Source organism: Peromyscus maniculatus, chromosome 9 (assembly GCF_049852395.1).
Source record: "Peromyscus maniculatus bairdii isolate BWxNUB_F1_BW_parent chromosome 9, HU_Pman_BW_mat_3.1, whole genome shotgun sequence".
NCBI classification, from domain to species: domain Eukaryota; kingdom Metazoa; phylum Chordata; class Mammalia; order Rodentia; family Cricetidae; genus Peromyscus; species Peromyscus maniculatus.
Window position 1 is genome coordinate 107,408,485 of NC_134860.1, and position 72,089 is coordinate 107,480,573.

Consider the following 72,089-nt stretch of genomic DNA (forward strand, 5'->3'; position numbering starts at 1 on the left):
CATTTAGACAAGTTAAGGATTGCTGTAATAAATGAAGCTCTAATACAAGTGTACAAACACACACACACACACACACACACACAGAGAGAGAGAGAGAGAGAGAGAGACAGAGAGAGAGACAGAGAGAGAGAGACAGAGAGAGACAGAGAGAGACAGAGAGAGACAGAGAGAGAAAGAGAATTAGATACCCATGCTCAATTGTGCCACAGTTCAAGTTAAAATGACAAAAGAAGAAACAGTTTCATTAATAAAAAATATGTCCTAAAGTCTGAGGTAGTCATGGAGAAGAGAGAAAGCAAACACATTTTTCAGTTAAACTTGACAACTGGTAATTTGCTATAGGCTGAGTACAAGAAGATTATGTAATTGATGTGGTCATTTTATGAATCCTAAGGTGATAGCAACAATGATTTCAGACAACAATTAATACCACAGAATGAAAGGAAGCAGGAATAAACTTTTCCATGAAGAAGCAGTCTGGATGCTATTCATAAAATTTTAATTTTATCATTGTTATCATTGTAATTATTAATCTGCCATTACATTAGCAGGCAAAGGATTGGAGAGTGAGCAAGTTCAGTCTTTGTATCTGAATAGGAGAAACAATTTGTTAAGCACAGTTCAAGAGGGTACTGTTTGGTAGCTTAGGGCAATGGGCTGTGGCAGGGAAGTGAGCTGGAAACTTGAGAGTAGATGTAAGAGGATAGTATCTCTTTTGGGAACAAGTATTTTAAGTTTACAGTAAGTTTCTTTGCAGGCAGTTTTACGAAGCAATACAGACCATATTGACCTTGTATAAGGTTCTAGGATGTTAGAGTGAGGGGCTGTGATTGTAATTGCCTTCTGTAAAATCTCTGTCATGAAAATAGGGCTGTGAAAACCTGGGCAATGCACTTAGGAGCTGTGCTAGATGATCAGAAGCTTCTATGAGTCAAAGGATGTCGTCACCGGTACCTGGCTGAAGGTCTGCTCTGTCCGGTCACTGCTGTTTGTCCTGCAGCACAGTGGCTTGCTTTAGGTGCCTGCTATTTCAGCCAGCAATTACAACTCCGAAGTCATCAGCTTGCTTCTGACAGCTGCTCAGGCCAGGGCCTTGAGAGAGTTCTGCTTCCACGGGCACTGTTCTGTCGCCCTTTTGTTCTAATTATGAATAAGACTGGCGATTCAAAGGCTGGGGTGAAACCTGTGAGCTCAGAGAGGCTGAGTAGCAGCTAGCTAACCTCTCTCCTTGTTGGAGTTCATGGAAGACCCTTGCTTCTGCTTTGACAAACCAGAAAAAAACCTGCACCACTCCAAACCTCACCCTACTATTTCTTGTGTCTGTCTCTCCCAGATGCCCTCTGAGACACTAGGATTACTTTCTATCAACTAGTTGCTAATGAAGCCTCTTGACACAAGGTTAATTTTATTTAAATAACACAAATGCAAACTCAGGGTTCACAATGTGATGGAATATTCCCTAACAAGTCACAGCATTTAGTAGGTATTAGTTTGAAAATCTTGAACCAAATTTTCTAAGATTCTTAATAGGACATAAGTTCCATTTTAATAGTGTTTCACTGCAATTATTTTCATGAATAAAAATGGAAACATTAACAATAAAGATGGACTAATATGCGTGGGGTTTACAACGCAGTGATCCAATTCATAATCCTATCTAAGCACTATACACAATGTTTATGGACTACCCTACCAAAATCTGAGTAGACAGTGCTTTAGTTTTAGAGGTATAGTGTTCATGTTGAAAGTTTAAAAAAAATATCATGCATAACAAAGCTCCATATTCCTTAAGAGATAATAAGGGTACTTTGCTGGATTTAGAAACAGAATTTGAACATGCATACAAAAAGAGGAACCTGATAAATTATTTCATACTGGAACTTGATTAAGTGAGTAATTGATAACCTTTTTTAAAATTGTTTATTTTTTTTGTTGGATAGAATTACTTCAAATAAAGACATCAATGAAGGAAATAATGTATTAATAAATAAGAGTTATTTGGCTCGGTAATAATATGTGTTTTTGTTTTTGTTTTCTGAATATGTATATGTGCTGGGAAAGGTTACTTGGAGTCTTTTTTTAAAAAAAACAAAAACAATAGGTCACTTCTTCTATGGAATTCAAGAAATACAAAGGGAGAGATCACATCTGAAAATGACTCCTGGGTCATGGAACTATTGTGGAAAGTCACATGACACAGCGACATGAAACAATGAAGATGAAAACATGCAGTTGTAAAGAGAACCTGGGCATGGGCAAGCCATCAAGCATTGTAGAAAAGAATTTAGCAAAAGACCCTACTCTCTTCTCTTTCTCCTTTCCCATAAAGCCATGTGAAGACTCAAGTGAAACAGAATATGAGTAGTAAGTGATTTAACCACCTGGATACACTGTTCATACTCTACATTAATAACAGTCATGCTAACTGACACTGTCATGAAAGTTAAATACATAATTGAGATTTAAAAACCATTTGGTATTATAGATGGCTATGTATCTCTGTTTATCAATAGTGCTATAATAAGAACCAGAACACACAAACTAAAGACAGTGATTAAAAAAAAAAGGTGTTTCACTGAGATCATGCATGAAGATTTGACAAGTGGTACTAAGAATTGCATTTTTCATTCAAAAAAATATAACAGTGACTAAGGAAAGAAGAATGATAATAAAGACACTTAGTATCAAATATGACAGGTATAGGAGAATCTCTCTTAATAATGGAGAAAGATCAAACAGTAGCATAGTGATGATAAATAGGTACACTTTTGTTTTGAACCTCAGTGCAGGTTAGAGTTGTCATGTGGCAAATGATGTTCTGTTGCTCTTAATGGATAGACACAGTGATTTTGCAATGCAGTAGCATTCACTTATGGCACCTTTATTAGGGAGATAACATTGGAAATTTTTACCATGAAAATTGGCTGTATCATTAGGTGCCCAAGATAAGTTGAGAAACTCTCTCTTCAGGTTTCTACTCTTTGATAAAGAAATCCATGATTCCACCAATTACAGTCAGGCTGAATTAAGAAATATCTGACAGGGTCAATCAATGGGTCAGCCTCATATTGCTCTATGCAATTGGCACTCTAATTAGGAAAACAGAGAAAAAGAAAATATATAAATTATTACTTGACTTTGTGGATGAATATTAGCATCCCATAGTAAACAAACCTTTAAGATTTGTCTATTTCTATCTGGGTCACACCAGAGACCCACTATTCACAGCTTATACTTTTCTGAACCAAAGTAGTTATTCAACAAAGTCATCTTAGAACATAAAAAATAAAGCTAAAATTCTCTTCTAAGACATTTAGTTACAAAGTGAACCTCTAGTAGCTTTCCTCACAATAGCTAGTTAGCACTTTTTTTCTTTGTCAAGGGAGGATTATCTGCTGGGTCTGTCACCAATGCCCTTTAAAGACTCATAACCATTTGGCATTCTCCTACAGTCATCTAATCAGACTTTGCCATACCATCAGAGATGAAGAATAACAGATCAGTCATCTTGTATTATTCATCTTAATCTAGGGTGGAATTAAAGACTGACAGTATTCAGATTTTTTACCCATGTTCTCATTATTCTCCATATGATCAAAACCACTTAACTCTGTTACAGTGATTGGATGTATCACTCAGAATTTGTGAAGTTTTACAAATGATATGTCAAATTATTATTAAAAAAATTCTCTTTTTGTCTCTGAGATTCATTCCATCTGGTCTGATATAGTTTTAGCAACATCCTATAATGGTATCAATTTCTTTTCCCTTTGTTTGTTAGTGTATACACAGACCTCAGGAATTATTCTTTTTTTAATTAATTATTATTTTTACGTGTATGAATATTTTCCTTGCCTGTATCTCTTTACACTGCATGATAGCCTGGTGCCCAAAGAGGACAGAAAGTCCATCAGATTACCTAGAACTGGAATTTTAGATGGTTTCAAGCACACTCAAGGATGCTGGAAATTGGACTCAGATACTCTTGAAGAGGAGCCAATGCTCTTAACAGGTGAACAGTCTCTCAATCCCCATTATACTCTGTTTTGGAAAACAGAAAAATGGAAATGTCTTCAATACTGGAAATGAGATACAATCTGAATGAAAAATAAACCTGTCAATATTACTGTATAATTTGCATCTATAATGCATTCAAATTCTCTAGAAAGAATCTTGGATTTGGCTTATGAGAAGATTTTACAGTACAAAATGAAATAATTTGAACAATTTGAAAGGTTTTTAATTGAAGTAAACTAAATGATGACAACAATAAAAAATTACCAGTAGCTCAGACACTGAGAGAAACAATCAATCAATGGGACCTCTTGAAACTGAGAAGCTTTTGTAGAACAAAGGACATGGTAAACAAGGCAAAGCAACAGCCTACAGAATGGGAAAAGGTCTTGACAAACCCCACATCTGACACAGGGCTGATATCCAAAATACATAAGGAACTCAAGAAATTAGACATCAAAATGCCCAACAGTCCAATTAAGAAATGGGCTATGGAACTAAACAGAATTCTCAACAGAGGAAACTCAAATGGCTGAAAGACATTTAAGGAATTGCTCAACATCCCTAATTATCAGGGAAATGGAAATCAAAACAACTCTGAGATATCAACTTATGCATGTTAGAATGGATAAGATCAAAAACACTGAAGATACCCTATGCTGGGGAGGATGTGGAGCTAGGGAAACTCTCCTCCACTGCTGGTGGGAATGCAAGCTTGTACAACCACTTGGGAATCAACATGGCACTTTCTTAGAAAATTGGCAATCAATCTCCCCCAAGATGCAGCTATACCACTCTTGGGCATATACCCAAGGAATGCTCAATCATACCTCAAGGGCACTTGCTCAGCTATGTTCATATCAGTATTGTTTGTAATAGCCAAAACCTGGAAACAACCTAGATGCCCTTCAACTGAAGAATGGATAAATAAAATGTGGCACATATACACAATGGAATACTACTCAGCAGAGAAAAACAATGACATCATGAGGTTTGCAGGCAAACGGGTGGATCTAGAAAAAATTATCCTGAGTGAGGTAACCCAGACTCAGAAAGACAAACATCGTATGTACTCACTCATAGGAGGATACTAGATGTGGAACAAGGATGACTGGACTGCTACTCACAACACCAGGGAGGCTACCTGGGAAAAAGGACCTCAAGAAAGACACGGGGATCGCCCAGTGACGGAGAAATGAATGAGATCTACACAAACAGCCTGGATGTGACTGGGGGTAATGAAGGGCTAGGGTCGAGGGAAAAAGAGCTTGGGGGAGGGGGAGATTCCAGCTTTATCAAGAACAGAGAGGGAGAACAAGGAATAGGAGACCATGGTAAATGAAGACCACATGAAAACAGGAAGAAGCAAAGTGCTAGAGAGGCCCACAGAAATCCACAAAGATACCCCCACAATAGACTGCTGGCAATGGTCGAGAGACAGCCGGAACTGACCTTCTCTGGTGATAGGATGGCCAAACACCCTAATTGTCGTGCTAGAAACCCCATCTGATGACTGAGGGATCTGGATGCAGAGATCCACGGCAAGGCCCTGGGTGGAGTTCCGGGAGTCCAGTTGGCGAGAAAGAGGAGGGTTTATATGAGCAAGAATTTTTGAGACCAAGGTTGGATAAAGCACAGGGACAAATAGCCAAACGAATGGAAACACATGAACTATGAACCAATGGCTGAGGGGCCCCCAACTGGATCAGGCCCTCTTAATAGGTGAGACAGTTGATTGGCTTGATCTGTTTGGGAGGCATCTAGGCAGTGGGACCAGGTCCTGAGCTCGTTGCATGAGTTGGCTGTTTGAAACCTGGGGCTTATGCAGGGACGCTTGGCTCAGCTTGGGAGGAGGGGACTGGACCTGCCTGGACTGAGTCTACCAGGTTGATCTCAATCCTCAGGGGAGTCTTTGCCCTGGAGGAGATGGGAATGAGGGGTGGGGCTGATGGGAAGGGGAAGGGGCTGGAGGGGGGAGAACAAGGGAATCCATGGCTGATATGTAGAATTAAATTATATTGTAAAATAAATAAAATAAAATTAAAAAAAATGTCTTATCAATAAAAACAAAAAATTTTATGATGGCTTGTTATTATAGATATACTTTTAAAGTTTAGAATGTACAAACAAATATCAGTAATTTCAAATGGTCAAATATGCTATTTTTTATAAAATAAATGAATCCCCATTATAGAAATTTTACTCCATCTCCAGAAAATGTGAGTGACTCAACATCAAAGGCAAATATTGTTATGCATGAAAGTTGCAGTTCAAAAACAAAAGCACTAGTAAAACAAATAGGATATACATAAAGTAAAATGTATAAGTTAGAATTAGTTTAAATTAGTAATATATTCTCAAAAGTAAAGAAGGATTCTAGTTCATTAATATTGTTTAAATAGATTTTTTTCATTTTTCTTTATTAAGAAATTTTCTACTCACTCTGTATCCCACCCACAAATAGTTTAAATATGATATTTCATTAGAGCTTATTCAGAAGCAAACAACATTTTCCTCCAATAGACTATGAAAATGTATTTGGAATATGTATAACTGGGCACAATAAAAACAAGTCACATGCTGATACTGAATTATTATAGAAGTTTAGTAAAATGGCTAATAACAAAAAAGGTGAGAAAAGAACTGGTATGGATTCACATTCCTATATTCTCAGCTCAGTTGTTTGGTAAATGAGGCCAGATGCGGAGGAGTTTTAGACCATGCAAGGCTAAATGATAGACTAACTCAACAGCCAAATCTCATAAGTCAGGATAGAAAGTAAAGAAGGAAGAAGAGCAGAATGAAGAGGAGAAGAAAGAAGAGGAACAGGAAGGAGGGAAACAGGGGAAAGCAGAGAAAGAAAAGGAAGATTAAAAAAAGAGAAGAGAAAGGAAGATCAAGGTGTGGAGAGAGGAGCCCAAGATAGAAGAAATCTTAAGGAATCTTAAGGAATTAAAATTCTTTAATTTCTTGGAAATATCCAGACCTTAATGGTAGGTTTGGTTAATAATGTATGATATATGATTAAGAATGGCCAATGGGAAAATATAATGGCATCGGGTAGAGAATGTATTTAAACAATGATAAAGTTTCCTATTAACAAAAATAACACAGCATACAGAAAGACAAGATATGACTAATTGATGATGTTCAAACAAGACAAAGAAAAGTCACTTATTTTTCTCAGTTGAGAAATTTCTTTGTAGATAACGCTAGCTTGTGTCAAGTTGACAAAACCAAACTGGGACAATATGTAACTGCATCTGTATTGAAACAGAGAGCTTGTGGGCACAAGGAAGTAAATAATAACCACTGATCTGTGTTCTATTACTTCAAAGGCTATTTGATCTTTAGATCAATTGAATACTAAATGTTGTGGCTCCCTAGCCAATACTCATCACTATGAATTCTTTACTAAAGTAGGCATTTGAGAACTAACATATTCACTCAACATTAATTTATACAGTAACTTCTCTGCATAGGATTTTATCCCAAGACACAGATTTCTCTCAAACCTCTTTGCTGCCTCCCAAGACATAGAGAGACATATGTTTGTGTGACATACCTGAAAAACCACACACACACACACACACACACACACACACACACACACACACACACGGGAGGGTTAATGACTTTTTTTTTATTTTTTCTTGTTTTTGCAATTTTCAAGGTAAACAAAATATAGGATTTCTTAAACCAAAGTCTTAACAATTTAATAATTGCTAAGCATAAAACTACCATAGCAATTGCCATCAAAGGTCATATGGATGCCTTTGGTCTGTGCCACTACCAGAAGCAGCGTTGATGTCCATGAACTTTGCTGTCACTTGTAACCATATTGTGCTGGTGGCTTGTGTAGGACCAGAGGAGGCCATGTTGATATCCTATGCCTGTGCTGCCACTGAGGGCCATAGTGGTGTCCATAGCCTATGCTTTGTCAGGGGACTCTGTTGATGTTGTTATCCTGTACTCTCACTGAAGACCATAAGATTTGTGGCATATGCTGACACCTTAGACCATGGGGATGTTTGTGGTCCATGTTGTCTCCAGAAACTATGTGGAAATCCATAATCCATGCTCCTCCTGAGTGTAAAGGGCAAGGAACCTCCCTTTGTAGTGGTGTCATTGACAGTAGACTCATATTTGAGAAAGAGAGACACAGAGGACTGTGATAAAACCTCCACCCCATCCACTCTACACCTAACCCACCCCCCTAGAAGTAAAAGTATAGACAGAAAGCCATCAAAGGAAACTCCTAAAAACTGTGATAAGGATGCTGGAGTTTAGCACTCCACAGTTGATGGCTGCTGGCAGGAGTGGAGGTAGGGAAGGACTCAGTTTCTCTTGAGGGGCTACAGTGAGTATATGGGCAACATAAATTGAATTTGTTCTTTTGTTCCTTTGGGGGGTGGGGGGAGCTAGGAGGACTGGGAAGTGAGTGTGATCAGGGTGCATGAGGCTAAATTTCTAAATAATCAATAAAATATTATGTTGAAAAAATGTAAATGAACATTAGATAAACTCAGTGTTTTTTCTCCCTGCTTTAGGTAAATAGAACCCTGCAGAAGAGAGGGAGAAAGAATTATAGGAGTCAGAAGGGTAAAGAACATTATAAGAAAACCCACAGGAACAACTAACTGGCTCATAGGAACTCACAGAGTCTCAACCATCAACTAGGGAGCATGCTTTGGACTGACCCAGGCTCTCTGACAGTTGTGTAGCTTGGTCTACTTGTGAGACGCCTAACAGTGGAAGCAGGGGCTGTCCCTAATGCTATAGTTGGCTCCCGGGAACCTATTCGTCATACTGGATTCCCTTGCCGAACCTTAATAAAAGGGGAGGTGCTTCTGACCTCAACTTGCTATGCTATGCCTTGGTGATACCCAGGCCTGCCCCTTTCTGAACAGAAACAGAGGAGGAGTGGATTGAGGGAGGAAGGAGTAGAAGCGTGGGAGTGGGTGGGAGGGGAGAGAAACTGCAGTCTGGATGTAAAATAAATAAATAAAATAAAAAAAGATTTTGCTCTATTACCTCAGGCTTGGCTTGAACTCTACATCTTCCTGCCTCAGCTGGCTGCATCCTTGGATTACAGGTTAAGTGCCAACATACTTGGATCACAAGTGAATTTGAAATGACTTCTGTCTAGAAAATATAGAGGGCAAGGCCTGGGATCACACTTCACTAGCAACACTATCTAATTCAGTCTAAACTTTGCAGTTGTTAGCGAGTACTTGTGAGAAGTGAAGCATAAGGCATCATCGATTAAATCGAGATAACGTCAATAACTTCTACCACAGGTGCCAAGACAGTAACTTATTAATGAGACTGTTTGGTTTCTTGTTTGGGTGATCGGTATAACCTCAAGTTTAGGGTGTAACTTTTGTCCTATAAAACTTCCTAATTATAATGATGTGTTTCCTTTGAATTTTTATTCAGAAAAGAAGTAAATAACTATAATTTTTAGGAATTAAAATAAAGAAGATCTAAAGAATTAAGTACAAATTTTAGGCTTAATGACCTTTGGACCTTTGGCATTTATTTGTTTGTGGTTTTATTCATTTATTTATTTTTCTAAACAGATGCTTTCTTAACACCACTTAATATTTTAGTATGTTAAAAAAGTTAAAGTATAGTTTGCCAAGGATTGAAGATCTAATGCTTAAATGGTCTTACTCTTCAACTGAAAATTTTATAACTTAAAATTACTGTAGAAAATAATAGTAAGACAATAATAGAAAATATGAACTATTGAGCTATTACAGGTTTTATGTTTCTCGAATTAAAATATTTTGTATCATATTTGTGGCAAGGTGACTCTTGTACTTTGCAAAGTTTCCCATCAAATCTGTTGAATTCATAATCATCAGTATTTGAAAACATATATATATATATGAATGCATATATATGAAAAGGTATTTAATGGAGCTTCCTTGAGTCAACTGTTCTTTCCATATAACACGAGTGTCATTACAATGAAGTCGGAGCATCGTACCAAAACACATTCACAGAAAAGAGAATTTCATATGAAATCAGAAGCCACAAGGAACAGGAAATAGTATTATTAAGTCCCAAAAAGAAACACCAGGAATTTCTAGGAATTAAAATAGTCTGATGTGATTAAACGGCCTTTTTCTGTTCTTGATTTCAGGCTTTTAATCTTTAGAATTTTGAGAGAGTAATTATATTATTTTGGGATAGGTTTGATGTGGTGGTTCATTACAGCCATTCTTCAAATCAAATATATGGCCTTCATGCCATTCTACCCAAAACCAACAACAGTAATCAGGTATTTTGAGCCTCTTGATAGGATCTGTGTGAAGAAGTCTATGTATATGCCATGTTCAAGCCCAGTATGTTCAAATATAAAGAACTATATATTTACCTTCTGTAAATGTGTGTTTTCATAAAAATTTCAGAATGTTTTTTCCTCAAACTCCCATTGTTATTATTCCCCTCTTTCCTCAATGCCTTCAAATGTAAACAATTCATAGGAAATGTGGATAAAAGGTCATTCTAGGTGCTTAAGAATGGTTGCAACAGATTTCTTGGAAGACACCGTGTTTGCAGAAAAAGGTAGTGTTTTTCAGCATGGAACTTATGAGCTACTTGCTCTCACATAGACTATAGAAATACTGGTTTCTATAGGCATATATGAATATTATATGTTATATATCATTATATGTTAAATAAACTTGTCTAAGTTTATATGTGCCTATATATGTATACATTTATAAGTGAATATGAATATGTGTATATAATATTCACATATAATTTATATGTTTTTATTGTATAATGTAGTTTATAATTTATACAAGTTTAAATTTAAATTATTATATATGTTTTCATAAATTACTATCCAAAACGGATATGTGTCTCCTGTCTTGTCTTGGGTTACTATTGTCTTTGTCAATAGTAATTAACAAGAGCTAACTGACTAGTGAGCTGCTGGTGGTCAGAACAAACATTTCTGTTAGAGTGGTGTAGTCTGTGATTATGAATTCCACTAGATGGAAGATCATTGTTGAGGGATACTCAGTGTTGAGATAGGAATATTTCACCAACACTACAGTAAAAACTTGCTATTTCTTTGTATTTTTCAATGATTAATTTATTGGTGACATGTAGGTTAGAGTGTAATTGATAAGGCAATTTGGGTATAATATTGGTTATTTCTTTGGATCTAAGGTGGGGACATTGGACAATAAAATTGTCTTAGTTTGTTACAAGAATAACCATCTAAATTAAAAGTGTTATTTCTGTATTATAATGGGAATCTTGAGAATTTGTCTCATTATAAACTGAGTTTGGAGAATATCAGCTCTATAATTACACGTGGATGAAAATTCATAATACAGTTTTCCTAGAAAGATAGTAAAATAATCAGTTTCTATCAATACTAGTGAGTAACTATGACTGCTTAATGTCTCGTAGAATTCCTTTAATACAATATGGTCACATATGTTTGCAGTTACATGTGGTCTTGAGCAGATAGTAGTTTCCACAGCAAATCATGCTCTATTGATACCTTCACATTTACAAATTCATATGCTGTTCTTCAGTGAAGGTTCCCCTTCAGTTTGGGCTCTTTACTAATCTGAGACAGATTTCAGGGTAAAATTCTCTGATGCAGAATGTTTTATTATACTTAGGAACTGGAGACCAAATGCTTGTTATTAAGAGACTGAAATACTCCCATACTTCAACATACAAAGAAGATATACCTGGAGAGCCTGAACCATTTCATATTATCTTTATTCTAGTCTGTTAAGCAAAAACAAAAAAAAAGTGTATAATGGAAGCCACCATGTTTTCAGTTTGAAACAATAACAAAGTATCACCATTTTATGAAAATATTATTATATTTATTGTTTAAATTAGAGTAGAGTTATCTTAACCATAGGAGCATAAAGGCATGTTGAACAATGTAATAAATAAAATCGAAACTGAGAGGAATGATCTCCATGACACTGGGAATACTCAAGAATGCAACAAGCTCATTAAGGAATGATGTCCGTTCTTTTTATTGGGCCACGGTTATTTGAAAGAATATTGAATATTTTAATGTTTAGATCACAATGTCTATACTATCCTAAAAATGTAAGCATTTGACTTTATCAAGAAGGCTGGGTACTTAACTTGAAGATATATTGCCTAACACCTTGGTCTGTAACAAAATTCTATGAGATAACCAGTTATTTTGTCCTCTCATCTACAATCTGTTCTCTGTTTTTTGTTTTCTGTTTTCTAATCCTGATGAACTCTAGGAATGCAAACTGTCTGGCTCTATGTGTTTTGATGATTTTTATAGAATCCAAAAAGAGAGGTGCCACAGAATTCATCACAATTGGCATACTTGTATGTCTTCATAAGCCTTACTGTACCACACATAAATAGCTCTAATATAGAAAACAAAATCACAGCTATGTATGTTTTCTCTTTATTAATGTCACTGTTCTTAGACTTTCCCATTAAGATCAAGGACTCTGATGTAAAATCTTATCTTTGTTTTGTTTGCCTTGTTTCCATAGTAATCTGCATCTATTCCAACTACAGACAGTCACTGTCTTTTTGGCTGGTCAGTCTTTGTTATATAAAAGCTTCAAAATCCATTTCATCTTCCTTTATATCAGCTCATCTATTTGGGTGATATCAGACCGTACTGTGTCCTGTTCCATCTAACTGTCCTGCCTTTGTTGTTTTAATGAGATCAGTTCTGTCTTTACAGTCATAAAACACATGACTTCTTGCTATTGCTTGTTTGGTTTCTGATCTTCTGAAAAGCTTTGCTCTCTCTCTCTCTCTCTCTCTCTCTCTCTCTCTCTCTCTCTCTCTCTCTCTCTCTCTCCCTCTCTCTTTCTCTCTGCCCTTTTTCATCCTCAGAGGAACTATCTGAGCTTTTCATTCACAGCAAATCCCTTCTCTTTCATATGCAATTTTTTTTGGGAGATTTAGCTGGGAAATCCTGGCCACTACAGGTGCTCCAATGCTAAATCAGAAGCTTCCGAATCCTGCCTTGACCTTGTCTAGGAGGACTGCAATGCACAAGGAAAGGACCTTCTGATTCTTGATTGTCTACTGAAGCTATTTAAGTCATAGGTGACTCGTTACTCCAACAAGGGAGTACTCATCACATTGCCTAGTTTAACTCTACCCCTTGACACAAGACTATACATTATCAATAGGAGATAGAAAGAGAGATAGAAAGATCACCTCTTAGTTTAAACTTGAAATTAAAATATATCAGCAAAAGCAATTCTTATTAGGCAAACAATTTTCCAGTAACCATGCAAACAAATAAATCTGTTGTTTTGATTTAGTTATGTTTTTCTGGCTATGCACTGGAAATGAGATATGATGTGCTCACTACTATTAAAATTAAAAATATACTTTAAAAATTATGTGAATTAATCTTTCCCATTTAATCAGCTATTATATTATTCTAATGTCATTTATTTCAGATAAATTAAAGTTTTTATGATTTTAACTTGTCCTAATGCTTCTTTCTTATGTTTTGATTTATTTTGTTTTATTGGTTTCTATGATCAGTATTTTTATGTTCACAAATTTTAGTTGTATTACCTGTTGATATCTTTACTGTCATCAGTAATTGGTAAGTTGTAAAACAAGCTCATTAAATTTAAACTAAATTTGACATTGAAGTAACATATGAGGAGAAAACACTGTATTTGTAACCCCAGCTAATAGAAAACTCATACTAAAGCCCATTGTCAAAAGGGGATGTTTACGTTCACAGGAAACACTCTTCAAAGATAACATAGGTTGATTTAGAGTAGTTATGTAGCATAATTAAATTGGATTTGTTGTGACCTTTGATAAGTTATTTGGCATGACTAAACTCAGGTGTCTTGCTTCTGCTGGTATAGTTAGAAAAAAAACTACATAAGAACTAACTGCATACATTAAGATATATTGCACAAACATGAGGATTTATATGTTGAAGTGGCATTAAACAATACAAGCACAATATACACATATATAATTTTAGGCTTTCTTTGAAAACCTGCTAAGTATTTTTAAAAGGTGCTACTTAGATTAAGCTACTTAATCCTCTATAAGGTTACTAGAAAAAAGTTCCTATTTTCATTTTGCACGAAGCTTGCTTCTCCCAAAGTGGATTGAACAACTGAAGCATGAATCATTAAAATAAATGCTTTGAAACTTCCTATGTATTGCTGCTTTGAAATGTCGCACATGTAACTATTTCATCCTGTCACTTATAAAATTAGCTTTTTGTAGCTCATCACTAATTAGTCCTTGCTTTGAAGTATAATTTATAATTTATATCTATAACTGTCTCTTTCTAAAACATGTAGTTCAAGAATTCACCATTCTATGGCTGGCTTTTTTAGACAGATGGCCCAAGATTCTCTTTGTTAACTGCTTTGTGTTCTTGGTTTGATATGCTAAGGATATCAGCTTGAATCTTCCTTTGATAATTAAAGAGTCCTTGATAGCTGTCTATTTTCTGTTGAATTGTACTATTGGGGAACCAGTCACAATTATTTTTTAAAGTTTCCTTAACAATGAGAAACATAGAGAAGAGTATGTAGTTCATGCCTACTGCTGAAGACTTCATCAGTCTTTTATAAAAGTGTAAATACACCATAAATATAGGATGATACTTATACTGAATATGCAGAACAGAATAACAATACATACTAAGAAATTAATGTATAAGATTTTTTTTTGTCTTGAGAACACATGAACAAATATCTATTTATTCCACATAATGAATGGCCAAGCCAAAGAAATCTATCAAAATCAAACTTGGTGAACCAAATGTGTATTGGTGTATATTTCAACACAATGCTCCTACAATGTTGGTGAAATCTCAGACCAGCATACTCAGAGCAAGTACATGGAGACAGGGAGAACCCTCTATTACATACTGATTAGATGCAAACTAATACTTAATGGTTTGGGCATCATGTATGAATATTTTACAACTTATAAAGTATAGCAAGGCATGTCTTAATCTCACCTGTGTGATAATCCTCGGGAGATTTTTTTTATTCTCTGTTATCAAAGGAATTTTCTATGTAGCTAAACAAGCTTACAGAAGCAGAGACTGTGGTTATTATTTAGGGAGAGTTTAGCAATTAGCATTTGAATTCTAAGTGGGTATCAACGATTGTCATTCAGTTAAGCAGATATTGTTTATGTTTTAAAGAATGAGGAGGAGGCTCCAGCAAGAAATATTACCAAAGCAGAATTATAAATTTAACCAAATGAGAAGCAAACTCTGAATATTTTATTCTTACACATCTTATTTTTGCCAAGTAACAGTTGTTAGCCAGCTTTTCGTGACATAAACCAGACCACCAAGAAGCCTACCCCAGCATCCCTGATGCAGCTCTGGAGCTCTGAGGGAATCCAGGCAGCTAAGAGTGGGAGTTTCTCCACTTTTCTTAAATGCCAAGCATTACATAAACTTGTGAAGAAGCTCTTCTGAAATGTCTATGATTCATTTACTTTCTAAAACATATGAGTTATTTATTTTCTAAATCTTAAGGAGCTTCCCTGGAGGAAGTAATATTTCCATTTGGAACTACATGAGACTTAAATAACCTCCTGTCAGAATGGAAATTCAGAACATACTGTTGTGTATCAAAGGATGGTTAGTGTAAGACTTTTCCTTAATTCTGTATTTTTCTTTCAGGTTCATTTTTCATGTCCATTCACTCTTCAAATATCTGCCATCTATCAGTTCCACATTATATATATTTTTTGTTTTACTAATACCTTTAGAGCAAAAATCTGTTAGTAAATGGAATGCTTTTGGTAAAGAATCTAGTTCACATAAGATATAAGAGTTACGGAAACAGTATTGACTTACACACACACACATCACACACACACACACACACACACACACACACACACACACACACACACACACAACACAACACCCTCATTCTGAATAATATGATTAAAAGACTGGCAGAGAAACAGTTTTCCTACTGGCATTCTACTCATTCTTTCCCTTCCACTTGTGTCCATATCCAGGATGTAGTTAATACCTCCTATGTATTGTCATGTGAGTTCATGTGAACAAGATTATTTTTCTTTTTCTCATTCTTTCTCCTTATTCCCCATAAAACATCATTACTTGTCAGAGGTCAACTTATTCAGCTCCTGCATATCAACACTATGAATATCACTGTAAATGCCCATAAAGGCCCTTATCAATGTTTTTGAGTTACAAAGCTGAATAAAAGGTACCTGAAACTGGCCACATACTGTCAACTAATGCACACCCTTGAAGCTACACTTTGCCAGTGTATGGAAACTGAAAAAATTACTTTCTAGTGCCCACCCACCACTTTGGGCGTGAGCTTTATAGGGATTACTGTATGTTTGTTTTTTTGTAGAATAGAATGTGGCTATTTTAAGTAACAACATGATGGAAGGATTAAGTGATATCTCAGTCAGTGCTTATCTTTGCAAGTGTGAGAACTTGAGTTTGATCCAAAGAATAAAACAGAAAGCTGGATTTGGTTTGCTATAGCCCCTTGCTAGGGAGACAGATACAAGTAGATGCCTTCTGCTCGCTGGCCACCAGGCCCAGCCTAATTAGCAAATTCTGTGCCAGTGAGAGATGCTATGCCAGTAATCACAGTGAATGGTGTCTGAGGAACAACACCTGATATTGTACTCTGGCCTCTACATGCAAGCATGCAACTCATGGGCATGTGTAACTGAACATATGCATTTGTACAACATGAATGCACATACACACACAAAACATGAACTTGTGAAGAAAATTCTAGAACTTTTGAAGAAAACTAAATCTTTCATTTATTTAAAATATTATAAATATTTCTGGCAGCATTCCTGCTGGCTATTCCTAAAGAAATATGATACAGGTTATAGGGTAAAATATAAAATATTATGTGACTGAATAAAATGTTCCTTCAGAAAAATATCAAATTTCTGTAGATTACACAGTATTGCATATTCGTTGAAAAAGTGGAGATTATATTCACATTATGTCTTTCCCATGAAGAGACATTGTCAGTCCGTTAGAGGATTCAGCAACAAATTCTTGTTCTTTTTTTCTTTTATGTAAAGGGAATAATAATTATTACTTAGTTATATGTTTAAAATTTGGAGACTCAGTTGACCATTTCTGACGAATTTTCACAGAGTAATTATGAACTAGAATCAAATTTATTTCCTCAGTTTGTTGTTCAAAATATCACACAGACTTTGGCATCAATGAATACTTTTTAATTGAATATAATTTTACTTTAAAATGGAGCAAGTGTAGGTCTGACTCCTTTGCCTCCTCTTTGGACTCTTTTTCACGTATTGGGTTGCCTTGTCCAACTTCAATATAAGGGCTTTTGTCTTGTCTTTTTGTATCTTGTTTTGTCTGTTTGACTGTCATATCTCGGAGACCTGCTCTTTTGGCAAGAGGAAAGAGAGAGAGAGGGGATCTGGAAGAGAGGTGAGGTGGGTGATATCTGGAAAGAGTGGAGGGAGAAGAAACTCTGGGTAGGAAGTATCATATGAGAGAAGCAACTATTTTCAATAAAAAAATTGAATAAAACTGCCTGCTGCAAACTGGACAATAGGGTAGACTATATTATATTATTTTACAAAGTAATTTATTATACTTTAAAGTTTTGATTGGATATTAATGCTTTTACAGTTCTATACATTACTTTTAGAATGTGAAGAGACAGAAGAAAGAAAAAGATTAAATAACTTACCTAGTTTTACACAGTTCCTAAGGTTAGAAAAAACACAAAGAAGGTTTTAGTGTTTTGCCTCTTGTTTTCTTAGGTTTTGGGCGATTGACAGGCTAAGCTGTCTCTTCCCCTTTTTTTACTCATTATTTCACTTGAACAGAGAAAATACAAGAAATTCACCATCTAATCTAAATTTTGATAGAATAAATATTATGTTGTGATGCTACCACAAGGGAACATGACTATTTCTGAAACATCAAGGTACATGACAGGAGATCTGCTCAAGCAGGAACCACTGCCTATGAAGGACTGTACCCTGAATGACACATAGGAAAAACCTTTTCCTGCTAAGGATGAGATTGGGAGATGAGATTGGGAGACATGAAGAGTTATAGTTCAAGGACATAAATCCCCAGTTTCAGAAAATAGGAAAGACAGTATATACATAAACATACTGTGATATGGAAAGTAAATATTTTATCCAACTTTAAGCAAAGGAAAAGTTATAATAAAGTTATGTTTATATTATTATATACCCTGTAATTATTGGGAGTGCATCTTTGACATGTAAATATGGAGTGAAATTAATGAGTATCTTCACAAGTCAATATAAGAAAAAGTAATGATCAAAGGGGAAACTTTAATCTGGAAAATTCTTACTCCAAAATATGGAAATTAATTATTTAAGTAAATGGCCTACGACTCAGTTTCAAACATACTCCTGTATTTTAGCTGTTATAGTATTCTACATTAAATTTTAACACAGAACAACTTTTAGCACCAAGAAATCCTAAGGGATCTCGCAGAAAGCATGGCAGCAGTGGACCCTTAATTAAATGCTCTGAATCAGATGAAGAGAAGCACCTCTAAGATGCCTACAAAGCAAAGAAATGAGGCTCTCAGAAGTTACAAGCTGTCATCATCGATTTCCTATCATTAGCTTTGTTTATTATCATATGTATTTTGTCAAGCACACCAAAGAGGGAAATTCCACATTTTTTTTTAGACAATTCTTAAAAGTAAACCAGAGGCTAGATCTTCCTTAACGCTGAAAAACAGACTCCTTCCAATTGTGAAATTCTGAGGCTCAGAAGATGAATGTTAAACTGAAATTCACAGCTCTGCAGGATGTCTGACTCCCCAGAGAAGTAATCACATGGGCCTGCAAAGTTTCTTTGATATTTTATTTATAGAAAAGTTGGTTCCATGCTTTACAGTAGTATAGACGATAACCAACTATACCATTAATAATTGCTGTGCTTTTTAATTTACATAAAGAACAAAAAATAATAGAAATTAAACTTTAAACTTCATTTTTATTTCATGTTATTTACTATATGACTTTTCTAGGAATCTGATTTTTTTCAAACTAATCCACTATACACCATTTTGAGAGATGGCTCATGATTAAATTAGTGGAACTAATCTGATTGATGTGCATTGAAACCTATACATCTCCAGAATTAACCTGCTCTGTTGCCACAGTTGGGACTAATAATTAGCTAATTATGGGGGGAGCTTTTGGATAATCATGTTTTTATTAGGATAACTAACAGAAATTGAGCCTGTACTTGTCACTCTCAAGCTTATGGTCACATTCACAATACAACTATGAACTGAAAAGGAATATCACAAATTCTCATATTCCAGGCAGCCTACACTCTCCATTTGTGTAAATCCAGTGCCTCCCTGATCTGTCAGAGAATGTTAATGAATTTTCTTCTCTACATGTTGTTGACAAGCACCATTATAGTTTAAATAATCACTACTACTATTATGTTATTTTTACAAAAGCTGCAAACTCCTTTTGAAGAAGTAGAGTATGTGCTTATGTTTGAAAATATACTGAGTGAGGGTGTCTGTAGTATTAACTTTGATGATGTTAAATTTCTTCAAAATTTTCCCCAGAAATTGTAATATATAAGGAAAAGACCAGTCTGGTAAACAAATAACCAGACAAAGCATTATGGGACAAAATATTTCTCCAAAAGTACCATTTTTAGTTAGCCATCTCTGGCTAGGCATTGGATTACCCTTAAGTGTAGTTTGTATCTCCAGTGAAATTGCATCGGAGTAAAATAATTTTTCCTTTTTGAGTGGTTAGCAATCACATGTAGTATCTAGGTTAGGATTAGGAGCTCATATTCACTCCACTTTCTCTGTGCTGTGGCTTGTCTTGTGCAGGCTCCCTGCATGTTGCCATATCATATCTGTGATGTCATGTGCGTGAGTCCTGTTGTAGCTGGAAGGTATTGGTTTCTTGGTGTCTTCCATTACCACTGACTCTTACATTATATTGGCCTCACCGTTTGCAAAGTTTTGGGGCTCTTATGGAAGAGGTTTGATGGAGACATTACATTTAGGAGTGGTGTTTTAAGTTGCTAGTTCTCTGCACATTTCCTACTTGTGGATCTCTGTATTTGCTCCCATCTATAGAAGGTATAAGCTTCTCTGATGATACCTAAATGAGAGATTGATCTATGAGAATAAGACAATGTCATTATGAGTAATTACATCATTAACTTTCTTTAACAGAAAAAAAAAGAGTTTGGTTTTCTCTAGGTTCATGGCCTGTGTAGTACCAGCTTCATGGCCACCTGAGCAGTGTCAGGCATGAGTTCCATCTCACATAGTGGGTCTTAAAATAGTGGCTGGTTCTTCTCACAGATTTTGTGACTTTATTGCAGCTGTATTTCAAGCATGCAGGTCAACATTACGTAGAAATGAATGAGTGTTCTCCTTACCCAACATCCTCAATAGAATAAGATGTCACTTGCTTTGTTGATCTTGACCATGCTCCTCTGCTTTCTTTCTGCCCTGGTAGGGTGCAGTCAGTAAGGTGCAGGATCCTTCATGTTCAATAAGAGATGTAGGTGTTGTCTTCAGGAATGGGACTTTGCTATCTGTTTGCATAAAGCAACACACAGCCTTTGCCATAGCCTGAGTTACTTTGGGTTTTCCTAACATAAAGCTCCTTTGACTAACATCTCATTTAGATTTAATTCACATCAGGCACTAGAGATTTCATTTTGGGGCAAGAGATATAGATCTGGGGCTTTGTCTCCCTTTATTTGGTAATTCTCCTAAACATCCAATAAATAGATTTCTACTGTAGACAGTTTCTCTATGACTTCTCATTGATTCTTTACTTTTAGCTATAATTCCCTGTATTCCTTCTCTTGCCCTCCTCTTCCCTCCTCTCCACTCAGTCCTTCCGTCCCACTATGCCCCCTTGTCTCTGAAAACTATATAGTATGTGAAGTGAGGAGGACAGGATGTGACAGACATCTTCAACTCAAGACTGAGAAATTCAAAGCCACTAATTCTGTGCATCTTGACGAATTTCAGTCTTCATTATTAACCACCACTGAGGAGCAAGAAAAGCTGCTTTAGTCTAAAGAAATAAGGATATTCATATAGAAGGCAACATAAGACTATATTCCTTTAGCAAAATAATAGTTATAGGACTTATGATTTTTCCAGGCAAAGGTCATCATCCATGTTTTTAAATATCACTATTTTTTGCATGTGAACAAAATGTTGTCTTACTTTAATATTTTCTTTCAGAATTTGTGAAAATATGAGTAAGTGATTATTTTAAAAAGTGAAATCTATTGTACTATTTAATAAAATTAAAATTCATAACAACAAACATTAATTATAATGAGAAAAATACTATTCCATCAGAACCAAAATAATAGTTATGCTTCTGTCCATTATTTATTTCAAATTTTAGTAGAATTATTAAATGATCTTTGCATTCTAGAGCACATATTAATGATAAACATCTTAATAGTATCATTAGAATAATTTATATTTACATGCTAGATTTATTCAACTTTTTAAATTCAAACATTATATAATATAATTACAGAGCCTTTACTGGCCAAGTACAGTAAGCAAAATGATTCAATTAAAGAAATTATACTGAAAAAATATAAATAGAATAGAAAATATCACAGTACCACTAAATATAAAATATTAAACTCCTCCCAGTGTTTCTGTAAATTCTTTAGCATATTTAAAGTAATGCCAAAACACAAACATAACAATATAATGCCATTCACCATCTGTAGATTTAGGAAGCATAACTAAAATACACTTGGACTTCTTGGTTCTCTTTTCTTCATCTCTTCTCTTTAAGGATGCTTTCAGAGAACTTATCTAACAAACAGAAACAAGAGAAAGCCTGTGCTCACAGAAGCCATGTGATTGCAAAATAATTTAGTCACAGACAAAAACATTTTGAAAGGCATGAAGTCAAAGTCTTAAGCACTTATGAGTTGTCAGGACATGCTGGAAGATAGAAACCCAGTCATTAAATCACAGCTGACATCTTTGCTTAAACATATCTACCTGTTTAATGGGGCATGCCAGGGAGAATGTGCCAGATGTCAAGACAAAAAAATTCTGGGGAGACTCAGCAATTTTGGTGCTAGTTACCGTGAAGCTAAGTACATGGGACAAAGAGAAAATATTTGGTTTTGATCATCTCATGTATGAAGAGAAGTATTTGTCACTTTCTGACTCAAAGTCAAATTTTATCTTCTTTATTCAAATAGAATAAAAGAAAGGAAATCTTTCAAGAGATAAAGAAAATCAAAGAGCTCATAGCAAAGTTAAGAACTTCTTTTAATATCATAACAAAATAAATCATTTTTAAAACAGGGTGGAATCACTTTAATGATTCCTACTTTTCCCATACTGTAGAGTATTAATTATCATTTTTGTGAACTTATCATAAAATCATAATTAAAAAGATTATTAAGAATCAAATTAGAAATGAGAGAGACGTGGTTTATTGATTACCAGAACTGAGAATGAAGCAATGACCTTTTGCTAACTGCTCTAGACTTAATTGTCTGTTACCAGTGCACTAATCATGGTAGAGACTAGTTTTGTCTATACTCTGCTCATGTTGCAAAAACATACACTATCTAAGGACTCTGTGAATATTGCCCAGTGGAAGAGTGACACATACTTCCAAAGAGGAAAAGCGTGTATGTGTGTGTGTGTGTGTGTGTGTGTGTGTGTGTGTGTGTGTGTATGAGATTCTATATCTTTGCATTGTATACAGTGTTCTCAATGTTACATAGAAATGGAGTTCTGCTGGGGGATAATGCTTTTGTACACAGGTTTAATAAAATGCTGATTGGCTAGTAGCCAGGCAAGAAGTACAGGCAGGATAAGCAGACAAGGAGAATTCTGGAAAGAGGAAGGGCTGAGTCAGGAGATGCCAGCCTGATGTCCAGGAAGCAGCATGTAATGGCAGACAGGTAAAGCCATGGAACACATGGCAATATATAGATGAACAGAAATGGGCTGAGTTTATGTATAAGAGCTAGTCAGTCATAAGCCTGAGCATTTTTAAGGCTGAGCAGTTTTAATTAATATAAGCCTCTGTGTGTTTACTTGGGTCTGAGCAGCTGAGGACCAGGCTGGATACAGGAAAACTTTCAGCTACAGAATTCTGAGAGACTTTGCCTCTTGGAGGTAAACAAGGCTACAAACATGTGCATAGTGAATATGCTGCTTTTCAAATAAGTGTTGTACTGTAGACTGACATACCATGTCACAGTACTCTTTCAATGCATTACTCTTCTCTGAGGTTCGCTGAGTACTTGATCAAGTATAATCAGTATTGATACACATGAATAATATATGGTATAGTACTCAATGTTACTGGTTCTCAGCACTTTTGCCAGTTGTGAGTCTCTATTAACTACAGCTTGTTACAAAATGAAAACTTGCAAACACAACAAAACAGCAAACATGCTAAAATCATCCTATGTTGAGAGTTACAGCATTATAGGCACATTTTTTTTACATATTTTAAAAGATAACTTGTATGTATTCAGAAAATCATTGTTCAGACATTCTGACTAACTTCCCTCTAAGTCTTCTTTATAAACTATATTTTTAATATGGTTTACTAAGTAGTAAGTTTATGTATGGCTTTTGCATACATATTTAATTTTAGTTAACCATTTCCTGCCTCCTCTTTCACAAGACTCCAAATCTATTACTGCTCAAATTTTCTCTTCCCCATGCCCATAAATTGACTCTGTTTACATATCAACTATGTTCTGCTACCCTAACCACTTTAAGGCTTTCCTCACCCCAATGGCCCTCCTTAGCTCCCTTACTTTTATAGGTACTACAGTATTTCCATTCTGTACCTTTTTGTTGTTGTTTTGTTTTTTTTTTTTTTTTTTTTTTTGTAACACAAATTTACCTGTGGATTTCATTATCTCCTTTTCTCTAGAGTTGAAAATATTTGGATGAAAAAGTGCAATATTTTCACTATCCGTTAATCTATTGATAGACATTAAGACTGACTCCATTGTCTAGCCACTGAGAATAAAGCAACAATAAGCATGGTTGAGTAAGTTTCTATGAAATAGAATAAAGAATCACTTGATAATATGCCACAAAGCAATGTACTTATTCTCATAGATTTTGTGTTTGCCACAACCATAGTAATATGCAAGAATGACATGAGAAATAGGTGACTCTCAGATATACCAACTGTTATGGATTTGAGCAGAAGGACAAAAACATAATTATAAGGGACTTTCTTGAAAAGAAAAAAAAATGGAGATATTCTCTATTATCTGGTACATGTCTCTATATAGTGTGTTGAGTCATCTAAGGAGACACAAGGGAATATTTAGAGCTATTCTTTATTATCTGGTGCATGATTCTGTACAGCGTGTTGAATCATCTAAGGAGATAGAACAGAACAGGACTATTCTGTTGCCTTCACTTGTTGCCCAGTAAAGCCTCCTTGTAAGTTCTTGGCCAATAATAAAACATTGCTTAAAAAATACTTAAGAAAAGAAAACTGTGTGTCTTAGTTAGGGTTTCTGTTGCTATGAAGAGACACCATGGCCATGGAAACTCATATAACCATTTAATTGTGGCTGGCTTGCAGATCAGAGGTTCAGTCTGTTATCTTCATGCCAGAAAGTATGGAGTCAGGCAGCTGACATGGTGCTGGAGAAGGAGTTGGATCTGAAGACAGCATGATGAGACTGAGACCTCAAAGCCCACTCCAGTGAGATTTCTTCCAACAAAACCACAATTATTCCAACCTAGCCACACATCTCAATAGTGCCAGTCCCCATGACTGTAGGGGGACATTTTCTTTCATACCACCACAATATGTCAGCAGGATGTCACTTGAGGTTGTCCTCTGATACACACACAGAAAGATGTTGGATTGGAGGGGGGTCATCTTGCTGTAGTGGGTAGCTGGAGCACCAATATCCCTACATCATTTTAAATATTTTATAATTTTGTAAGTAATTTTATCTCAATTTCCGTTAAAGGTCTACGAGTCATGAACTTTTAAATATATTAAAAACATAATCTTTTTTAAAATTTTATTTTATAATTTAATTAAATTTTACATATCAGCCACGGATTCCTGTGTCGTGCCCCCTCCCTAGCCTTCCCCCCAAACCCCCCATTCCCATCTCCTCCAGGGCAAAGCCTTCCCTATGGATTGAGTTCACCTGGTAGATTCAGTTCAGGCAGGTCCAATCCCCTCCTCCCAGGCTGAGCAAAGTGTCCCTGCATAAGCCCCAGGTTCCAAACAGCCAACTCATGCACTGAAAAAAAAAAAAAAACATAATCACTGAAAATTCTAATTAAAAATTTTGGGATATATTTCAGATGTCTTAACTCAAGGAGAAAGTTCCTGGGTAAGGTTGATTGTAGTTGGAAGTTTTCCTGTGTTCCTTCCAGTCCACAGCTGCTCACACCCAAATACAAAGTCTTATATTAATTACAAACTGTGTGGCCATTAGCTCAGACTTATTACTGACTAGCTCTTACACTTAAATTAAGCCATAATTCTTATCTATATTTAGCCACAGGGCTTGGTGCCTTTTTTCAGTTCTGCCTTGGCATCTTGATTCCTCTGTGTCTGGCTGGTAACTCCTGACTCAGCCTTCCTCTTCCCATAATTCTCCTTGTCTACTTATCCTACCTATACTTCCTACCTGGCTACTGGCTAATCAACATTTTTTAAAATCAACCAATCAGAGCAACATACCTTGACAGCACACAGAATGACATTCCACAGCACTTCCCATTTTCTATCTAATCAAAAAGGAAAGCTTTAACTTTAACATAGTAAAATTACAAGTAATAGAACAGTTATCAAGCAAGAATTACAGTTACAATATCTAGTCAATTTGTATTTCACAAAATTAAAGAAAATATTCTATCTTATGTTTGTGAGTCTAAAATTTTGTATCTAATTTATATTTTATCATAACCAAAGAAAATTATAATTGTAACTATCTAGTCTTCAACTAGATCAAAGACTTCAGAAGGATATAATATTACCTAAGTAAATAGGAAATGCACTGTAAGCAACTTCTAAAAATCTAAAATGACTGTATACTGTCCAAAATGGACAAACAGGACACAAAACAAGGGACTATTGAATCTTGCCAAGACAAGTGTGGTCACAGCTTTAGCAACAGGCATCCTATGAGGCCAGGACAATATGACACCATCGCTAAAGTGGCTTTGCAATCCGGAAAAGGTACAGTGCCCCTTCCTTCAAAGGCAGCTGAACAGGCAGTGGGCCCATGGCTCCTGGTGTGCAGTAGAACATAGCTGAAACAGTTATTCTTGAAGGAGTAACTAGGCTGATGGAGTCTAACCTCTCAGTAGTAGACTGGCATTTAATAAAGGAGATGAAACCACCCACAAGCTGAGAAGAATAGGAAGCTGAATTCCAAAAATATCAGCAATTTCCAGAATTTAAAATCCTGAATCATGACAGGACACTGACAGAATTCAAGTTTACCTGGTACATGGAATACTCACACTGAATGTGAGGCTGAGCTGTAGGCTTTATGTACATCCTACTTCACAAATCAGTCTATCAGATATTCTTAGCCTGTAGGCTGAAGATAATACCCCAACGTGTAGAGAAACCTCACATGACTGTCCAGGCAGTTGGCTGTTTCTATCATAACTCATTTTTTGGAAGTCGCTTGTTTGCATTTCCTGTTTTACTAGGTAATATTATTTCCTTCTCAGGTCTCTGAGGGAGTTGAAGATTAGATAGTTGTGGCTACAGTGTTCCTTGTTAAGGAATTGAGAAAAGAAACTCACTAAGAGGTGTTAAGTGTGTAAGATTGAAAGACATCATAAGATAGTTTTCTGTTGGTAATACAAGATAGGATAGAAAATGAATTAGGTACAATTTGGACTCACCAAACTAGAATAGATAATGGAATATAATCTCTGAATTTGTCAAATGCAAATGGACTAGACATTATTGATATATTTATTGCTTATATATATATTGTATATAGTTTCTGTACTTATTGTATATAGGTTTTCTTATATAAGTTATAACTATTTTTTATTAGAAAAAAGGGGAAATGTGGTAATATTTTATTTGTGCTGAAATGTGGTGATATTTTATTTGTGCTTTAATAAATAAAACTTGCTTGGAGATCAAAGGAATAGGAAGTGCCATTATAAATAAACAAAAAAGTCAGGTAATGGTACCACATGACGTTAATCCTATCACTTGGCAGGCAGGATTTGTCTGGATAAATCTGAGTTCAAGGCCACACTGTAAACAGAGCCAGGTATGGTAGCACATGCCTTAAATTCCAACACTAGTTAACCATGGAGGTCTGGAGGTCTGTGTAGACAGACAGGAAGTGAAAGACCTGGGCAGGGAGAGCACATAGTCATGGATAGACACAAATTATCTCGCATTTGGAAGCTGCAAAGTTGGTGAGGTAAGTTTAGCTGTGGCTGTTCCTATTCCTCTGATCTCTCTCAGGCTTTCACCCCTTTATCTGGCTCCATGTTTTTTATTTAATAAAACCATTTAGAAAATCATCTACAGTTGATACTTCTATACTGTCTTTAGCACTGACCAACTGTTAAACAGATATTTGGAGACAGACTCAGAAGTGTGAAAAGTAGATATTATCTTGGAGAATCTCCTTTGCAACCAGGAGAGGTGCGTTAGGTAAGGAAACTACATGCTTCTGTGGAATAGAATTAAGAGAGTTAATGTAGTTGAGTAAGAGGAAATCAATAAATCATTCTGAAAACAGAAAAATAAACTATTAATATTAAATTATAAATATATTATTAAATTATATTATATATTACATTATTACATTAAATGGTACATTATTGAATGAAAATGAAAATATGGCACTCTTGAAGATGTAAATGAGTTTTATTATAGGAATAAAAAAGGTGGCATTCCACTGTTTTCCTTAGCACTCAACTAAACAAAGAAGTTTATTACAATTACTAAATTAGGGTCTATGAGAAGACAAATTATACTCTGAAGGTTTATCTGAGTTGGTAAAATGAATGTATCTTACAAAGATGGAAAGCTTTTTAGACAGATGCTTGCATTTGACCTCTTGATTCCACTTACACAGATACATGCACGCATGTGTACTTAAACACTCATGCACATGCACAAATGTGAAAACTGTGAACATGCTATGCTCTCAAGTGTGTTTGTTTGTGTGTGTGTGTGTGTGTGTGTGTCTGTGAGAGAGAGAGAGAGAGAGAGAGAGAGAGAGAGAGAGAGAGAGATACAGACAGACAGCAAGGCAGACAAACAGACAGCAATTGCAGGCTTGTAAGAGCATATATTTTAAATTAGAATTTTATTTTATTTTCTGGCTAGAGGAAAGATCATTAAGAATAGTACAAATAATTCAATGAGTGGTGAATTCATTTGGAAAATAAGTAAAGAGTGCAATATATCCTATGAACCACTACTGGAAAAGTATATTTAAATGAAACAAAATAAGATTGTAGTATAGAAGAAAGGGACATAATTCAATACTTAAGTACTATGAATGAAAAATGCATTAGCTGAAGACAGGTATTTTTTTTTCTATTAGAAAAAATGAAAAAAAACCACATGGTTGAGCTTTTTCATCAAAAAATTTCATACACTCTTTTTTTCCTTTACATTGATATAAATAATAAACAAGGTTTTTTTTAAAACTACTTTACTTTTTAAATGTTTTCAGTGCTGTCTACCCAACACTATCCAAACATGTGTGACTCCTTTTTCTTGGCAGGAGAATAAGAAAAATATAGGATGTTTTAAAACAAAGTTTTGTGTTGGTATGAATCCAAGTTTTAGTTAAATTCCAGACATTTCAAATCAAGAGTCATTTAAACAACAACAGCACAAACAACAATAACAAGAGAACAAAATTCCATATGGCCAGAATGGAGCAATAAAACATTTCCTTCAGCTCTGTTTGCTTTATAAATCCATTAGTTAAGTCCTTGCCACACAAGACGCACAGCGTCTTTTACATCCCTTTGAGCAAGGCAATGAAAGTAAAACTGAAAGATACACAATTTTTACCCCGCATTTTTTCTTTGACATTTTCTGCATTAATCTCAGATGAATGTAAACAAAGACAGATGTCCACAGTTATAATGTCAAGTTATGTTTCCATTAACTCTTCTCAAAGGGAAATGATGCTGCACATTTGAGTTTGGGCATGATGAAAACTGCACATTCTTTGAATATGCCTGGTAAAACTCAGAGGACTCCAAAATTACTTAAGATGGAGAAAGACCTTAATAATATAACCGAAAGTAAATGCAATGACTAAGAAATGTATTTTCATAAGTAGAGGTCAAATTGGACTATGAGATGAAAAATTTGACTAATTACCATATCTACTAATAATCTGCTGACAGTTTAGTAAATCAAGCCAATGGGTGGAGATTATTCCTCAACACAAGTCCTTGAGTAAGATAATTATGATATATCATAATATCACATCCAAAATGAAAGTAGAAAAACTTTCTGATCTGTGAATGGACCTTGTATCACTGACTACTTCACATGTCTATTTGAATTGGTTTTAATGGTGGAACCCATTATTTTGAAACATATTTCTTGTCATATTTATTTTAACATTTTGTTTTCATAAATTAGATAATAATAATAATAATAATTTTTGAAATACTTTATTTCCCATTTCCAAAAGTTATAGATTTCTGACCTTATATCTGAGTTTTACTTGTATTTTTATAATTTTATAAATAATATCTCTTAGATAACTATGAAATAGTACAGATATTGTTGATGTTAATAAGAATCATTAATTATGATGACTTTAGTTTTCACATAAAATCTATGTAACATAGCAAAGCTTGGTATTATCTGTATTTTAAAGTGATAAATGTCTCAGCAAACACATTTATTTAATTCTAGCTCTATTTCTTGTTGTAATAACTACTCATGCTTTGTTGCCAGGACCTCCTAGGAGAAGAACATTTTCATACAAGATGTGATTAATTCCACTGGCGACACTGAAGATCCACACTTCTGGAGTTATGATGAAACATTTTCTGTAGAGCTGTGTTATAGAGACCCAACCTTGTCTTCAGCACCTACAACTGTCCCAAGTCGCAAAATGTGATTTATTCTAACCCAAAAGTCCAAGACACTAGAAAGAAAATAAGAAAATAGAAGCAGAGTTATAACATATGCAACAGTCACTGAAACATATTATTTATCAATTAAAGTATTTTACCATTTATAAATGAAAGTAGAAGGAAAAGTCAAAAGAGTATAACTATGTTTTATGGAAACAACCTTTGTTTTAGACATTCCTATGAACTCAAAGGTGATAAATTATTGTTACTGATAAGCTATTAGCTTTGTATATTGAAACACCTTAATGAGATTGTCTTCTGAAAATTGATGACTTCCAATTATGTTGAGCTACAACAATAAAGCTTTCTCACTCTCCTGGAATACTAACTGCAACTTTTTTGTTCAAAGGTCTTAAATCTCAAAGAGAAATAGAGTAGTAAATATTACTAAGTACTTATTTCTAACATTTCTTCTAGTAAAAAATATATATAAAAAAAAAAACACAAGCATTAGACTTTATTTGGAAATCTAAGAAAAATGACTTCATTTCTATCTGAAGCAATCCTTCAAACTTCTTCCTGATAAAATAAATGAGTGTCTTTGATGACTGAGAACAGCATGCTAACAATGAGATCCACCAGTTTAGACACTTGAGTATGGGATCCATCAACTTGTCTTTGGAGCATGTTCCAAGCCAGCAGCACCAGAGTGCTATTGAAAATTCTGTCTTTACTGAATAATTTTAGAGAAAAATCTACATTCTTACATAGAAGAAACACTTTTAATACATTTGACAAAAACTGTTGAATAGTTATTTGATAGAATGTGGCATTAAACAAAGGTTAATAATGACTGAAATAAAAAAGTTGCTTCTTTTTCTACTTATTAATAAATACACAGATAAACCTTTTCAGAAACTGTTAAGTGAAATGTTCATAAATATAATAATATCAGGAGAAAATTTATAAATTCTGAATTAAAAATGCTGTATCAATTTTCTGTTTCATATTCTTAAACAAGATATTTATGATTGTAAAACTTCAATTTCCCAAGATGTAAAAAGTGACAATATGACACATTTTTGTGATATGTCTAATTTAAGACCATTCAGACCATTCAGACCATTTCAGGGAACTTAATCCTATTGTAAACTCACCAATCATTCCATAGACAGTACTGTGTTAGTGTTCTATCATATATAATTTCATTGTTTAAAAAAGAGCTTTTCATTAACTGGAACATTAGAAGGATATTAAACTTCTACCCAACTCAAATGACTGAAATATCACGAACTAAATTAATGATGGGTATACAATATAACACTAGATAAGAGACCCAGAGAGGAAAAAGAGGCACTAAGAGAACACGAAGAACAAATGGTCATACATGATATTCAAGTGGAAATATAACTAATATAGGGAACAAGAGTGAGAAGTAAGATGGGAAAGAGAGAGAGAATGAGACAAATTATTTTTGAGAATTGCAATAGTGAAATATAATTTTTATATGCTAATAGAAAATAAAACTAAAATTTGAAAAATTTCATCATCTGCATACTATGAAGTATGATGTGAATATTAATACATCTGTAGATATATATGTATACATGAAAAAATAACACAAAAATTCATAAATGGAATAGTAAAAAATTTAATAAATATCGGTGACGTATATACATATACATGACAAATAAATAATTTGAATGTGCCATGTCAGCAACATTTTCATCAAAGTCATATGTAGGAATTTTTAAAGAATTGTGCAAATTAGGATAATATATTTACTATAATTTGTTTGATTTTGTTGATATGTTAGTTAGAAAGAAATGCTATTGCTCTATATGTAAAAAGATACATTATTCAGTTCTTTACATGTAGTTCAAAGTAAATTTAATTAATAACTATCAGAGGTAGGCAAGAAACAGCCTTGTCAAATTTCTATATTCTATTAAATTAGTGTGAAAAAAATCTTATCATTGCAGCCTCAACATGATATGGTATGTAAAGCAGGATCTGAATACAGTAGCATAATTAATGCTTGGCTTGACAAAATGTTCTGTCTCATTCTAACATGATAGTGTTTTGTCAGTGTGCACTAATGGACTAGTTATGGAAATTTTTTCCTTTGGTTAGCCATGAAGTTTTGTAATCAGGGACTATATCTGTTCTATTATTCATCCTCAATGAAATTTACATTTCTACAAATGAACGTCTCAGATAAAAGTTAAAATATGTACAAGAGGAAAAAAAATAACATTCAAATAGGGAAAAAAGAGCACCTAAGAATTTGGATAGAAACTCAAAATGTATTAAATGGGGGTGGTTTTACTAAATGATATAAACTTTATTGAGAATGTCCATATGGCAGTACAAAGGACCAAGCAAAATGACAGGTCTGAAATTAAAAGAAAAATATGGAACTTGTTAAGGATTTAAAAACAAAACACAAAGTAAGTAGAGCACGTTTCATCAACTAAATGATAACTAAGTCATTGGAATGTAATAGCGATTTGATCATTAGAAGAAGCCAAGGCAACTCACCTGATTTTTGTCAATAGAGTGTAAGTCAATGAGTGAAAAGGTGTTACATTTTCAAGGACTGTGCAATAACCAAAGATGTGCTTGTAAGATAATGAGTCTGGAAGCAAATTTCACTTTTCAAAACACAAACACATAATGGATTTTGGACCTATATTAAAGATGTAGAACTATAAAAATACTCAAAAAGCACATAGGAGCCATCCATATGATCATGATATTGAGGACAAATTTTGCACACAAAACAAAAAAAATGCATTTGAAAAGCTTAAAGGAGGGAGGGTGTATGGTAGTGAACTGCTATAATATCATCACTTAGGTGGTAGATAGAGGAAGATCCGCAGTTCAAGACCAGGATAAAGAAGAAAGTAAGTCAAAGGCTAGCCTGTAGTATATGAATTTGTCCCAGAACACCAAATTTCCAAAAAAATTAATTTCATTTTGCATGTTTGGTGGTCTAAATTTATATGTGTCTACCACATACCTATCTGGTAGAATCTGAGGCCAGAGGAGGACGTCAAATTTCCTGAAACTACAATTGCAATTTGTTGTGAGCTACCCAATAAAGTTTCTGCAATATCAGGTTTTGTACAGAGCATCAAGTACTCTTATCCTTACAGCCATAAATTCAAATAGTCATTTTAGAAGTAAAATATCATTAAATGATATTTCGTATAAGCAGAATGCAAGGCAACAATTACAAATCACACAAATGGCAAAAGAATAATACCTAGAATATTAAAAAAATGTTTTTAAAAAGAATTGCAGCATGTTGTTGTAGAATATTGTTTTAAGATGTGTTACTTTTTTATGCTATGCAATATTTCTTTAATGACACAAAAAATGTGTTGCATTATTTTATGTTACATTTCTTTAATTATGTGAAGCTATGTTACTTTGCCTGTCTAAAACACCTAATGGTCAAATAAAGAGCTGAATGCCCAATAGTGATCCAGGATAAAGGATAGGTATGGATGGCTGAGAGAATAAATAGGAGAAAGAATAAAGGAGCAAGAGAACAAGGAAAGGATAACACTAGGGATCAGCCACCCAACTACACATCAGGCCACAGAGAAAGAGTGAAAGAAAAGATATTCAGAAATAGAGAAATGAAAAAGCCCAGAGGCAAAAGGTAGACAGGATAATATTAAGTTAAGAAAAGCTGACAAGAATCAAGCCAAGCTAAGGCCAGGCACTTATAATTAAGAATAAGCCTCCATGTGTGATTTATTTGGGAGCTGGGTATGAGGCCTCCAAAAATACCAAAGAGCATAAAAACCAAAAACAGCATGTTTAAACAAGCATCTCACTACAGATGATGAGTAAGCATTTGTAGAGTTTTCAATTATATGTTATTATGAAACTGAAAAGCAGTACATAAAAAGCTACTGCTATATTATAACAAGAAAAGCTCAAGCCCCAAATGCTAACAATAGCAAAATAAGAACAAGAAATTGAGCAATGCTCCTCACTTGCTGGTAGAATGTAAACATGATACCTTATATGTAAAGGATTGCTTGATCTCATTTTTGCAAAATGTGGCATATTTTTCTATACATTCTAATGATTATAATCTTTATAGTTGTTTAAATTTGTTAAAACACACAATCACAAAGTATCTTGTTAAATGTTTCAATGAACACTATTATATTTTTCCAACTTTGGATGTATACAAGAAAGCTACAACAGATCATTTTATTAATTTATTTATTCTTTTTTTGTTTTTGAGTCTAGGTTTCTTTGTTTAACTGTCCTGGCTGTCCTAGAACTTGCTTTGTAGACCAAGCTGGCACCAAACTCACAGAGATTCACATGCCTGTGCCTTACAAGTGCTGGCATTAAAGGTACAATATCTTAACTGTAATCACCTGTAAAATCAAAATAGAAAAGCAAAACACATACTTTCAAAGTTTAATGACATAGGCTATACATTACCATACCAAAAGTTAGGGAAGGAAGCATATTGAGGAAATATTGAATCAAAGCAAGACCAAAAACCAAGTGGGTAGATTACACACTCTGCATCTCCATGTCTGATGCTGAAACTCTCTTCATCTCTCCAAGTTCTGTCAGCTTTTGTTGACTGCAACACCCTTCTTTCTGATGGGCTGGTTCTACTCCCTGCTAGCAGCTTTCTTTGGCAAATACCACATGGGTCTGCCATCTCCAAGGTCTTGTGGTCTGCAGTGCAAACCAGGCTTCACCTTCACAGCGTCCTGCAATGGTCTCTCTAGGCCTCAGTTTAGGGACACCGATGACAGGAAGTTTCCATAATGCTTTTTTTTTTTCCACCCTTGACTCTAAAGCCAGAACCACATAGCTTTAGCTGCTTGTTGGGACTTGAACATGGCTCCAACATTCAATTAAATCTTCACCAGCTTTCTGTTTTTTTTTATGGTTACCGGCTGTGGAATAATCCTTCTGTACACTGTAAACATATATTGCTCTGGTTGGTTAATAAAGAGCTAACAGGCCAGTAGTCAGGCAGTATGTATTGGTTGGACAGCCAGACACAGAGGACTCTTGGAGGAGGAAGGACAGAGTCAGAGGAGGTTCCAGCCAGCTGCTGAGGAAGCAGGATGTGTCAAAAACGAGGAAACAAGCCATGAGCACCATGGTAGAGTTTAAATAAGAAAATAAAGGTTAATTTAAGTTTAAGAGTTAATGTAAATAAGAAATACGGGTTAATTTAAGTGTAAGAGTCAGCTAGCAATAAGCCTGAGCTTATTTTTAAGTATTATTAAGCCTTTGTGGCAGTTATTTGGGACTGGTGGCAGATATTGAAAAAAAATTGACATAATGCACCCAATGTCCAGGGCCACATAGATACACAAACTACACCCACATTACCAAAAAAAAAAACAGGTTATGGATATTTATTATCATTTAAGGGGGGTTGGTTGCAATTTATGCCTAATGGTCAAGAAAAAAGGCTAAACAAAAGAGATTAGACTCGAGGATTTCTTTCTAAAAAGAAAAAGGGAGGATATAAAAATGATAAAATAAAATAATAGATGGTTGAATCTACATTAATGAAAAAAACAACCATTAAATTTAAATATTTAACCTTACCATGGAGTTTGGTTTATTGATATGAATTTAGAGTTATTTCTGTTATAGTGTATGTATATCTCTACTTTTATGCATCTCATTAAAAATGTAATATATAATTAAGAAATACAGATCAATAATCATCTATAATAGTCAAACTTATAGTCATGTTAGGTATGTTTCAAGGTCATAAACAGATATATTTAGATAGACAGTCTTCAAACACTTCAAAGACTGAAAGAATACGGCATTTAACATATTTAATAGCCTAAGACTTTTTGTGATAGTGAGCACATCTGCTCCTGGCAGCACCAATCTAACCCTGAGAAGATTTTTGGCAACAACAACAACAAAAAAAAAAAACTCTGGCCGGGCAGTGGTGGCGCACGCCTTTAATCCCAGCACTCGGGAGGCAGAGGCAGGTGGATCTCTATGAGTTCGAGGCCAGCCTGGTCTCCAAAGTGAGTTCCAGGAAAGGCGCAAAGCTACACAGAGAAACCCTGTCTCGAAAAAACCAAAAAAAAAAAAAAAAAAAAAAAAAACTCTGTATAGAGTTTATTCTTTTTATGGCAAAAGCTAACCACATGGGCAAATTGCCTCAGTTGCTGACAGTTGCTGTCCAAAGTTGACCAGATGGCCAGCCTGATTCAAGAGAGGTGACTACCAAATTTTGCTAAGACAAGGTAGGACAGTCTGTCAAAATTCCCTGCTTCACAGAAAACTCTGTCAAATATGCTAGGCCTGATATGGATGCCCCAATATTGCAGAGAAACGTTGGGTGACTGTCCAGGTAGCCTGATGTCCCTGTCATTAGGTAACATTTCACTCTTCTGGGGTCTTTGATGGAATTGAAGACTAGATATAGTTTTTCTTTTTTTTTTTTTTTTTTTTTTTTTGGTTTTTCGAGACAGGGTTTCTCTGTATAGCTTTGCGCCTTTCCTGGAACTCACTTGGTAGCCCAGGCTGGCCTCGAACTCACAGAGATCCGCCTGCCTCTGCCTCCCGAGTGCTGGGATTAAAGGCGTGCGCCACCACCGCCCGGCTAGATATAGTTTTTCTTAGTTATAATAAAAGGTAAATTATATACAAAAGTTTGGACTCACAGAGATAAGATAGATACTAGAATATCTTCTCTGATTTTGTCAAATATAAATGAACCGATATTGTGACTGCAATTCTTACTTAATAACTGTTCTATTTTAAATATAAGGTTTCAGTATGTTGAAAAAAAACTTCCTTTTTATTAGACTCAAAGGGGAGGAATGCTGTGGAATAATCCTTACATACACTGTAAACCTGCATCACTCTTATTGGTTAATAAAATACTGAAAGGACGGTTACCAGGCAGGAAGTATAGGCAGGACAGCCACACAGAGGACTCTGGGAGGACGGAGAGTAGCTGAAGGTTTTCTGTGTCCTGCCTGGTCCTCAGCCACTCAGACCCAAGTAAACACACAGAGGCTTATATTAACTAAAACTGTTCAGCCATTAGCTCAGTTTTGACTGACTAGCTCTTACATTTAAACTCAGCCTATTTCTGTTAATCTATATGTCACCATGTGTTCTGTGGCTTTACTGTATGTCATTACATGCTGTTCCCTGGACAGTGGACTGGTGTCTGCCTTCCTCTTCCCAGAATTCTCCTCTCTGCTTATCTTGCCTATACTTCCTGCCCAGCCACTGGCCAATCATCATTTTATTTATCAACCAAATGTAGCATGAATCTCTGAAGGTCTTATTAATAAAATCAAACCCAGAGCCAGGTATTGGAGTGAACGCTGAATGATCAGAGAACCAGAACAAGCCACAGCCACCTCACCTTGCCAATTCCTCAACTGATCCTTTTCTTTGGACTGGAAGCCTCTGAGTCCTCATCCGAATGGATCTCAGCTGAACTGCTGCTAAAATAGTAAAAGGTTAACCAGCTCTAGTTCCTGGTCCTCATGCCTTATGCACATTTCTGCTTCTTGCCATCACTTCCTGGGATTAAAGGCATGTGTCACCATGCCTGGCTGTTTCCAGTGTGACTTTGAACTCACAAAGATCCAGATGGATCTCTGCCTCCAGAATGCTAAGATTAAAGGTGTGTGGCACTATTTTCTGGTCTCTATGTCTATCTAGTGGCTGCTCTGTTCTCTTACTCCAGATAAGTTTATTAGGGTGCATAGTATATTGGGGGACACAATGTCACCACAACCAAACCACAGCAGCACACATTCACAGCATGCAGAACGACATTCCCATCAGGGAGGGAAGTTTCAGAATAGACACCAGCCAGCCGCTGAGGAAGCAGGATGTGTATAAAATGAGCTAACAAGCCATGAACCATGTGGCAGATTGTAAATAAGTAATATGGATTAATTTAAGTGTAAGAAGTAGCTAGTAACATGCCTGAGCTATTGACTGAACATTTATAAGTAACATTAAGCCTCTGTTTTGGTTATTTGGGACTGGCATCAGGGATTGGGAAAAAAAATCTCCACTTACAGTTGCCTAAGTTTGGCTGTTCTATAACTTGCTCTGTAAACCAGTCTGGCCTCAAAGATCTATCAAACACTGCTTTGTAGAGTCACCAAACCTGACTCGGAACTTTTCTTAAATTCCTTTTCACAAGTTGGAAACTTAGCTGTGTGGGATATTACACTGAGGTAACCACTCCTTTGATTTCATTTCTTAATAATGTTTATCTCCTTAAACATATAACTTAGTTCCTATTGCAGGCTGACAGACCTGCTCCATGGTCATTAAAAGAATGCTTTCAGAGTAGAACTCAGAAATAACTCTTTTTTATCTGAGGGAATAAGACTCATACGTTTACTGACCATCTTTTTTTTATTTTTTAATTTCTCTCAAACTTGTCTCTCTCTTTTTCTGTTCTACTTTTCCCTATATACATCCCAAGGAAAACAATAAAAAGTTACATCTAAGCAGAGTGAGTAACCATGGCAACAAGCTTGAGAAGAATTTTTGTAGGGAGTTGGATCTTCATTAAACAAATTTAGCAAGCAGGGAACTGGCACCAAAGTTGCTGACCTTGGTTCTACAATTAGACACATGGGAATTTGTCTGTGTGTATTATCTTTGAAGGTTTAATTTATGAGGCATTTAGACTAGTTTTAATTTGCTTTGAGGCCTAAAATCAACTAACTATATGTAGCTTGTCTTAGAACTGAGAAGAAATTGCCATTTTCTTTATCTCAGTCTGAATTAAAGATATAAAACAAGCTTCAGTGTTTTACAGTCCTCATAGATCTAGATATGAAGCATATCCTAGTATATTTCTATTCATCAAAATTATACATTTTAGGAAGAAATCATCTTTCTGACCATCTAAAGATATATACGTCCAAAAAGTACAAAACACACCACCAATGGGCTGTGGAAAGAACCCCACAGCTGTTCTTTTTAGGGAGAATTTGAGGCAACACATGAGAAGCATTATAGTCAGAAGCAAACAGTTTTCAATCAGTGGTCCTGTAAGCCTTGCTTAAACAGGTTTCCTCCACCAGAGAATTATTCATCTGGTGGGCTGACACCTGAACTATCAATTGCCATCTCCTGCATGGACTCCAATAAGGCTATTTCTACCAGCAGCTCTCAGTAAGTTCCATCACATTTCCTGGTGTCCCTTTTCTCTAATGTACATTTTGTATTTTCATTTGCTCAGCTTGAGCCTCTTCAACATTAATGGAATTTTCCCTGGGGCCTGCCCTGAGAAAATTGCTTCCAGAGTCCTGGGGAAGATGCTATGTCTGGCATGGGGTTATCTGAGGGAAAAGAATCTATGTACACCATGCTTTTTGTATGTTTTCTTTATTCCTCTATGACAAACTTCTATCTATACAACTTTGGTTCTTCTCTGTACCTTCTTTTTCTGTCCCTTCATAGTCTTAGTAATAACTAAGCCCTTATGCTTTTGATTTCATCTTTGTCCTCCATTCCTTCAACCTCCGTTTTTCCTTGCTCCTTACTCCTGCCTCTGAAAAAACTCTACAAGAGATCTGCTTTACCTTCTACAGAATCTTTACCTTTATCTCTTCTCTCCAGCCATTCAGCTCTGTCTACCTCTACAGAAAGCTGCCTTTTTCTTCTTCTCCTCTCCCCGTGACTCTGCTCTGGCCAGGAATCCTGCTTCACCCTTCACTCCACCTGGATATGCAAAAGCCCCCTTTGTTCTGAGTCAGTTGCTCTGGAATGCTGTTTTTCTGTCTAGGGAGGGGATGTCTGAGCTTCATTTGCACAAGAAACAAAGCTATGCATCTATAGCCTGCTTGTCTCTTAGGCCCTGAAAGGGTGTTAGTTACCTAGTAGATCAGCATCTGAGAAGCTTATATTGTTTGCCTATATGGTCTAAAAGTATATGGGCCCACAAGAATTTCATAGCAAAAGATAGCTGAAATATTAAAAGCTAAATAACATCAAATATGATAAATGGCTTCCTCTAGAAAAAATGCCTTGAAATTTCTAGGGATAGCTTTAATATACAGCTGAATCTCTATAATATGTTCTTGCGGCCTGAAAGATAATATAAATCTTTATCAGAATTAACACTAAAAATTATACAGCAGACTCTATACTAGGCTGTCTTGAGATTTCCTCTGCCAACTGAAATAATCCAAGAGTGTTCATATTAGCCTGAGGTAGACTTTTTGGGCAAAGGTAAATGCAACCACATTCTTCACAAACTATCACAAGAGCAGTCTCTTGGCCAGACACTAAAATTCATCTCTTCTGAAAGCTTTTGATCCAGACAACCACAGTTTAAGTCACACTCAGTTCCACCATCTTCCATGTCCCTACTAGTATGCTAGTATGGCCCATTAAACAGCACTGAAAGTATTCAGCTGATTTTCTTCTTCTTTTTTTTTCTTTTTCTTTTCTTTCTTTCTTTCTTTTTTTTTTTTTTTTTTTTTTTTTTCCTGAGACAGGGTTTCTCTGTGTTGCTTTGTGCCTTTCCTGGAACTCACTTGGTAGCTCAGGCTGGCCTCGAACTCAAAGAGATCTGGCTGGCTCTGCCTCCTGAGTGCTGCGTTTAAAAGTGTGCACCACCACCGCCCGGCCCAGCTGATTTTCTAATCCACAGTTCCTACAAACAAAAGCATGGACATGTTTATGGTAGCAATACCCCAGTCTCTGGTACCAACTTCTGTCTTAGGGTTTCTTGTTGCTGGAGGGCTTCTCTCCAGGTTCCCCAAGTCCCACAGTCCTACAATCCACTTATAAAATAATCACTCAGATGCTTATATCACTTATAAACTGTATGGCCGTGGCAGGCTTCCTGCTAACTGTTCTTTTATCTTAAATTAACCCATTTTTATAAATCTATACCTTGCCACGTGGCTGGTGGCTTACCGGCGTCTTTACAGGTTGCCTCTCCTGGCGGTGGCTGCAGTGTCTCTCCTCCTTCTTTCTGTTTTCCCAATTCTCCTCTCTCTTTGTCCCGCCTATACTTCCTGCCTGGTCACTGGCCATCAGTGTTTTATTTATATAGAGTGATATCCACAGCAGTTTCTGTTACTGTGAAGAGACAAGGTGACTACAGCAACTCTTATAAAGGAAAAATATTTAATTGTGGTGGCTTAGATTCAGAGGTTTAGTCCATTATCATCACAGTGCTACATGATGGCAGACTGGCAGACATGGTGCCAGAGAAATAGCCAAGTGTCCTTCATTTTGACTTACAGGCAGCATGAAGCAGTCTGAGATACTGGGCAATATCTTGAGCATATATGAGACCTCAAAGCATGCCTCCACAGTGACCCACTTCCTCCAACAAGACTATATCTCAATACTGCCACTATCTTTGGGGCCCTTTTACTTTCAAACAACCAGAGTATCTTTATAGCAATAATAACCCTAATTAATAAATAAATTGGTACTGTTGTGTCCAGATCGTGACCCCCAGAAAGACCACCAAAGACAAGCATGCTGGAATGCAAAAGCAAGGTTTAATTCAGGATATACAAGCCTAGGCAGGGACTTTGAACAGATTGAATCTTGAATCCAACAGATTCAACACAGTGGAGGCTGTAGGAAGTGCCCAGCTCTTGCAAGCTCAGCTTTTAAAGGCAAAAACCACGAGGTTATACCATTTAGGGTTGCTAGTATGGGTACAATTCTGATTGGCTCGCTTCTAGGGGCTTTCTAGAAATCATGGCTTAATCTTATTTCTAAGGGGATGTTGCCTGTCACCATTTCTCATTGGGGACATTTCTGTGGTCAGTTACCCTAGAAACCAGGGAGAGGACTTTCCATAGTCTGGCAGTCATTACCTCGTGACTACCTTGTGACTCTGTACTTTTACACTTCCTGGTTTCTGGAACCTGAACTGACTGGATTTAATAACTCATGGCCTGTACCAAAAAGGAGAAATCTCAGGTCTTAGTTTTAGGGTGAAAGCATTTTGGTCTTATTTCTAATGTAGATGTAACTGTCTTTTTAAATAAAAAACACGAAACCAATTGCAGAGTTAAAAAGCCCAAGAGGTCAGAGCAATAGCTAAGAGTTAAAAACCTTACCCTTCACTGCCGCTGCTGTCCTCCTCAGCCAGAGAGCTACTTCCTGTGTGTCTGACGTCTTATAGACTTTCTGTTCTGCCTTCTCATTGGTTGTAAATTCAACCACATGACCTTCTCATCACTGCCCATCTATACAGACATCCAGATCTTCTACAGTTGGTATTGAGATTAAAGGTGTGTGTCACCATGCTGGTGGTATTCTTGAACACACAGAGATCTGCCTGACAAGTGATCGAGATTAAGGGTGTGTGCTACCACTGCTCTGGCTTGCTATTAGCTCTGATCCCCAGGCAACTTTATTTATTAACATACAAATAAAATCACTTTTCAGTACAAATAAAATGTCACCATATTCTAAGATGGCTCATTTTGGTCTCACAGTACCAGAAACTGGGGTATTGCTGGGATAGGCTGGACCATGTTTCTGTTTGCAGTAATACAGACATTGGGTATTTGAGTTAGAAAAGCAGTAGAATGCTTTAAAGGCTGCTTAATGGGCCATACTAGTAGGCATATGGAAGAGAGTGGCGCTGAGTTATTTAAGTTATTTGTGGAGATCTGTTCAAGAGGTTTCAGAGCATAAGAATGTGGCTTACAGATCATTTTGTGATATTTTGTTGAAGAATGTGGCTACTTTCTGCCCTTGTCTAAAAAAGTCTGCCTAAGGCTAGCTTGCACAGTTTTGGATTAATTCTGTTGGTAGAGGAAATCTCAACTAGCCTAGTATTAACTCTGTTGTGTGGTTATTACTGGCTATTCTTATACAGATTTATAATGAAAAGTAACAAGTTGAGCAAGGAAACAATACAAGATGTACAATTTGAAAAGAAAAGGAGCACCAGGAAGTGGAATGGGACTAAGTTATGTGTTCAAGGAGATCACCAGATTAAGAAAAGAAATAAAGGGAGTGGTGACCTAAGTACAAGATTTTACCCAGCAATATTTTAAAGTCGTGAAAAGATACTAAAGAAAAGCTTAAAGCAGGGTGTGGTGGGGCATGCCTTTAATCCCAGCACTGGGAAGGCAGAGCCTGGTAGATCTCTGGAGATGCAGAGTTTAAAGTTTACCTAGCTGGGTTTGGTCTTGCTTTAGTTCAGTATTTCCTTACCATGCTCCTTCCCTAACTTTTGAAATGGTAATGTAGAGCCTGTGCCATTATGTGTTGGATATATGTGATTAGGGTTTTTTTGTTTGTTTGTTTGTTTGTTTTTTTTGAGACAAGGTTTCTCTGTGTAGTTTTGCAACTTTCCTGTGTGAGACCAAAATGAGCCATCTTAGAAATAAGACCAAAATGCTTCACCCTAAAATTAAGGCCTAAGATTTCTCCTTTTGGGAATAGGCCATTAGTTACTGAAACCAGTCAGTTCAGATTCCAGAAACCAGGAAGTGTAGAAGTTCAGAGTCACAAGATAGTCATGAGGTAATGCCTGCCGGACTATGGAATGTCCTCTCCCTGGTTTCCAGGGTAACTGACCACAGAAATGCCCCTACCTGAGGGCAGCCAATGAGAAATGGTGGTGGGCAACCACTCCCTTAGAAGTAATTTCTAGAAGTCCCTAGAAGCGAGCCAATCAGAATTGTACCTGTACTAGCACCCCAAATGATGTAACCTTGTGACTTTTCCCTTTAAAAACTGAGCTTGCAGACAGGTGGGCGCTTCCTCCAGCCTCCACTGCATTGGATGTATTGGACGAAGTCCCTGCCTAGGCTTGTATTGCTTTTGGATATCCAGAATTAAACCTTGCTTTTGCATTCCGGCATGCTCGTCTTTGGTGGTCTCTCTGGGGGTCACGATCTGGGCACAACATTTGGGGGCTCTCCGGGATCCCCAGAGACCCCCCACAGGGACCCCTAAGAGCTCCGGAGGTTCATCTGCACCGATCAGTAAGAGCGCTCCATTTTCTTGTCTTTGCTTTCCTTTTCTTATCCGAAGCCGGCGGTTGAATCTGACAGGCTCACCTTGGCGGACGCGCCTGTAAGGTGACTCTGGAGGAGTTGGAAGATGTTCCAACCCCTCATCAGGACGCGGGGGTACTCACAGGTCCCCCCTGTCATAGGACGCCCGAGAGGGGTCCGTCTGTTAGGATGCCCGTGAGGGGTCCATCTGTTTGGACACCTGAGAGAGATCCATCTGGGGATCAGGAGACTCTGTTGAATTCTCCCTGTCCCATCCCTAGGTCTTTGGCATTATTGAGGCTCCCTCTCCGGACTCTCGTCTGTCTGCCTGGACCATCTGTAGGGCCCTTGTTCTTCCTTTTTGTCTGCCTATCTTGTTCGTCAGTGTTATTTGTTATACCTTCATAAATGTATAAATGTGTGAGAACTGTGGCCACATGTATGAGTGTTTTATGCCTGAGCTTGTGTGTGCATTGGGACTTGTGGGCCGATTGCCAGCCGAAGGGATGGAGACCCCTTCGGTGGTTGAACTGGCACAGACTAACCTAACATTGCTTCCTTGCTCTCTCTGACCAGAGCACAGGCAGAAGGCAGCAGAAAGCTTGCAATGAGTGCAGGCACTGGCTGCACAGCTGCTACTTCGGGGACCTAGGGCGCCGCTGAGAGGGCTAGGCGGCCCGTGAGCATCACGGGGCCTAGATGCAGTGGGTTCGGGGCCCCAGCTCGCTCAAAAAGCTGTGGAGTAGAGGCTTGGCTGCATGGGAACTAGGCATGGCTTTGTGCTAGAGTGGGCTGTGAGCACTGTGGGGCTCAGATATGGCGGGCAGGTTCTGGCTGGGCTCCTGTGTGGACATGGGGCAGAACTGGCGGGAGCCAGCAGGAGCCTCAAGGAACTCAGTGTGGGGGCTGGTGGAGAACTAACTGCCCCTCCAGGGTCACAGCTGAGGAGTGGCCTACAGGTCTGTGGGCCCAGCCAGGGCATGGAGTCACTTTCAGTCTGCCGTTCTCGTGTACTTGAGGGTCTGAGGTTAACAGCAATCTTTTGTCTCCATGGTGCACACTTTCCCCATTCTCTTCCATGCTGTTGGGTGGGGCTCCCAAGACCTGCCCTGGGGCTAAAACCTGATCAAGGTCTGGCTCCAAGAATGGAATGTCACCAACAGTTTCTCGTCTGTGGTACAGTGCTGATGCAAATTGAGTTTTCTTGTTATGGTGTATGCATGTATTTCTGTTCTTGTTTAAAATATTGTAACTTTACAATATATTCTAGAGTACTGAGGGAAATCACAAGAAAGACTTTGGTAAGAGTTTCTGTTTTGAAAGAAAAGAAAAGGTGGAATTTGTCTAGAGTAAATGTCTGAGGGATCAAAGGAATGAACTGAAGGTACATGGAAGGTTGTAGAAGGTCAGAGGGGATGTGATGTAAACTGTTTGTTATGGTTTCTTATACCTGCAAATACTGAATTTGAAAGTTAATTCTTATTGGTTTTCATCTTAAGAATGCCTAATGATTCTGCAAACTGCTAATGTGTGTATGTATACAGGTATGTACTTGAAAATGTAAGCAAGCTTTAACTGTATGTATGTATGTATGTATGTATGTGTGTAACTTGGATCCAACTGTGTGTATGTGTGCAAGTAATTACTGTTTAGAAAAACGAGCTTTAAACAGCAACTACGTGGCTTCCTCCATCTTGGCTGGTGACCTCATGAGCAGCCATGTGGCTGGCAGCCATCTTTTACTAAGGTTATAAAGATCTACTCAGGTTAACACCTAATACTTATGTCTTTACCAAGTGTTCAACAGCAAGTTTCTAGAGAATTTAAATAGATGACAACATATGTTTAATAAATAAGGTATTTGATTAATATTAAATCTGTACATCAATGCTTTTATTCACAGGAATATACCTTGCTCTGGCAGCCAAACTTTGCAACATAAAGGAATCATAGGAAACAGCTGAGGTTTGCAAATGTATGGCAGGACTAGAGTTCCAAAAAGAGTCTAGTTGCAGTGGTGGAAGACATTTGAGAGATCTCAGTCTTTTAAGAACAGTTTTTATAGTTAAAAACCAATGGCTTTAAAAAAATGTTTCTTCTTACCCAAGGTACGTTCAGGCTTAAGAATGTTGTATAATGATATTTTGTTTTGGTTTCTTTACTGAACCTGTATTTGATGCTAGAAGAGCTTCAACTTAAAAACATTGTTTTTAGGCTACTTTTGTAGACTGTTAGAGAACATAAATAGTCAGTCATAAGTAATCAAGTTTTTTAATTGTAGTCAGGGTATGTAAGTTTACTCATTTACTCAGTCTCTTGCATATGTTTTTAGGGTTGAGCTTGAAACAAGTAATTAGAAACAAAGTTTGTCTATTCAGATATACCTGGACAGCCCTCATACTTCAGAGATCTGCAGAATATGGCATTTAAATGTTGATCTAAAAGCTTACTATATCAGACAGGCTTCCAGATCCTAGAAGTGACCCAAGGTCTCCAAAGAAGATTACATACGAGGCACCACAACATCTCTGCCTGAAATATGACAACGCTGACCACAGGGCAAGATGCCCCAGTGAAACGCCTGCTGCCAGGACCCAGCTCAGACTGTGGATGAGCAGTAGGACGCTGGAATTGATTGCACCCTTTTGCCTGATCAAGGTCAGTCTTCCATGTCCCTATTCCACAGAAAAAAAAAACTCTGCCTTATGGATCTGATGGTGGAAGAAGATTTATGCTGTTCTGACTGGTGCCTCCAACGCTATGGAGACCTGGGTAGGGTTTGGTCCCTGTAATTTATAGGATTGGAAGCTTCTTGGTCTGCACTCAGGTATAGTTTATCCTTCTCAGATCTCTGACAGTACTGATGGCCAGGCTAGCTCTAACTTTGTCAGCATGGCAGCATCAACCAGATCCTCATGCAAGGCTATAGCTTTCTTGTTAGCTCACTTTTAGGAAAATGTTCTAAGTCATAAAGGTTCAGCTATGAGTCCAAAATGAGATAAGTTTCAGATTACTCTCCTGTTCTACGGTTCAGAGCTTAACATTTAGGAGTCCTGATGAGCTGGTAGAGCAATGACTACTTACTGTTCAGTCACAAGCTCAACATTTTAGATTTGTTTTAGATGTCATATTTAAATGTAACTTGTTGGGACTCAAAGGTATGAGTCCACTTCTGCTGTTTTACAAGATACCTATTACCTGCTTTGTCTACAATATGGATTTCAGTGCAGATTGGTAATACTAATGTATCTAAAACTTTTATGTCATTTTGTAAGTAGGCCTCAAAGGATCAAAAGAGCCATAAAAACGTAGACCCATTTCACAGAAGTTGAAAGGACCCCAGATAAGTATTCCTAAAGATTGTATTTTTCCTCTCTCCTGGTCTTGGGACTACTGCTTTTCCCATTACTAAGGGTATAGACCTAAGTGTTCCAAATAAGTTCATAAATTTTAACTTCTGTTCCTAGTTTAAATTTGTCTCAACAGATTTCTACTCAGCTGGCAGTCACCTCCAGGTTTCAATTGCTGACTCCACTGCTCCAGACGACTGTGAGCTCCGGACTTGCTAAAAGCTGACGTGGACCAGCCCAGCTAACATGGTTCTTCCCTGTCCCTATGGGGTCAGGCAGCTACATGCTTCTGACAAATGCCCCCTTGCCCAGTCTTTGACTAGCTTTTCAGCCTTTTGGGGCCCCCTGATATCGGCGCCCCAATGCCAGCTTGAAGAAGTTCCAGAAGAGAACGTCACCCATATTCCCTGTTCAGAAAAGGCTGAAATGCTGGGTCAAAAGAAAACTCCCTGGCATAGAGACAAGATGGCTAACTATACATGGCCATTATTAGAGAAGAATACTTAGGAACTAACTGTCCAAAACCCATGATTGGGTTCCGTTAGGCACATGAGAAGGGGGAAATGTGAGACCAAAATGAGCCATCTTAGAAATAAGACCAAAATGCTTTCACCCTAAAATTAAGGCCTAAGATTTCTCCTTTTGGGAATAGGCCATTAGTTACTGAAACCAGTCAGTTCAGATTCCAGAAACCAGGAAGTGTAGAAGTTCAGAGTCACAAGATAGTCATGAGGTAATGCCTGCCAGACTATGGAATGTCCTCTCCCTGGTTTCCAGGGTAACTGACCACAGAAATGCCCCTACCTGAGGGCAGCCAATGAGAAATGGTGGTGGGCAACCACTCCCTTAGAAGTAATTTCTAGAAGTCCCTAGAAGCGAGCCAATCAGAATTGTACCTGTACTAGCACCCCTAAATGATGTAACCTTGTGACTTTTCCCTTTAAAAACTGAGCTTGCAGACAGGTGGGCGCTTCCTCCAGCCTCCACTGCGTTGGATGTATTGGACGAAGTCCCTGCCTAGGCTTATATTGCTTTTGGATATCCAGAATTAAACCTTGCTTTTGCATTCCGGCATGATCGTTTTTGGTGGTCTCTCTGGGGGTCACGATCTGGGCACAACACCTGGAACTCACTCTGTACCCCAGGCTGTCCTTGAACTCACAGAGATATGCCTGGCTCTTCCCGGCATGTGATTAGTTTTTTTTTTTTTAATTTTAATTTTACAGGAGATTACAGTTAAGAGACTGTGTGAATCTCAGAAGAGACTTTGAACTTTAGACTTTAAAACATTGTTGAGACTGTGATACACTATAGGCACTTGTGAAGTTTGACAAAAGGCATTTATTTATTATGATACTACTACAAGCTTATGGGGACCAGGGAGTGGTGTCTCCTTGAAGTAATAGGAACCTTAAGAAAAGTATTTGATAGCTAAATTTTGTGACTAGTGTAACATTAAGTATTGGCAGGTAGAATTTATCTTTTAATTTGATAATCTAATTTCCTTTGGGTATTTACATAAACACTGGCTATCAAAAGCACATGGTATATCCATTTTTTATTTATTTATTTTACATTTTTAAGGAGCTTCCACACTGTTTTCCATAATAGTTACAGTTTTTACACTCCTGCCAGCAGAGTGTGTTTGATCCCTTTTTATTTTCTCCACATCCCTGGTGTGTGGTATTGTATTTCCACAAATATTGTGCATTCTAATAAACTTATCTGGGGTCAGAGACAGAACAGCCACAATATTAAACATAAAGGATAGGCAGTGGTAGCACATGCCTTTAATACTAGCATTCCAGGGGCAGAAATCCATGTGTTCAAGGATACCGGCAGGCATGGTGACTCATCATGCCTTTAATCCCAGGGAGTGGCGGTAGAAAGCAGAAAGGTATATAAGGCGTGAGGACCAGAAACTAGAAGCATTTGGCTGGTTAAGCATTTGGCTGATTAAGCTTTCAGACTTTTGAGCAGCAATTCAGCTGAGACTCATTCTGGATGAGGACTCAGAGGCCTCCAGTCTGAGGAAACAAGACCAGCTGAGGATCCGGTGAGGTGAGGTAGCTGTGGCTTGTTCTGGTTTTCTGATCTTCCAGTTCACCCCAATACCTGGCTCAGGTTTGATTTTATTAATAAGAACTTTTAAGATTCATGCTACACTGGTGGGATTTGCTGTTGTTATATTGGAAATTGTTACAGGACAACTCTAAATGTAGTGAGATCATTGTAATCTTCACTTCTATTTTCATACAGTTTATTTTTTCAGAATATTCATGTGTTTGTATATAGTTCTTATTTCTTCTTGTGAAACTGCTACCAATCGCCATGCTTTGAGATGAATTTCAACACATTTTCTGTTGGTTGACTTTAGTTGCTTTTAGACTTTTTATATTCTGGATACTAATCCTTTGAGAAGCATAATTAGAAAATATTTTTCTCATTTTTTAATGACTGTTTCCTTTTTGTAAAGGAATATTTTAGAATAATGTTATCCCATTTGCTTGTGTGTGTGTGTGTGTGTGTGTGTGTGTGTGTGTGTGTGTGTGCACGTGTGCACACACCCACCTTTGTTCCAAGTGGGTGGAATCATATCTCAAAAATAAACATCTATGGCATGCTTTCATGTGTATTTTTTCTATTTTCTTCTGTAATTGTATTTCTACATTGAAATATATCATCTATTTTGAGGAGATATGTTCATGGAAAGAGTTAGGGACAGCAATTCAGTGTTGCACATATAGGTAACTATATTTAAAGGCAACATTTCCTGATACAGTTAGAGTTACATTATAGTATAGATACCTGTTGGCTTCTCATGTAAGGACTTTTACAACAAAATAATTATCATTTGTTAAAAAATGGTTGAAGTTTCAGTTCTTACACAGTTTGAAATTTGGATAATGGGCAGTTTGTTCTATTTGAGTTCCTTTCTTAATATACACATATCTATATATTGATATATAGATGTGAAATAATTTTAATAACTTCTTGAAGGATTAAAAATGAAATGAACTCATAGTCTTATTACTTGAACAAAAAATTAAAAGTATCTAGGTAACAGAGTTCCACAACTTCAAAAAAAAATATATAAAATCCAAGCATGTATTTCTTTTCTACAGCTAAAATAGCAAAATGGTATCTTTGATGGATTAACTAGAAAATGTGATAAACTACTATTATGGATGGTCACATACATACTTGTTGCTACAAGACACAAGGTCAGGTGTGTGTACTGCAGGTTCATTTCTCTGTGACAAATTCCTGCAAAGTGCAATAAATCTAACTATGGAGCAAGTTGAGTAAGCATGTGCTCATTATCAAGTGTTAGCGTTAGTTATCTCCACTTTGGGACATATATTTTTTTTAATGTTGAATATCACATCAGTAGACATTTTGTTCCACCTTTAAGCAATAAATCCTCACCATTCTTCCCTATATATGATTGCTTTGTCAAGTCAACTCAACCTTAGAAATTATAGTGCAGTTTCAGATTTTCATTTTCTAAACAACCCACAAGGAATGGTATTCAAATGTGAATTCATTCATCATTAAAACCTGAGGAGCACAACTGTCATAATTTTATCTAAGAAATGCAGCTTTTTCTTTATAATACAGAATATATTACAAATAATATAGTGAACATTCTTACCACGAAACAATCTTATGTGGAACTTACGACACATTTTATAATTAGAATTACTAATTGTTCTAAAAGATTAAGTTTGAATAAGCACATTCACTCTACCATCCCCATCTTGGAATTTCTTATGAAAATCAATGTATCTGTAGTGATATATTGTGGACCCTAATAAACTTTGCTGAAAGATCAGAGAAACAAAATAACAAGCCACTGCCACATCTCACCTCACCAATTCCACAAATCCTCTGACTGGAATCCTCTGAGTCCTCACCCAAAAGGCACCAGCCAAAAAAGCCTCTAGCTAAAAGGGATGCTTTTCCAAAAAGGCATTAGATCATGTCTCCTCACACCTTACATACCTTTCTCCACCCATCCATCTGTTCCTGGGATTAAAGGCATGTGTGCTTCCCAGTACTGAGATTAAAAGTGTGGGCCACCACTACCTGGCTCTGATTTCTCTCCCCAACTGAGTCAATCTCATGTAGTCCAGGGTGGCTTTGAACTCACAGAGATCCAGACAGATCTCTGCCTCCCGAGTGCTAGGATGAAAGATGTGTGCCACCACTGCCTGGCCTCTATGTTTAATCTAGTGGCTTGTTCTGTTCTCTGATCTTCAGGCAAAATTTATTATGATACACAATATATCACCACACATGTCTGCCTCCTAAATCATAAATTTTCCAAGTATATACAGTCACAAAAACACATTTTAGGGTATAAAGGAATAATGAGTTCTTATTTTTGACTTCTTTATGAAGTAATGCCAATTTTTAATATAATTTTCTATAATTGTTTAGATAAACTTTTTTGTTAAATTATTCTCTGTGAACTGATTTTCAAATGTTTCCCTCCTCATACCTAGAACTCAGGGGACTAAACTTGAGTTGTTTCCTTGAATCAAATCAACACCACCAAATGTGGAATTTATTTTCAATTTAAGCAAAATTCCATATCTGAGTACTCAAATTAGATGCTTTTAAATTGTTTTACAACTAGAAATTAAAACTATACTTGCCTTTATATATCACTGAAGATAAAAGATGAGACGATTGATATTTCCATAGAATCAGTTATTTAGAAAGTGGATTCCTTCAGTCATAAATATTCTTCATAGCCACATATGTCTGAGTTGAACACAGTTTTCAATAACTGAGGGAAAGAGCCAGTTTATGGAGGATGGTCAAAAGTAGGGGAAAATGTAAAGGTTTAGTGGATTTATTGCATAGTAACAGAAAAGCAGTGTCTTGATTGTGTCCCATCAGAGTTTCTAAAGACAACACTAAATTAAGGTAGTAAAGTAGTCACTTCGAGAAGGAGACACAAACACTTCTGAAAATATCTATTGTGATTGAAATGTGAATTATGGGCTTTTGTTGTTAGTATAATGACTTACATTAGTTGCTCAATAACCATTTGAGTTCGTATAATCACAATATTATATATACAGGCAAATATTTAAATTTCAGAAGCAGTATGACTGATAGGTAAGAAGCCATAAAGATAACTACAAACCTAGGGAATAAATTTTTGCTTTGTTAGAATCAGATAAATATCCAAAAATGTTTCAATTTGACTTAAATAAATAAAGGTTCAAGAATTTATCAGCCGGGCGGTGGTGGCGCACGCCTTTAATCCCAGCACTCGGGAGGCAGAGCCAGGCGGATCTCTGTGAGTTCAAGGCCAGCCTGGGCTACCAAATGAGCTCCAGGAAAGGCGCAAAGCTACACAGAGAAACCCTGTCTCAAAAAACCAAAAAAAAAAAAAAAGAATTTATCAATAGAGATATATAAAGGATAATTTTAAAAATGCCACTATCATATACATGTGAACACAAACAAAGAATACAACTCTCTAAGGCAATTAATATTAGTTATTATAGTAATAGCCTTGTATGTATAAGTTGAAACTCACCAACTTGCATACGTTAATTAAACCAGTTATATCTCAACAAGTATATGAATCGCTATATGCCTTTATTTTTGGGATAACGATTTCTCCTTGGTGCTGCTTTCTCTGTGAAAAGATTTGAGTTAAGAGATACTTCTTAATGATTTTATTTCGTCAAGGATAGCCAAGACCAGAAAAATATTGAAATAGGCTGATCCAGGGTATGGAAGGATAAGCATTGCATTGTGGACATGTGTTTCATATTTTTTCATATTTTAGTGATGAGGAAATAAGTGTATGCTCATGAAAATGTGGAGTTTCCTGTTCCTTCTAAAGCCTGGTATACCAGATTGTCCCCTTCAGTTATCATTCCAACAACACTCCCCACAGGTGGGCGTGATGTGAAACCACAACATAAATAACAATATGATGAAATCAGTATATTTGTGAGAATGCAGACTCTTCTATGTATGATGCATATGCAGCAATTCAAATGTGTCTTGGCACCTTAGATTCTGATATAGAAGGAAGAATGAGAGTGGATTTTTCAGAACGTTTAACCATTAAAGTAAATTCTGTCTATCAAAAGAAACAACTACCAAGGCACAGCTGAATTTCCTCCATACACCCATACCTAACACTATGCTTAATTAGGAAAAACAAACTTCAAAAAAAGCTGCAGTTTCCTTGGTGCACTCATGTCTACCACCATACTTAATCATGCGAAACAGCTTTCAAGACACAGCCGCAGTCAGCTTAGTTCCTTCAAATCTAACACCTCAGTTAACCAAGAGACACAGATGCTGTAGTACAGCTTGATTTCTTGATACCTGAATTTCCTGTCTGATCTCTCTCTCTCTCTCTTTTTTTTTTCTTTCAGGATCTTCTTCACAGTTGTGTAGTTCATCATTTGAAATCCCATATAAGAACTATGTCAAATGATACTTTCACATTAAATTATGCAGGATATGTATATAAAATTCCAAGGTATTTAAACAAAGGTGTGATTGACAAGAAAGACCATCAAAGTTCCCAGAAATAAAAAAAAAGGCAAACCTAACATAGACCTGTGATTAAAAAACAATAATAACTAAATTATTTTAAGTTTCAAACCAGCTCTGTCATCTCCAATGTGACTATTTCCTCTAAGACATAGTATTATACATCAAACTTAATGTTTTACAAAAATATGAAATCTATTCTTTGTTTAGATTATAAGAGGTAACATGAATAAGAAAAAACATGTAGAAATTCAAGATACCACTCCCTGAATTACTACTCTAGTTATCAATTATAATAACAATCATGATCCTATAATGACTTCTTCCAAAGTTTGATGCTAACAAACATAATGATTGATAATGGAGATGTGTCTGTTGTAGCTAGAGTTTTCCTGCCTGGCCCACAGTCAGGACAAATCTCTGTCATCTGCCAGTCCCAAAGCTGCTCAGACCAACCAAGTAAACATAGAGACTTATATTGCATATAAACTGTATGGCCATGGCAGGCTTCTTACTAACTGTTCTTATAGCTTAAATTAATCCATTTCCATAAATCTATACCTTGCCACGTGGCTTGTGGCTTACTGGCATCTTCACATGCTGCTTGTCCTGGCGATGGCTGGCAGTGTCTCCCTCCTCAGCTTTCCACTTCTCAGAATTCTCTCAATTCTCCTCTCTGTTAGTCCTGCCTATACTTCCTGCTTGGTTACTGGACAATCAGTTTTTTATTTATTGACCAATCAGAGCAATTTGACATACAGATCATCCCACAGCAGTCTGTAGTATATCCTATTAAATGGTGTGTATCACTTCTGCACAACATAGACACATGAGAGTGAAATATGTACTTATCCAAAAGAAAATTCTAATTCCAAATGCTAATAAGCATATAATCTTCTTCACTGGAAGAAATCAATATGCAATAGAGAAAATACTTTTTGATATTGATTAGTAGATAAAATGAAACATAGTTAACATCAACTTCTGAAGGACAGTACTATATGTTAATTTCCTTGTTTCACAGCACTTAAAATATTTTCTTGCATTAATATTTTTATCTGAGTCTGTAGTATAAAACTTTGAGAATAAATTTTAAAGTAGTTTTATTCTCTCAGCTAATAAAACTAATTGAGATTATCAGTAAGATAAAGGTTCCTCTTTATGATAAGTGTTTTGTTATATTTAATAATGGTATGGAGATGGGAATGATTAAGGAGGAGATGTCGGTGAACATGAATTAAATGTATCATATTAACATTTTAAAAATAAAAATGTGTGGAGAAAAAAGAGGACTCACTCTAGCATTTTTCATTTTTTCTTACTGTACTTATTAATTTTCCTTGACAGTTTTAGGCATGTAGGCAATGAATTTTGATTTTTTTCCATTAATCCTGGCTCAACTTCTTTTTCCTACTGAAAATGACAAATCATCTTTCTATTTCATGTGTTCTTTTTTTGTAGGTGATCTATGGAGTTTAATAAGTATTAGCATAGGTGAAATATATCTACTGGAGTCTGTGTAATTTATTAGTGGTATACCATTGGGGGTAGGGTACACAGGTCCTCTGAGCAACTATGAACTGACAATAACCTTGGTGGTCATGGAGCCTCATGGGCCTGTATTGAATCTAAGAGGAAATTTTGATGATCCAATCTTGTGTTGGTCTTGTGATAAAATCAACTTCAGTGATTTCATTAGTTCAATGGCTATGTTGTGTCCAGAGAATGTCTTTAGCTGAACACAGTTTCTCTTTGGCTCTTACATTCTTTCAATCCCTTCTTCTGTGAGGTTCTCCGAGTCCTAGAGAGGTGATATGTATGTCTCATTTAGAGCCTATCACTCTACCATCACTTCCTACCAATTCCTTGACCAGTTATGATGTTCTGCATTAACTATTACCCGATATAAAAGCTTCCCTTATAAAGGCAAGTCCAGTGGTATCTTTAAACAGAAACATAAATATTTAGAAGTTAGTTCCATAACATGATCTTTTACTAAAACCGTGGTAGTCTGTTTCCCTTCAGGGCCTATGCAGCCCCAGGAGCTTAGCCAGTGTCCTACACCAAGTACAGTTCCCATCCTGTGGATAAGGTCTCAAGTCCCTTCAGAAATCAGTTATTACCCCCATAATAGTTATGCTACTATTACGCCAGAGAGACCTTCTGTCCCTTTAGGCCATTATTATAGAGTCCACGACTGGGCAAGAGTATTGATGACTTTCTCCTCAGCAGCCAGCAAAACAGCTTCTAGCATCATGAAAGCTGTTTGGCCAGAAAGAATTTTCTCATTCATTTCTACCTTGATTTCCTGAAGTTTTATGATAAAGTATAAAGTATTTAACAAGAGGGACTTGTCATCAAGTTCTGGTAGTAGAATTAGCAGCTAATACAATTTCAGGAAAAAAACAAAAACACTGTAGAAGTTCTACAAAAGAATAAAACAGACTGCACAGCTCCTTGGCATACTCCATAGGATTTAATACACTATGTGAGAGATAACTGTCCATCCATGCTCAATGATGATATAACAGCAAAGAAGTTAAAAAAATTGTAGATGTCCATGAATAGAAAAATAAATGATGGGAATGTGAAACTTATACTTATTCAGACATAACCAAAAATGAACTCATGAAATTTACACAAAAGTAAATTTAACTGTATAACATTATGCTGAGTAAGGCATCTTAGCCCCAGAAAAACAAATGTCTCACATTCTTCCTTCTTTGTGTATCATAGCTATGAATTCTTAGAGTCAGTGTGAAGACCAGGAAGTTAGGGATAGATCATTAAGAGAGTGGCAGGGGAAGTGATAGGGCGTATAGGACATGAAATTAAGGAGAGGAATATTGTCTTGTAAGGGGCTAAGTGAAGCGGGAGTGTGAGAGGCTCCTAAGGCAGTACAGGCTGTTGCCACTGCCTTTGGTGGCCACTCAGGCATTTCCCTTGGTTTTTTAATTTGCTGTAAAGTAAACAAATTAACATATTGAAAAAAGTTGGTTTTGGCTACTGATTTCATCATTATTGTTCTCTATGAATAATGTCCTGGGAGTCTTGCAGCATCTGTCCTAATAGCAGTGAGGATGCACATGATAAAGAAGGCTGAAAAATTACAGGAGCCAGCAAATAAACTGATTAACCTTCTCCTCTTTCTCCTGTACTGTTACAAAAGTTCCCTTGATTTGGATAATATTTATGGAGTTAATAACCCTGCCTGGACAACTGCCTATGTTTGTTGACAGGCTCTGAGAAAGATTACTGAAAACTATGCTACTTTACTATGCAACTATTTCCCTGGCTACCCTTACATACATAGTATAGAAGTGTTTAAGCCTTGATTAGAATTTGGTATGAAAAAATTTTATTTAAGGACTACCCTACTTCCTGATGAATATTGACTTTAACTAAGTGGTTATAGTTAAGGACTTTAAAATTCACCATATTACAAGTGGTTCTTAAGAAGAGACTTGGATATTTAAACAATTATATTGTGTGCTAGAATTTAAAACAGATTATTAAGTAATTAACTAGGTGTGTTATTTTTTCTTTCTATAACTTACTCAGTAACTGTTAGGTTTTACTATTCTCCCAATTCACAAATCATAATTCATCATTACAATTTAATATTACTAGAGCAAGGCTAACTTAGTAAAGGTTTGCTGTGCAAGCCTGAGGGCCGTAGCTGAGATCCAAGGAATAATGAGATAGTAGTATGAGATCCATGAGAAACAGGAGTATGGTAGTGTGTGTACGTGATCCTAGCACTAAAAAGGCTCCCTACAAGTGGATCTCCCAGTCTGCTAATCACCCAACTATCTTAATCAAATAAGTCAACTCAAGATTCAAAGCAAGCCTCTATCTTTAATAATAAAGTGTAGGGGTTTGAGAAAAGCACTTGATGTCTATCTGTGGCCTCTGTACAACACATATTGTGCAAGTATGGAAAAATGTACACACTCAAACAGCCATACAAGAATTACTATTACTTCATCTTATGCTGTACTTATTTATTTATTTACAAATTCATTAGTATCTTATTGTCTCCAGCATTTCTTCACTAACACTCTTTTTAAACATGGTGGGGTTTTTTTGTGATAAATCCTTCAAAAATGAAAGTCAGTATGTAGACTGCAGAGATCTTATGGTTGTTAAAGGCTCATGCTTGTAGAACAACTGGGAAGCAAAGGTATCTTAAGATCCAGCAGGCTGAAATTTGGGTAGATGTTGATGAATATAAATATATGCATCCCAGACCAAACTTCTCTGTCAGAGCCAGTCTTTCTTTCAATAAAGCCTTTAGAAGACTGATCAAAGGCAGATTACATCAAAGACAACTATTTTACTTCAATACACAACATTCCTTCCCATCATTGCACAGAAACAGATAAAAAATATTTTACTCCCATACAGAGATAAAATTTAAAATTTTGTTTCAGAGATGATGCAATCACATTAAAATAACATCACATATTTTTAACTACATTAGTTTATTTGATTTGTGGGAAGAATACTAGAAATTGGTTAAAAGAGCAAGAGATACAAATCACAAAAATTGATTCAATAAAATTCAATTTCTTTGAGATTGTTACTTGAAATTTTTGTGATCCTATGAGTTCTTATATAAAACAATTCGCTTCATTGGTTCATTGAAGAATAAAGTCAATAATTGACTATATTCAATAGAGCTGGAGGTCTAATATCTCTGTAAAACTCAAGAATAAATGTGAAAGATAAAAAAATGGTACATTGAACTGCCTCTATTACATGGCACACCCTGTCAATCTAGCCATAAACTCTGATGGCAATAGAAGCCAGCATATTTCAGTTAAAGTAAGTATCCAAACATAGAAAAATAGGAATAATGAGAAAAGTACAATTAAGCAAAATAAAAGGTGGGGCATGGTGACGTGTGCCTGTAATACCAGCACTAGGTAGAGAGGGGCAGGCACATCTTTGTTAGTTCAAGACCAGCCTGATCTACATAGCAAGTCAGGGGGCAGCCAGGGATACATGGTGAGACACTGTCTCAAAATAAAGTGAGATAGTTTATTTATACCTGTGTTTTGTGGATTGTTTGTTGTTTGTTCCCTCCTTTCTTTACACAATAAAAATATGCTTTCCTATTAAGTTGAACTTCCTCACTCACCAGTCTGTCTCCTTCCATGGAGGCAGCTGAGTTCCTCATACAGATTTTAACAATGATGTGGCTTTATTTATGTTATCCCATAGTGACAGATTAACCACTTTGAGTTCCCTTTTCTCTCACTGGACATGACATTTTTTGAACAGGTTATAGAAAACAAATTTTCTCTGCTGTGCATGCCTTTGTGTATATTCTACAGGAACTGTCTTTTTGAATCCTAACAGCCTGTATTTTTCTGAGATCTACTTGGGTTGGCTTTCAAACAGGGAGGTAATGGGTGGCCATGGAGAAATTAGAACTGGTCTCTGATTGTGTCTGTGTCTGCTGTCCACACAGCTCTGGGCAGCTTCCTTCCAGGTATCTAACTCTCAAAAGCCTCTGGAAGGATGGATTTCTTCTGTTGCTGTTTGGATGTTTGATCAATAAGGCATATTCATGTCTCATTGAATCACTACCTCTTGAGTTGTCCCTAACAGTGTGCTGCCCTCTTCACTTAATACTGTTTACATTCATTTTAGTTAAAAAAAAAAATCTATGAAATCATTCCCCGTGGAAACTGGAGAGTTCCCTACCATTTTCTGGAATGTGTTTTTGAAAACGTATATAAGGACAAGAGCTGACAAGTCTACATAGAAGGTGTGTTCCACCTTTTGTGACCTTAACCCAGGCAATGCAAGGTTTTCAGTCTTTGAGCTCTTCAAAGACATCTATATAAATCCAAGGCTTCTACTTCTAATCTTTGTTTTCTTTGAACTTGCTAAAGTTTAAATCCCGGCAGCAGTGCCACGCAGGGGGGATCCAAACAGAACTCTGCGGGTTTAATAAAAAGGAACAGAAAAGAGACTATAAAATAATGAAGCAAAAGGCCAGGAGATGTGAATTCAATTGTGAATCTGAGATGTGTGTGAGGGAGAAAAGATCAGTAATAAAAAAGTAGCCCAAAGGCTGGAATTTTATCATGAAAGTACAATATTTTAAATTTTCTTTTAGTGATTCTTTTCTTTTCTATCTACAACTTAGATTTATATGTATATTTTTACTTTTTAATAAATTAAAATTAAAATATCATAATATGGATAATATTGGGCTTTAAATGTATATAATGCTAAATATAAAATATAAATGTTTTAATCTCTATGGGTACTGAAATAACAGACACTGTAGGGGAATGGTATCATTATATAAAGTAATAGAGATACTGGCCTTATTATTTTTATCACTTTGATCTGCCCAGCCAAATAGGTTAATAAAATAAGACAACCAGGGTGGATTTCTCGTCCAGTGAGAAGCCTAAAAACAGAATTCAGTTGGATAATTCTGAGCCATTATAAGATTAAAGAGCTCTCTGCAGCTGAAAGGCAGGTTTTTTCCACATGAACATCCAACAGGGCAGCAGCTGAAGACCTGGGTTGCCATGCTACAGTCAACTCTTGAAAGAGAAGATTATTATGACAATATCTTGGTTAGATACTGTTGGAGAGCTGAACTTTCTGATAATTTTGCCCACAAATGATAAATGTTAAAATTTATCACAAATGATAAAATAAATTTTGCTAAAACAAATGATGTAGACCTTCTAACATGAAAAAGAAAGGAGCAACCAGGAAGCTTGAACCCTAGACAAAGAACTGCAGGCAACTTTGGGATGCCAAGAGTATGAGAAACAGTCTTCCTTTTGGAAGACCCTACCAATAAGTTTCACAATTCTAAATGAAAACATATAAATAAAAGTCTCACTATGCAGACTTAGTGAGTTTTATTTATGCATAATCATTAAAAAGAGGCAATAAAATTGAAAAAGAGCAAGGCAGTAAATAGGGGTAGTAAGGTATGGTGATTTTTTTTTTTTTGTGCAACCCAATAAAGCATATCTGAAGATCAGAGGAAAAAGCCAGCCACTATATTAAACATACAAGTCGGGCAGTGGTAGCACATGCCTTTTATTCTAGCATTCAAGAGGTAGAGATCTATCCAGATCTCTGTGAGTTCAAGGCCACATTGGGAACAGAGCCAGGCATGGTGGCACACACCTTTAATCCCAGCACTAACCATAGAAGTCTGTACAGACAGACAGGAAATGATGTAGCTGGGCAGAGAGAGAAAGTGATAAGGTAGAACAGAAAGGCATATAGGCGTGGGTATACAGGAATTAGGTCCCTTTGGAATCTGAGGAGTTGGTAAAGTGAGGTTGGCTGTGGCTTGTCATATTCCTCTGATCTCTCAGTTTTTCACTTCAATATCTGGCTCCAACATTTTTATTAATAAGACCATTTAGCAATTCATCTTACTGTAAGGAGGAAAGGTAAAAGTGGAATGTTTTAATTATAAAATTTAAAAATTTTTATAATTTTTTAAAATTAACACACACATACAGAGAGAGAGAGGGAGGAATGGAGGGAGGGAGGGAGGGAGGGAGGGAGAGAGAGAGAGAGAGAGAGAGAGAGAGAGAGAGAGAGAGAGAGAGAGAGAGAGAGAAAGAGAGAATAATTCATTGTACTTTTAAATAGACGTCAAATTTCTTTTGTTGATTCTGTGTCCATTAGAGAATGCCAGGCTACAGTGCTAAAGAAGAAGCTACTTCTACTAAAATTAGACAGAATTTGAAATTAGTCATGTGATATAACATACATCTACCAAATAGAATATGAATACAGCATCCTGAAATGATTCAAATACCAGACATTTATTATACAGCAGATTAACCTGGAAGGCATTATACTAAGTGAAATAAACAAATCACAGAAGGATATACATAGTGCATGATGCCATTTATATGAGAAACATAAAATAGTAAGAAAGTAAACTAACTTGTATTAATGATTTATTTATCTCATGATTATTAGCTTTTTTTGTGAAATTGGTTGTATTTACAGAAATTGTGTCACATGACAATTTCTATGTAGGAATATCGGATAAAATTTAATATTGTGTATTAGTATGAATTGTTATAACTTGGCTCCGATAAACATGAAAGATGAGACTGTCAGGGTAGATCAGTAGGTACAGACACTTGTTGCTAAGCCAGAACCTCTGAAGAATTCGATTTTCAGGAAGCACATGGTGGAAGGAGAGAACCAACTTTGGCAAGCTGTCTTCTAACATTCATGCATATTTCATGTTACATGAGCTCCCAGAGGGAGATGGAGACTGGAGGAGAAAGGTGGAGGGATAGGAGAGGAAATTCATAACGATAAAGCCCACTAGGTTTACTGCCCGGTTTACTATCTTTCTATGTTTCATTTCTAAACCAAATTTCCATACTCATGTTGGATTTCTAGGTCAAGAAACCCTACATCTCTTCATATTTTTATTCTTTTCTAGGAGATCTTTTATGTCACATCTCTCAGAGACATTGGAAGTAAGGTGGTTGGCAGGTAGAATCATTTGAATATTATTATCTGTCTTCAGGTACTGATACATATGCTGTAGAATATACACATCAGTTATACATTTTTATCTAAAGTACTGTTCAATTGATTTTATGTTTTTTATAATATATTGAATAATTTAATTGACATCCATCTATTTCATTCTAGTAATAAAACTTTAGCGCTTTCATTTGAGAAAACAGAAACCATTTCCAAACTTCTTGTTTTTATTTTTAATTTTAGATTTTTACTGTAGACCTAACATTTGAGGAAAAAGAACAGATTTCTTCATGCAACAGATGTTTTATTTTAATTCTAAGGCTTTTAGTCTATCTTTAGTGGCTGACATAATGGCACAGGAAACAATTACTTGAAAATTGCTAAGACTAAAGGAAAACAGCATGAAGTACCCCTAAGTCGGCTTAAATCAAATGCTTCAACCAGATTGAGTGACAGGACACTGATTATTCTGGATTTAGTAGCAACATTTTATTTACCCAACTTAACTTACTCTGGTAATCCTCCACTTATGATCTTGCCTCAGCTTCCCAGAGGCCGCTGACAAGCCTTGCTCTTGATCTCCCTCAGGATCCTATGGTTGCTAATGTTGTATTTCCCGGGGCTTTTAGAGTTCTCCAATACAGAGTGGTAAACAACATGGGACATAGAACTCATTGGACTGGCTTAAATTGCGCAAGACTGAACTTCAACAAGTTTTGAAACCTCACTGCAAGGCATCTGCCTATATCATTGAGAAGATAGATTAAGTCATTATTTCATCACAGTAAACTGTAACATTTAAAAGTTCTGGGAGAACCCATATAATGAAAAACCTCAACATACAGAATATTTCCTGAATGAAATATGTCTTTGTTAGATAGATAGATAGATGATAGATAGATAGATAGATAGATAGATAGAGATAGACAGAGATAGACAAGTAGATGATATATAAGAAAAAACAGATAAAATTTATATAAAATATGGTAATCCAGTATTTAATCCAAGCACTTGTATTCCCTTATAGCATATTGAGATAATTGAATGCCTGACAATCATCTAGCAAAGTCAACTCACCTAACTTTACTGATAGGAAAATAAATAAAAATATGTGTCTTTAAGACAGGAAATTGGGAAAACAATAACAGAATTAGATTTCCATACAAACAATGGCCACGAGCAGAATTTCAATAACCTTCCCAGTCTACACGCACGTTATTGTTGTTCGAGAATAAGTAGGTTTTATAGTGTGACTGCTTGCTTCTTTCCATCACCACACACACAGTAATAAAAAGGACAAAATCATTATTTTTCTTATGTGCTGGTAAACTAGAAAAAGATGTTTGACTGTCATTCCTTTTACTATTTATCCTTTTTATATAGCTTAGTAACTGATATTTTCTGAACTGAAACTTCACCAGAAAACTGCATATATCCCAAACATATTCTAAACATCAAATATGACCTAACTTGGAAGTTTTTAACAAGAACTGCTATACTTGAAAACACTTGTGTTTTAAAGTAAGTGGTAGCAGTAATAAGATTAGTTAGCTCATAGTGAGTACCTACTTAAGAAGTTAGAAATAAGATCATATATTTTCGCTAAGAAAAGCAACATATAACACTTATTTAAGGAAGACCCTCTCCATCAGGAGGCACATTATATCTCTTCCAATATAATGTAGACTGTAAAATGATCAAAAATTGATGTGTAAAACTTTGAATATTTATGCTACCATTTAAAGCTTTAGATTATGCAATGATAATTTTCCTGCTTTGGAATATGTTGCATATTCCCTTCTGATGATTTTGTAAAACAACTGCAATGTGTATCAGCTAAAATTGTAAATTCATGTTGTTTTTATTTAATTAATTATTGAAAGCATGTAGAAAACAAACATTTTTAGAAATAAAATAAGATATATGTTGTTATTTACCATATCTATCAAAGAATATATAAACCATAGTAAGATATTTTAAATAGTAGTTCTATAAAATTAGTATGACAAATGCGTATTTTAAATTATCTTCTCAAGTTGTGTTTATGGGTATTTTCCCCATCAGACTTCAGTTGTACATTGAGATAAAGTTGAAACATAGGGATAATGATAAGATAGGAAAGATAAGTTGAGTTGAGATAAGGTTGGGTAAGAAAAGCAGCAACAACATCCTGAGAGTGGAAATATTCCCAAGGTCAAGGACAAATCAGGAGAGATTTACCTCATGAACCTTTCTTGGAAGCACTAATACGACATAAGAAGATAGCTATTCAGACAATGGCAGTAGCATGAACAGGGGTGGTCAGTGTTAAATGTCAGGTAGACATAATAGATTTCTGTGGCCATGACTTTTAGAGATTATTTTTATTGTGTTCTTTGAAGTGGGAATACATTCCCCATGTCAGATGTACCAATCCCCACGTAGACAATTCTTGATCTGTGAGGATACAGAAAGTGAGTCGTATAGTAGCAGCACGTATGCACAAATCCATTTTACCTGCTCTTGAGCAGAGATGTGTTGTGGATGTTTCAAGCTCCTGCAACCTTGATTTTTCCACAGTGGTAGACTGTAATAGGAGTTATGAACTAAATAAATGCCTTCTCCCTTCTGTTTTTTGTGACAGTATTTTATCATGGAAAAACAAATCTAAAGGGACTAAAAGAAATAGTCACAGAGGATGGAAGTAATTTCTCATATTTTATGTCATGAAAGAAAAAGACACTTTCATGGTGATGAGAACATGGAAAGAGATTTGAATCGTTTCATATAGGTAGGGACATCAATAGATGCCGAAACTTTCCTTTCAGTCACTTTCTGTTTTTGTAGAGAAAACATGAAGAAGAAAAATATGCTAGCAATGCCATTCTAACAATGTTGTAGTTATTGAGATAAAGCAAATGTGAGTGCATACATCTATGCATAAATACATGTTTTATGCCTGTATAGTATATATCACTCAACATCTATAGGATATCTCTTCCAGCACAATAATACTTCAAATTCTTTTTCTATTGACATTCTCATGTATCTTAACTTTTCAGTCAAGCATAACTCAAATTACTTTCAGTTAGAATGTTTCTTTTTCTCTTTGATACAACCTCCAAGTCTCTACTTCAAATACAGTCAGAATTGTACATAGTCAAAGAAAGAAAAGTGAAAAAGAAAACCACTACTCTCCACCAAATTTCAATAGTACCTTTAAAGTTCCTCTCAACTTAATAGTTCACATTTTAAACTGTCTGTTTTAACCTAAAACTTATGTACAAAGAAGTCGCAGTGTTGAATTTTCTACTGTGCTGGTTATTCCAGAATAATGAGTAACCTCAGAGAGTACATTATTCTCAGGATTGGGGTGAATGAGTTCTGGTTTCGGTGACTCCCATCCCCCAGACCAAGTCACCAGCATTATCAACTGCTCAGTCAAAACTTTCTAGTTTTACTCTTTTTCATGTTTTAGGACTTTTGGTTTTTGAGACAAGGTCTCACTCTGCAATGCTAGATAGTCTGTTTGTGAATAATAAAATAAGAAAAGGAATTTTTATTTGCTACTTGCAAATTAATAGAACATAAAACACTGTTTATTTGGTTACTTTATGACTACACTTCAGGGATTATTTATATAGCCATAAATTTGTTATTTTGATAGCCTACAGGAGGATCATTGGACCCATAGAATGTTCTCCTTTTCTTTAATGGTCATGTTTAACTAATAGCAATATTAATATGTAATATACAGAATGTTTGATAGGTATATGAACAAAAGACTAAAAATCATAATTTATAAACTTTTTGGCACATCTAATAATTCACAAACTATAATTTTGATTGTTTCTTGGCTAATAAATTAAAAATATACAATTAAGATGAAACAAGGCATGAAGTTAAAGATAGTTTTTATTTCAAATACAAAAATATACTGTTAAATATATGGTAGACTTAGGTGTAATGAGTGATCCCTGTAATCCCAACACAAATGAGGGTAGAGAAGGGGATCACAGTGACCTATATACGCACATAAATATGTCAAAGAATTAATTAAAAATTTAAAAAAAAATTGTAAAGAGAAATAAAAATAGTAAAATGACAAGAATCTAAGTTGATTATTATGTAAGGAAATGTTCACAGAGGTGGTTAAGAAGCCAAAGATCTATGAGGTTCTTTCCTGTCTGTGTTGTATTATTTCTCTCTGACCTTTCATGCTTTCAATATGTGGCTAGATGCCATGTTTTATTTATTGACCAATCAGAGCAATTTGACATATAGACCATCCCACAGCACTTCCCCTTTCTTTTTTTTTAAAAGGAAGGTTTTAACTTTTACACACCTCCAAAGTCAGCTTGGTATATTTGGGAATTTGGGCGTAGCATCTTTTACTACTTCCTGCTGGAGGGGGGCGCTGTATCTTATGGGGACACAAAGAAAATTTTAGGCCTATGAGGTAGTCTGTGAGGCTGTGTGAACCAGTTGCCTTGAAACCGCTCTGGATGTTGGATCATCTGGGCCATGGTGTCATCGGAGACCTTTCAGGGGGTCTTGGCTGGTGAAACCTGATGTATCTTAATCTGGAACAAATCCACAGCCTCTGGCTTTCTGTGGAAACAAAAGCAGAACCTCTTTTCCAAAGCAACATATCCTTAAATCCAAATTTTGAAGTCAAGGTACCTTTAAAATATACATTTTGGCATAACTCAACAGTTTTTGCAATCAAATGTTTTTCTTCAGTTACGAATATCAAAGAGAACATAATCCAGATTCTCTGTGTGGTAGCCATCTTTATGTGGCTTATTTTTTATATTACCTTAAGCCTATTGTTTTAAACTGCAGCCTTTTAAGCCTGGAACGGAGCTGTGGCTGCTGGCTCCGCCCACTTCAGCTTTCCAACATGGCGGTGGTACGTTTTCCGCCAGCGCTGGGAGCCATCAACTCTCAGAAATAGTGGGTCTATGCTTCTTATCAAAGCAGCGTGTAGCCCAGAAACCTCTTTTTGTTTTGTACTAGCAAAGGCTAAATCCACCATGCAGCTTAATGTGCCACTTGCAGAGGCCTCATTCCCGCCATACTGCAGATTGAGCGCACACGCCAGGAACCCGCCAGTAACTCAAACCGGCAGCTGCTGCTCATTTGAGAGAGACAATTAGGAAGCTGTTTTTAGCTCCATTTTAGAATCTTTTCTCGGGTTTTAGGTGGAAACTCTTGCCCTCTCGTTGGGCGCCATTTGTAGCTAGAGTTTTCCTGCCTTGCCCACAGTCAGGACAAATCTCTGTCACCCGCCAGTCCCACAGCCGCTCAGACCCAACCAAGTAAACACAGAGACTTATATTGCATACAAACTGTATGGCCGTGGCAGGCTTCTTGCTAACTGTTCTTATAGCTTAAATTAATCCATTTCCATAAATCTATACCTTGCCACATGGCTGGTGGCTTACTGGCATCTTCACATGCTGCTGGTCATGGCGGCGGCTGCAGTGTCTCTCTGCCTCAGCCTTCCGCTTCCCAGAATTCTCCTCTCTCCTTGTCCCACCTACTTCCTGCCTGGCCACTGCCAATCAGTGTTTTATTTATTGACCAATCAGAGCAATTTGACATATAGACCATCCCACAGCACATTTCTGTATGTTGCTTTGGGGGAGGAAACAAGAACATATAAGCAAAGGGTCAAGGGCAGTCTGTAAGATGTTGCTCGAGACCCTGCTAGTGCTCTTGGTTAAAGGAGTGTGGTAATTCTTGCTGTCACAGTTTAAGGTAACATGCTGTGAGCTTGGAGAACAGTGGCACTTGATGCTGTGGCTTCCTAGCAGTGCATGTCCACTGCTGCCACTGCTCAAAGCTTACACTAAAAACAAATTAGCTACAAAACTTCATTTGAATTTCCTCATAGTGGTAAGCTATTAGAACACTGTATTTGCTATCTTAATAATGACACAAAAATAATATATTTGGAATTTTGACTACAAAGACTGAGGTTCCTTTACATATTTTACTGTATTTTAAAATATTTTATCTTTTTGTTAAAATATTTAGTTATCATATTCAATTTTGTTATAAATAATGCTGTTATAAATAAGATATTGTTCTCCCTATCTAATATCTCACTGTCACTTGGTTTATCCATTTTTAGTTCTTTTCACTAATTTTCATATTCATCATTTTACAGACTCATCTAAGTTTCCTTAAATAAAGCCTGAATAAGTGTAGATATGTCCATCCTATAGAAAGGCTTGCTTGACATCAGAAAGAGCAAAAGAGCATTTTGTGTCCTCCAGTGTCAACTTTTCTCTGAGGAAAACATATACCCATAGCTTCCTTTAATCTTCTGGCTCTAACAAACAGTTTGACCTGTGAAACCCACATATTCATGCTGTCAGCTTTATTTCCTAATGCTTTTCATTATCATACTCACCAGCTAATCCATTGCATTAGTAGCAAACTAATTTGACTCGAGAGAAATGGCTCAGTAGCTAAAGAGCTACCTGCATGAAAATGGAGTTAGAATCATAGCATCCACACAGAAAGTCGGGCTTGGGGTTGGGCTGCTTCAGTCACAACATCACTCCCAGAGTGACAATATTTCCAGATACTTCTGGCCAGCTGGAAAGAGATGTCAGTGTGTATTGCAGTCTTGCTACATGCCCACATGTGCACACACATGCATATACCATGTACACATGCTCACACACATGTGCAAATGCACTTATATGCAGTACACACAGACACACATGATTACATAGATAAATACACATGAAGAAATACAAGAGTGAGGTTCTTTTTCTTTGGAATTCATTGTAGGTTAGGATACTGTAACCATCTCCGTCTCCTCTTCTTTCCCTTCTTTGCCTTTCCCCAGCACTCTCTCGGCTGACCCTTTCTCCTTCCTTCCTGATCTGTTCACGTAGGTTTTAAAATGTGATCAAATTTCATTTGGAAAAATCACCTTCCTGTTTTACATTATGTGGATTATAAAGTATCATAGAAGGACTGCTGTAAAGGTGTAGCCACTTCCATATCTGCAAATCACAGCTGGAAAGGCTTCACGTGGATTACCTGCCCATGCCCCCACTGAAACATCCGTAAGTGCACTAATCTAAAATATAAAAATAAATGTTTATATGAATTTCTCGTTTTTAACTAACAGTGTGCACACTTTTTCCTAGAACATCAGATACCAAAAAAAGAACCATTTAATGCTAAGAAATGCAGACTTTATCTATGATTTTACTGTTTTGATATTCTACAGAAAGCCATGGATTTATGTCCTGGGGTATTTTGTGAATAAAACGTTGTCTTGGAGCTGCATTAGTGAGAATATGAAATTTTTGCCATGTTAGCATTACATTTACTATTATGCCACATGAAAATATGCACCCAAAAAATCCATAACATTTTATTTATTTTTCTAAGCAGCTTGCCAAAAACATAAATGGTTATTCTATTTAAGGCATGTGAAAATAACTAAAACCTATATCAGGGATTCAAGAGTATCTTTTGATCTTTTGAAAGAAAAAAATAATTTACATTATTTGCTGCCCATTAAGCAGAACTCTTAAAACACTTTTAGTAGGTGGTTTTCATTTTTGTTGCTGACAGATCTCAGGTTTATGGGTCTTTATTAAAATTTAGTAGGAAAGATTAAGTGCTGTGTTCTCTTCAGTTATAAATCAAAGTAATACACCCCATTCCTTTTTCTATCACTACAGTGAAACTTTCTTTTAATAATATTTAGTTATAAAATAAAGTGAGGCTTCCTACCTCAGAAGCCAACAGACTCCCAACCATTTTGCTTTAAAATAAGCCTACATAAAACACAGATGACCTTCTAGGTGTCAGTGGCCTAGATTTGGTCTTGATCTTTTTCTCAGCTTATTAAGGATAACAATTTGAACATTAGATTTTAAGAATTTATTTCTACTTCTTCTCATACTCATTTTACCATATATCCATTTGGGACCAGACTAGTTGTTTAGATACAGCCTCGTGCATTCCAGAGTGACATCTAACATCTATCTGATGCTATCCCTGAAATTCTGATCCTGCCTTCACTATCTCTCTAGTACTAGGATTACAGGCTTGTGCCACTAGGTATTTTGCAGTTCTGGGGACTGAATTTTAAATGACAGACAGAAGATACTCTAGCAATCATGGAATATCATAATTTACTAGGCAAACATTCTCTTGGGACTTAGCATTTTTTTCTATCTGAAATTATATCTCATTTATAATCTATTTTAATAGATGCATTTTAGTTTTTCTGTGTATCTTATATGTTCTTTTCCTGGGTTCAGAGTACTTCCTACAAGGAGTCATATTAATATGTTTATTCCTTTACTAATATTGCATCATTAATGGTATATTTTTATAAAAATAACACAAAGTTGACCATCTTTTTCTGTGGTTTGTATGCTGAACTGAATAACTAGTGATAAAACTATAAAACTACTCCTCCTTCCATTTTTCCTCACAAATTCATATGCTCTTTTTAAAATTCACCTAATCCATTTGCCTTCAAACCTCATGATGTCATTGATTTTCTCTGTTGAGTAGTACTCCATTGTGTATATGCACCATATTTTATTTATCCATTCTTCAGTTGAAGGGCATCTAGGTTATTTCCAGGTTCTGGCTATTACAAACAACCCTGCTATGAACATAGCTGAGCAAGTGCCCTTGTGGTATGATTGAGCATTCCTTGGGTATATGTCCAAGAGTGGTATAGCTGGGTCTTGGGGAAGATTGATTCCCAATTTTCTAAGAAAGCACCACATTGATTTCCAAAGTGTCTGTACAAGCTTGCATTCCCACCAAGAGTGGAGGAGAGTTCCCCTTGCTCCACATCCTCTCCAGCAAAAGCTGTCTTCAGTGTTTTTGATCTTAGCCATTCTGACATGTATAAGGTGGTATCTCAGAGTCGTTTTGATTTGCATTTCCCTGATGGTTAGGGATGTTGAACAGTTCCTTAAATGTCTTTCAGCCATTTGAGCTTCCTCTGTTGAGAATTCTCTGTTTAGCTCTATAGCCCATTTCTTAATTGGACCGTTGGGCATTTTGATGTCTAATTTCTTGAGTTATTTATATATTCCGGATATCAGCCCTCTGTCAGTTGTAGGTTTGGTGAAGATCATTTCCCATTCTGTAGGCTTTGTCTTGTTGACCATGTCCTTTGCTCTACAAAAGCTTCTCAGTTTCAAGAGGTCCCGTTGATTGACTGTTTCTCACAGTGTCTGTGCTACTGGTGTTATATTTAGGAAGTGATATCCTATGCCAATGCATTCACTACTTCTTCCTACTTTCTCTTCTAGCATGTTCAGAGTAGCTGGATTTATGTTGAGGTCTTTGCTCCACTTGGATTTTAGTTTTGTGCACAGTGATAGATGAGGATCTATTTGCAGCCTTCTACATGTTGATATCCAGTTATGCCAGCACCATTTGTTGAAGATGCTTTCTTTTTTCCATTGTACACTTTTGGCTTCTTTGTCAAAATTATATGTTTATTGGTGTATGGATTAATGTCAGGATCTTCAGTTCAATTCCATTGGTCCACATGTCAGTTT